The following is a 72,089-nucleotide window of genomic DNA, read 5'->3' as shown; positions in this document are numbered from 1 at the left end:
CCTCTGGTCCTTTTCTTTATTTTCCAGCGTCTCAATCGTCTCCGATGTCTGAATCTCCAACGCACTCATCTTTTTTCTCTTCTGTGGAGGAGCAGCCATTGGAAAATCTGCTGAGTGTGACGGGCCCGGGCCGTCACGTGATCGTTTTGCTCCGATAAGAGGCTGCACTGGTTGAATAGGTAAGGGCATCTCACATAGCCGGTTGTCCCTCTGCTCACCTAGTCCCGGCTCACGAGCCAGGTCATGGCCAGACATTTCTCATCGACGCCATCTCATCAGTCGGTTTTGGCCTCTCTCAGCAGTCCCGGACTCGCTGTACGCCAACATTAAGACCACTTCCGTGGGGCGGTACGGACGGGCTTCTCTTCCCATAGCATTCAAGAGTGTGACGGTGAACATCGCCAACTCCGGGTCTTCTAGTGAGAAATTGCAATCCACCAGGCGTTGATATACCTCATCTAGAGTCGTTCCTAGGCTCGCTGAGATGAAATCCATCAAGTCGTTCGTGTCACTCATGTTTCTTTGTGTATGTGTAGTCGCACTCTTCTTGTTATTCAAGGTCAATAAACAAAGTGGGATTTTTCAAGATCTAGAAAACAAGTCACGACTTAGAGCCATTATTCCAGGCTGTTCCTTTTCTAAGATAAAAAATCATTCACATCTTTTAAGATCAATCTATTGAAATTCTATTTCGTTCTTGATTTAAAAACTAGCACCAAGGTGGATCGTCCGCCTGCGATCTTGTCAAGATAACACAACTGAGCGCTGTCACCTTTCGTACCTGGAGTGTTCCAGGCTTTCATGACATAAACATCACATGAAGCATACCCTTACAACAACATAATATACAAATACCACACATCAACAATATCACTTAACAATCTAATCCATAACAGTTAACCTAGAACTTAATCCTAATGCCTAAAAAGTGAACTTAATAAAAACCACTTATCGCTGAATGCACCTCCTATTATATGCTCTTAAGTACTTGTTATAAAAGTAAACCTCTATGTTAGTTTCCAAAAATATCACGTGTACAAGGGCATATAACTCTCTCGGATCATTGGGATCATAGACTGGTAAAGAGAGAGAGGTCACTCCTCTCTCAACCAGAAAACCTCTAAGTCGAATCAAGGCCAATACCAAGCTCTCTGGTTTCACGTGTTGCTTATCAGTGGCCTTAGTTACCAGGAAACACAAATACTTCCCTGGTATCTGTGATGCAACAGATCTGTGATCTGGGGGCAGCGCTATCATTCCTCCCACATCAGGCCTCTGTTTCCATAAAAACTCGATATTCTTATACTCTCTTTTGAAGTCAGCCGCTAGTGCTGTTTTGAAGCTTACATCCGCGGTTATCGCTATAGCGAATGTACGCTCCGTGACTATAAAATCGCTGTCCGTTATGACGACATTGTTTGAATAGTGGTTTGGTAGGTCAAAAAAATTCTAAAAAAATCGTCCAAAAGGTGGTTTTTTAGCGTTTTTGCCATCCGTTTCCAGTTCTCCGGTTTCCCTTGCCAATTTTAATTTTGTAATGATCAGATTTTTAGTGTGGGTGAGTCCTACCCCCACTCCCCGGACAAAAATATCCATCGACGTCCCCGTCGATTGCCCAAAATCGAGCAGATCATGGTTGGATTCCGGAACGCGTAGAGGACCATCTGGAGCGACCCAGCTGGACTCGGTATTGTCATGGCTGACGTTTTTGATGCCGTCATTATCGATATCCTGAATCGTCAAGATCGTCTCTTTAGGATCTGCTGGCAGATCATGGAGCCATTCGAGCACTCGCAAGTTTGTTAATTTTTGCTCATGAGTCTGCTCCACCTCTGGTTCAAACTCTACTTCTGGTTCGGAGCAATCGTCGATCCAATCCTGGTACTTGTCATTGACCAAGTCGATCTCTTATGGCAACGCTACTTCATCCAGTCCCACCAGCGAGTCCATCATATTGCTTAAAACTATCCTGTCCATGACGAAATCATCGCCTTACGGGTTGTACTTTTTCTTGTTCCTTCCTTTCGTGCCCTGCTGTGTCTCCATGGTGAAAGGAAGGTCAGGTTGTACTCCTTTGTCAATTTCTAGTTGCTCTGGGCAGTTCCAGTCTTCTTCTGCATATGGAAGAGTTTCGTCGTCAACTTCCACTATCTCAGTCAACTCCAGATCTAGTGGCAGATCAAACTCATCTACGACCTCATTCCCGTCGTTTTTGTCACGCGTGCCTCTTTCATTCGTCTTGCAGGAAAGATCCACTATCAAATAGTCTCCATCTTGCATGTCAGCTGGGATACACCAGTCCTCTGATGAGGCATTGTGCGGTTTGATGTTTTCGTAGTGAGCTGCTCGTCCGGTGCTCAATCGATTAAAACGACCTCCTTGGTGTACTTCTGTTATCTGAAAAGGACCGCGCCATCTTTTCAATAATTTTTTGGTTCCCTTTGGTGGAATTACCTCCTGGAACACCCAGACGTAATCTCCAACCGAGTAAGCTTTTGCATCCGCAGTCCGTTTATCGAATCTCCTTTTTTGTCTAATTTGTGCCTGTTGCGTGTTCCTCCTGTAAAGGTCATTGAGGCGCTGCTGTCTTCTAATAACATCACGCACGTAAAGTTGCGGTGCTGTTTTCTTTCCTTCGTACTCTGGGTAGTAGAACGTTAATGGAAGAGCTTTCTCGTTAACAGTCAGCATCATATGCGGACTTATTCCCGTGGTGGAATGTTCTGTGCTGTTGTAAGCGCCCATTACCTGCGGCAAGTGTCTATCCCAGTCATCCATATTCCGTGAGCAATAAACTCTCAACATGGATACCAGCGTGCGATTTTGCCTTTCAACTAGACCATTCGTTTGTGGGTGATAAGTTGTCGAGTGGGCCTACGCCACTTGCGACCTCTTCATTAACTCCTTTGTGAGATCACCCACGAATGCTTTGCGATTGTCTGATTGGAATGTGATGGGGCAACCGTGTCTCGCTATCCAAACATTTATCAAGTAATCGCACGTTTCTTCCGCTGATGCTGTCATGCCTGTGCATATTTCGTGAAATGATCAATCATTACAAGCACTTGATTGTAGCCCGTGGCTGTCATGCATATCTTCTGATGATCAATTTGCACCACTTCGTTGAATCCCGATGACTCTATTGACTGCAGGGGGAACCTAACATTCCTGGGGTCCTTCGCCTGTTGACACGACAAGCATGCAGAGATCCATTTTTTACAAGCCTTCTTCAAACCAGGCCATTCGAATCGTTTCTGTATCTTGTTGTACACTTTGTTCACGCCTTGATGGCCCATCTGATCATGTGAACGAAAGAGCAATTCGGTCTGTTGTAACTGTGGTAACACTGTTGAATTATACTTGTAAAAGACTTTGTCCTCTTCCTTGCGTTTACAGGCTACGATTCCGTCTTTGTTCAGGTTCGACATTTTTTTTCTCTTCAGATAAAATTGCTTCAAGATCTTATAGCTGTCTTCATCTAAATCTCCCTTATCAGGTGTTCCGTTTTCGATCCATCTCTTCAGATTGCTCATCATTTTATCATTTCGTTGAGCCCTTAAGACATCCGACAGCCGGTATCTGGCTTTCAGATACGTCTTTACCACGTTTAATCGTCCGCTTATTATTTTCGGGGCATGGGCATCATCCATCAACTTGACACACCATATCTTCTTCAAGGGTGTTGCTTCCTGCACAGATGGTTCCAGGTTGGTACGGACGACCGTACCATGTCGAAGTAATCTGATTGGGCGTCTCCACACTGCTATCAGTTCAAACTCATCTGCGGCATTATCCACTACAGTGCCCTCCTCATCGGAGGTATACCTGTCACTGTCCGGGTCCTGATGAATTTCCCGGTCCAACCCGCGCTGTTTCCATTCCACCAACCAGGAATGAATCGCAATCTCCGAAACATCAGAATTGGAAGTAGTATCCGATGTACTCTCCCAGGGCTGAGGCCTCGAGTCATCACTCGAGCCGATGGATTCCACATTATTATGTTTCGATCTGTCTGTGATGTTTCTCGATTCTCCAGACAAAACTCTGTGCCTCGGTCGCTTTGAATCCGGCTTCCCGGACAACATTCTGTCCCTCGGCTGTCCTAGCATTGTCTCCAAGGATAAAACGTCCTGTCCGGGCTCGAAAGTGCCTGACTCCGCGGAAGTGTGTCTTCACCGGATGAACAATCCGAGCTCGGCTCATATTCTTCCCTTGCATCCGTGAAATGTACTTTTCTCGTAAAGCTGGATTTTGACTCGAACCTGACTTCTTCAGTGGCTTGGACATGAGTTGATGTCCGATGTTCCGTGAACGAAGTCTTCAACAAGACACCTTTCGGCCTTGAATTTACCAGCTGGTTCACTATCGACCGACAATCCCGTTCAACATCTCGACTGCGAATGGTTACTGGACTACTCTCTATTCTCTCAGTGATGGTCAACCGCTGCATAGCCTCTATCCACTCACGATCTTGCCAATCCACTTCTCTATCTACCAAGTCATGGAGCTTCCCCATGACGTCCGGAGCCACGTTCACTGTCCTATTTAGCAGGGCTATGCTGTTTATACTCAGCCTGGTAAGCTCTTGTTGTACCAGATTGGATCGGACTAGCAGATCCAGCGGGACAGGCTCACCCTTGGCCAATACTTTTATCTCAGCGGCCGTCTTCACCGGAAGTTCAGGGTGCCCTGGTATGGGGTGCCCTGACTTATCCAGCCACCTGGTGAGTGGTAGTTTATCGTAGGTCTCCTTATCTAGGAATGAAAATCCGTCTTTGATTTCTGCTTGGTTAGCATGCTTCTCTTCCAATTGCTCAAAGAATTCTGTCTTTTTACTGAGGCTATCAACATTCTGGTGCATGTCACGGGTACGGTGCTCAGTGATCATGTGGTATCCGTCCAGGCGCACGATTCAACGACCAATATAGATTTGGTCCATCGAATAGGTTTTCAGCCAGGCAAGAGCACGATTATCTACACGCAACTTGAAGAGAGCACTCCCCAAGTAGGCTCTGTATTTTCCACGAAGGTGATCACCGCGAACATTTCCGCTTTTGGTGCACCGAACTTGATTTCAGTATCGCTCAGGACCTTAATTCCATAGACTGTCGGACGGAGAACCGTTCTCCCGTTCCACTCCTGCTCCTGTTGAAGTATGCCCGATATCGCAACCACTGATGCATCCGTGTCTAACACAAACATCCCCTTCTCTGTTGGCATTCCGAGGACCGGTGCCTCGCAAAGTTCGCGTTTAACGTTTTCAAATGAAACTTGTGCCTCAACAGTCCAAGTGAATTTTTTTACCCTTGTTTCTCATCAACTGCTGCATGGGGTATATTTTATCGGCGTATCCTTTGATGAACTCTCGATAATAGTTAGCAAACCCCAAAAAGCTCATCAGTTGCGTGTCTGTCTTCGGTGCGTTCCAGGTCAAGACCGCTTCGACCGCTTGGGGATCTTGTCTCACTCCATGCTTATCCACAAGGCGGCCCAGATATTTTCGAGTCTCTGAGGATTTCACACTTAGAGGGTTTACACTTCAGGCCCGCCTGTTTCATGCAAGTAAACACCTCATCCAACCTTTCTATATGATCCTCTAGGGTTGGTGTTGCGATCACATCATCGACATAACACATGATGAGGTTTCCATAATTCTTGGTCACGTTCGTGAGTACCTGAATCATCAGTCGCTGGAATTTGGCCGTCGCGTTGCACAATCCAAACGGTATTCTCTTCCACTGGAACAATCCCAGCTCGCACTCAAAACCCGTTTTCTCCCGATCTTGCTTTCTGAGTGGCACTTGCCAGAACGCAGAGCCCAAATCCAACGTCGTGAAGAACTTTGCACACTTTTGCATCGGGTATGCGTACTTTGTCGTCACTGCGTTCAAGTAACAAAAATCACAACAAAACCTGAGTTGCCCCCCTTTCTTTTTAGCCATGACCACGCCACAAGCCCACGAAGACTTCGACGGCTCGATCATGTTGTACTCCATTAACATCTCGATTTCTTTCCTACACGCTTCTGATTTGTGTGGGGTCATTCTCCTCGCCCTTTCCCTATGAGGTACCGAGCCCCCTTCTACCTCAATATCGTGTTCTACAAAATTGCAGCAACCTATGTCGGCCTTAAGCTTCGAAAAAACGTCTGCATTCCGATTTAGCACCGCCCTGAGTGAATCTAGTTCCCTATCCGATATTTTACACTTCAGATGTTCTACCTCGGGCAGGATATGCTTATTTGCTGTTAGTTCTGTTTCTCTCGGTCTCTCGGGAAAATTTGAACTACTAGACAACCCATCATTTGTCTCCGACTTCATTGGAAACAATTTCTTAGAAGATTTCAATTCATTTACTCTCTTCAGTATACATTCTTAGTTAGCGTGTAAAGGACATTTGGCTATATCAAACTTTTTCAAATTCTTCACACTCTGAAAGTCAGTATTCAGAGGCAATGCGTAGCCAAGTTTCTTTCCTCTCTGTATTGTCACTGTGGTTGCTTTTGTGTTCAACAACACACTCACACACAGTCAGATCTGAGTGAAAGAGAAGCTTCTTCTCAAATAGCCGAGCTCTTACTGTTTGGATTTGGTACCAGACACACCTGTCTGTCATTACTGAGTTCATTCAAGTTCCTCATCCTAAACGTCGCTACTACTGCTTGGTTTGGCTTCAATCTTACTTTTCGATCCAGAAAGATCGGCACCTTTGCCTGGTTAATCAAGATCTTATTAAGAGGTTTCTTTTCATACTTCCTTTCAGGGTCTTTGATTCTGATCAAACCGTCGTTGAGGTCGATCGTGACATCAAAGTTGCGGACGAAGTCCCTCCCCAGGATGAATTGATCGGATTCGTTCAAATTTTCCACCACTAGGAAGCTCATCCAAAGATGTCATCCTCTAAGCTGCAGTGATTTAATCGGGGTCCGCCCTGTCCCATAGATTGCTCCCTGATTCGCAGCTGCCAGTCTGATATTGGTCGGTATCAAATCCGACCTGTCGAAGCCCATATCAGTCCATGTGCTGACTGGCATGACGCTGACCACTGTTCCCGTGTCTAACAGTCCTTTTACTGAAAATTGTCTGCTCTGCACATCTAGCATATGTGCTGCAAGATCGGCTTCGCTACCTATGTGAACTGCATCCTGTTCAAGCATGGCGTTATGTCCGATTCGTCGCAGCTTAAGCTCTTCTCGACCAATGTATATCCAGCCTACTTGGTCACTTGCATCAGTCACGTGAGCCTTCGTGTAGATGTTAATGCCGTCCACATTCATCAGGACTGGATATGGGCCATGGACTTCGATTTAATAACCATCTATTTTCATGAGTTTTGGACCTCCTGTCAAAAACAGCGCTCGCACTGCCCTGGATTTCAACTCGGGATATTTTTCTCTCAGGTAGTCCGCATGAATGTTCAGGTGTACCAGCTTGATCTCGGACGGTTCACTCAAGTTGTTGACCACCTGGTGTCTTGCGATCGAAATATTGGATTTTATTTTCGTTCTTTCTTTCGTCATGCCAAAGGTTTTTCCCGATATAACATTTAGCTTTAGTCCCTGTTTCCTGGGTTCCTGTTTGTCCTCTTCTTTCGTTGTTTTCTCAGTCAAATTTTTCCCGATGATCTGTGCTTTCTAGTTCCGACCTTACCCATTGCTCAACTTCTTTCGTGGCTAGCTCCTGCTGGACAATCAGTAATGCTATCCATAATCCACCTTGAGCGGCCCGGCCGACTCCGCCTCCAGGCTAGAGGCAACCGCCTCATCAGGCAAGGTCTTCGCCTTCTTAGTCGTGAATGTGCTCGGTGTCGTCTCTTTCTTCCGCGACTCAGCTTCGTTCATCAGACGTGCTCGGTTCGCTTTGACGCCCGAAAGCGCCTATTCATGGCGGGTATGTTTCGCGTCCGCAACCGCATCCCAAAATTGAGTGCAATCCGACTTGAAGTTTACCTCCAAATTGCAGAAGAAGCACCTTGGTCCTTACTTCATTATGAGTCCTCTCACGTACTCTTCGTGGTTCTCGTCGGTCGCATCAACGTCGTCGAGAAAGTAGCCTATCGCTTTCATGTTCTGTTTGTAAGTAGAACAGGCGGAAACGTGGTGGTCCATCGAACCACAATTTTAACATGACCTCCTCTTATCCATGTCGTCACGAGGTCTGTAGCAACTGGAGTTCGCGCCAGTGTTTGTTCCGCTGTAGTTGCCATAATTGCTGTAACGGTTTTGCGCCCTTGGTTTATTGAGCAAGTACTCACGCGACTTCATACGCAGATCATCGGGCGTGGGTGCCTGGTCAAGCGACATTGTAAAGTGTGTGGCCAGCTTGGTTTTCAGCTCATCATTTTTTACTCCATTCATCAACTTCGAGGCGATCGCCAAGTTTCGCTCCGATATTCTCTCATCGGGATTGCTCCTCTTTCTGAGTAATTCAAGGTCGTCCAAAAACTTGTCTATGGATTCGTCATCTCTTCGACGCCTCTTTTCAAAGTTCACCATAGCTTGATGCCCTTGTACACCAGAGCCGAAACGATTCAGCAAGATGTCGAATATCTTGCGAGCGCTGTCTCGTTCATTAGTCCTTTTCGCTATTTCACAACTTAGGGCAGTACCCTCCAGGTTGCTCGTCAATGCGCTGCATTCCTGTTTCTTTGAGAGATTCTCTTCCTCAAAATGTAATTTCATCAACTCTATCCAGGTGTCGATGCAGCCATCTGACTCGTTTTTGTATGACTTCGGCTTTTTGAGTGTCCTTCTTGACTTCTCTCCTCTCTCGGTTGACTTCAAGAGTTTGGTGATGAATGTTTCAAGAGATCTATTCAGGGGCTCAAATATTGAGGCATACATCGTTGTGTCCTGCGAGATTGTAGTCAGATCTGGCACTGATCCGACTTGTGGCACAGTGGGCAATCGGGTCTCCGGGGGGTATCCGCTTCCGCCGGGACCGGGTTTGTCCAAACTGGCCTCGATGGGGCTGCCCTGGGTCGCTCCCTATGATTAGATTCGTAATTTGATCTCAAACTTGGCTGGGCCCCGGTATGGCCGCGGGCTCTGTCTCCGTCATTCGCCTGGCGTGAGCGCTCGCTTGGGGCGGAACACTCTTCCCGATTGCCTCCACTTAAGATCTCGTCAAGCTTCCGCATCATCAGGTCAGATTTGCCATCCAGCCTTTTCTCCAGGCTAGTCATCGTATGAGCATAGGTATTGTCATGATCGTTCAACAGTCGCTCGATCTCTCTTGTCATCCTAACTTCTCTTTCCTCTGACTCCTTGGTTGCTTGAGCCAAGCTCTCCGCTAGGCATTGATCGGTGTTACGAATCAATTGAGCCTGATCGACTCTCGCCTGCGACTTCACGTTTATTAGCTCATCTCGCAATTTCTCTTGACCCTGGCGAACTCTCTCTTCATTTCGATCTATTTTCTTAGTCATGTCCCGTCGCACTTCTTCAAGGTCTGTCATTACGCCAGCAAACATGTCACTTATTTTGCCAGCCGCCCCCGATACCGGGGTGAGACCCGGAGAAGTTGAGGTCAACTGAGGTTGTAGCCTGGTACTTGATTACGCGACGCCCTTCTGCGCGCCCATCGACATCATCAACCTGTCGAACGTCGAGAAAACTTCTACGGTTATCCCATCAGACATCGGCCTGCTTGGCGAGTTGGACAATGCTTTCTTGCTCTTATCATTCCTTGGTCACGGCGTGAAGTCCACATCCGAATGAGCTATCTCCGGTTGGTCATAACTGGAAGATAAACTAATAGTTTGGAGTGACGCCATTCGGTCGTCATACGAAGACTTCTACTTTTTCTTGGCTTTCGAACTCGTTTGTTCCTCCCTCGGGCTTATACTTAAAATCATTGCATTCTTGGTGTGCTTGGCTAGATATGATTGTTCTTTTTTCCACTTGTTACACTTAGTCTCTGATTTGGACATTCCCCTGAACAACAGTTCTTCTCGTGGTTCGACCTCGGAACGCTCCGATGCCTACTCCGTTCGTTCAACTTCCTCCCGTTCAAAACCTCGCCTGGCTCTTCCAGGTCCGCGTGATAGTGGTTGTCGGGTCGGATCAGCGTTTGCTCCCCTTCCTCGAAGGGGCCCGGAAGCGTCTCGCTCGCCTGTCCGGTCTCACCACTTCGCCCTTGATTGCCATCGAGGTTCTTCTCGTTTTTCAGTTTGATTACGCTCACTGAAAGACAAGCCTGACCTTTAGTCGTTGCTTCGTCAGCAAAAACGTCGGAAATGCTGCTAATCGTGGACTGGCTACGCCGGGGTTTTGAACTTTCGTGTAATCCCCGTACTCAGCCTGGGAATCTTAGTTGTTGCTCCTAACGAGTCTCTGCGCAGCATGCTACGTGAAAAAAAAACATTTGACGGCAATGCACAAGTTTAAAAATTAAGCTCGAAAAAACTTTCTCAAGTCTACTCACTCCAGTCCTCTAGTATCAGAAATATAACTTCGATCTCGTAGAGATACTATAAGTGATTCGGCTCAAGCTACACCAAGGACCTACTTGGTGTTTAGATATTGTCAACTCAACTCAATTACCTAATATAACAGTATCATAAATATTTCATAAGACATGGTCAAAACAGAAAACACAATTGATAATCAGATAAGAATATCCTATAGGTGACAGTGATCTTTCGTTCAGTATTAATTTTACTGCCACACTCGTATCAAACCACTGCCTCGTTTAAGATCAAACAATATTTTATAAAAGAGCAGTGATGGTTCCAGTAACAGATAATTAAAACTTAGGCTCAAAGAAAAAGACCTACCTCAATTGAAACGCCCCAAAGGAACGAAGCCCAGGACACTGTCTTCTCAAGTGAGCGTGTATTTGCCTAATACGCTCACCTATGTCTTCTTTTAGGTGTCCTGCGATTGCCCGAGCTTTCCTATTAAGTAGCTCAAGGCAACCACACAACCGAAATAACAATAAAAAAATTTGGTTCGGGTACCTCTAATAAACCCGATCTAGAATCCAAAGTTGATTGCAAATTTCCAGGTTAACTGGGCTCCTAAGTCCCCAAAATTTACACCCCGTTAGTAATTGACCCTTTATTCCGTCCTTAAATGGATATTTATGATGTTTAGACTGCCCCGGGGGGTTACCTCTAATTCTTTACTAAGGGGGGTTATTAAGGAGCTTAAGTCACTCCGGAGGGTTACTTCGGAGCGTTGTTAAGACACTTAGCTTACTCTGGAGGGTTACTCTGGAGGGTACCTTAGTCACCTAAATAACTTCGGAGGGTCCCCTTAAGTTCACTAAGGAGGGTCAACAAGAGGCTTAATACGCTCCGGAGGGTTGCTTCGGAGGGTTCCTTCAAATTTCTAAATTTTTCAAGTCTAGCTTAGAAGGGTCTCCAACTAGTCTCAGAAAGTGTCAAACAAGCTAAATTCACTCCCTAGGGTTATTTTAACATCTTCAGAGGGCTGCGTGGAATTTTTTCTATTAAGGAGGGTTGCTAAGGGGCTTAGCTGACTCCGGAGGGTTACCTCGGAGGGTTCCCCAAACATCCAGAAAACGGATGATTTTACCGCCGTAAAGCCTCCAATTGCACTCTGATTGACTTAAAACTAGGTTGGCTGACTCGGTCAACCCTCCCAGTAAGATAAAAAGGTGATCTTATAAAGTTTTCTGCCGCTCGGTGGGTTCCCGAAAAATTTGACCCTCCGAACTAACAAATTCTAAAAAACTTTTCTTCCCCAAAGTTATCGACGAACAAAAACGGTCGCGGTCTAGAAAAGTGATTAAAAACGTCGACTTATGGTATCAAAATTTTTCCGATTGGTTTGCTAGTCTCTGAGAAATTGCCAAAAACGCGTTCGTCAAATTGGTCTTTTTTCACCACCTATACAGGTTCTGAAATACTTTTTCCGCAATTCTAAATGAAAGTACCTAAAAATAATTTAAACGACCGTGGTAGCCCCGTACTGCACTGGAATAATGCAAAAAACCGGATCAAAGATGGTTTGGGAACAAAAATTTGGCCAGAAACTATCAAATTTGGACCCTCCGATTCCTTCCTTTTCCAATCTCTGAGTCTCTAGCCCTATCCACGGAGCTATTCGGAGGGTTACTCGCAACTCTCTCTAGCAACCGAGCACGTTATGCTAGCACGCTCCTAACACAAAAACTTTTATCGCTCTAACTCTAAAATCTCAGAAACTCGATCCTCAAAATATATTGATGAAATTCGGAAAATTGCAAAAATTTTGATCGATGTCTTTTTTCGCGCGGTTTCTTTAAATAGGGGGACCGAACTACATAGGAGCTCACTGTACAGAAGCTTTTTGCTGTTCGAAAAAGTTCGGATATCCAAAATTTTCGACAAAACTGGGGTTCTTATCGGGTCTAAATAGGAGATAAGCAATATATAGAAAAGATAATAATCTATTATTAGTCGTTAATCAATATTACTATACCCTCTTTTGCACCAAAAAACCCGAATTAAGACCCTTAACTCGGAAATTCGCAATCGATGGAGGGTGCAGCCGGAACGCGCCATTTGTGCCCCCCACCACTTAAGTTTTAATGAAATAGTACCCGAACGATACTAAAATTGTGTCAACGATACCCAACAGTCGTTGTGGATGTTGTCCCTGATGCCGCTGTTGAGTCTGGAACACGTCGGTCAGCTTGTCACTTTACCCTCCGGTCACCGGCAAAATCACCATTAACGTGCTTAAATACTCAAACCACACTCAAGGGAGGGTACCTAACCCGCCACCAAAACACTCAATCTTTCTATCAGAAATGATTTAAATCAATCTGAAGCAACCACTAATGGGAAGATCAGATCGCATCTCGTCCTGAAATAACATATAAACTGTCAATTTATGTTTTTTTTTTTTGTTTTTGTTTTTTTTTTTGGATTTTTTACTGTTTTTTGTACTTTTTTCTTTTCAGATAAATTTGTATTTGGCTTTTTCTTGGTTATACCTTATTTTTGTTTGGCTTAACTCTTTCTCTTTAACTGTTTTTGGTCCCGGGACCTTGGGATCAGCGGGCTCATGACTACCCACCTAACCCTCCGGCCCCCGGAATTTTCGGTCTTAACTAAGTTAAAAAGCTAAATAGTACTACTCGGAGGGTACGCACCTTCCCCTAGTACAACAAAGGTCATTAAGGCCTCTAACTCGGGCATACGCCCGGAGCGGAGGGTTCGTCGCTGAAACGTTTGCTGATCATGATGGTCTTATGCCTATGACAAGCCCACCCAGGAGCGCCATAAAAACGTCTATGTAACATTCGCCCAAAAGCTACACAGTGACGGAGTGTAGAAAAAGTACATATTAACGACTGGCCGGCGTCAGTTACCTAGATTCTACTCGCTTTTCACCGTCTCGACCTAGTCAGTTGATTTTCTGGTCTGTCTAGGGCTGAGTAAAAAGTTACCATTTTTAGGCCATCAGTCAAACGGTTTTTTTTTCAGCTTCCGTTTACATGCCAACACAACCACATAGCTGGGTCTCGGATCCTCAGACTACATGATTGCTATTGAAAACACGGCTCGAATATCCTATTTTACTACGTTTTTGGTGACATTTCTATATTAAATCCATCGGAGATGGATTGACCCTTTCCTCTTTCTGGCTACTCGTATTCTAAAATATCAAAAAATACCGTTAATTACCTTCTGTTAATGAACACTGGCACTGCATCTTGAGACGCACTCAACATTCTGGAGGCTCACTGATATGACGATGACGCGCGATGAGGACTTCGATGTTGAGTCCGGGGAGTATGTGCCAGTCGGTCATATCTGGATGTTAAGCCTTGTTTTGGGATAATTTTTTTTCAAAAATTCGAAATGAGCGGAACACAGGGCTGGTAGTTTTCTTAAGTAGAGAATCTCCCTCGCAATAGAGGTTGCGAACTCTGCCTGTGTACTCAACAATTTTAATTATAAAACAAAAATAATTATCTCTCGAAGAAATATTTACTTCTTAGAGCCAAGGGAACAAGCACAGCTTTGTATAAGTAAATGATAGACCCGTTGCCTCATATCAGGTCAATCTTTTTTGAATATCTGTCAACTCCGGTTTTTTGTGCAGGTGTTAGTTTTCTCAATCTGGTTGGCTCGATCCCCAACTGTCTGACTCTCTTTACTTCTATCCATGTGATACTTTTCTCTTCCATATCTAGAAAATTCTTAGGGTTTTGACTGGAATATGTGATGAAGGGACTCCTGATTGTAACTTGGTTTTTTTATGATACTGGCCTTCTGATTATTAAAATGAAAAATAAGAAAGATAGGTATCTCAAAAAAAAATTTGATGACTTTTAGCTGATAAACTTTTAGCCTAATTGTTGTGATAAACTTATTAAATAGATTTGTTATGTTTGATGTTTGTGCCTGTATGTGGAGCGCCCTCTGAGGGATTTTAGAGACAGGTCTGTCAAGTGGCTTTCTGTGGGGAGGTGGGGAACTGGAACTGGCTTGAGAAGTCTGGTGGTGCGCCGCTGAACCTACTGAGCTCGGGTGAGATTGTTCCTTGTTTTTGATTTTTAACCTTTATGCTGCCTTTTAACCTTTTAAATTAATTTAGTTGTCTTTTTTTTTTATTTGCTGATTTGTAAAATTCCCACTAACCGCTTATCATGGGTTAGTTCAGTCCCCTAAAGTCCAGTCAAAATCCTTTTTTTTTTACCTTTATGCTGCGTCAAGATGAGGAAAAACAACAAAGAGTGTACAAGCAAAGATTGCTTAAAACCTTCAGGACTGATAAATTGGATTAAATGTGATTGTTGTTCTAGTTGGTATCATATCAGTTGTGTAAATATTTCTCTTAGCGACTCTAAGAAAACCCAATGGTTTCAGTGTCCTTTATGCGTTGATGTAAAATCTGTTAATAAAGCAACAATAGGTAATGATTTAGTGCTAGACAATTATGTTAATACAACCATCTCAAATGTCCGAGTACTCAAGAGAGTACCAAAAGACTCGCGTGTTCCCTTGGCGGAAAATCTGTCGGACAAAATAAATGACATCGTCTACAATGTAGAAGATGTTACAAAATGGCTAATTTTTTTAACGTCGTTCTTGTTTTTTTTGGAGCAACCGAAAAGAAGTGGACGCAAACAGACCACAAGCATGAGCTCTTTGATAAATAAAAAAATTCGAGCAAATGACGTGTCACTTCCAAAACCCCATCCCCAAGTTTCAAGCCCGCCTCTGAGTGACCTCGAGCAGAGAATAAAGTTAATAAGTAGTAAGCTCGATGAAGGAAATGTAAAGGGAGGAATAAGGCTTGCTGCTTCGGATGACAAAATAGCTCCTTTTTCAACTGATAACTATCAAAAATTGTTATCTAAGCACCCGCAGCGAGCCAAATTTGCAGCTCCAAATCCAGAAAAGTTGGATAGTTTTTTCGTAACCGATTTCGACCTATACAAAGCGATAATGTCCTTTCCAAACGGATCAGCAGCAGGTCCTGATAAAATATTTCCTCAAATTTTTAAAGATCTTGTTAGTAAGTCGAATGGCAGTGCAGGACTTAATTTTCTGAAATCGCTTACTAAGCTGATAAACCTCATTGGAGATGGCAAAATACCGGAACCACTAAGACCTTTCTTTTTTGGCGCAAAGCTTATCGCCCTCATAAAAATAGACGGAGGGTTGAGACCGATTGCCATAGGCAACACGCTGAGACGTATCGCGTCTAAATGCGCTGGAAGCAAGGCCCTCTCCGAGCGACAAAATTTTTTCGGAAACGTACAGGTAGGATGCGGTACCAAACGAGGAGCAGAAATAGCTGCGCACTCGTTTCGAAACCTAATTGAACGCGACGACAATCCAAAATGTACTGTTCTTCTAAAACTAGATTTTAAGAATGCCTTTAACTCTTTAAACAGAGAAACAATGCTGAATCATGTTTTTTCAAATCGCCCCGAATTATATAATTACACCCATTGCGCGTATGCTAAACCTAGTTACCTTTTTTACGGAAGCTCTGTCATAATGTCAGAAGACGGAACTCAGCAAGGTGATCCTGAAGCCCCACCCCTTTTTGCGGAAACAATTCATACACTAGTCAAACAGTTGGAGTCGAAAATTAACATCTGGTATTTAGATGATGGGAATTTAGCCGACGACTATAAGGTAGTACTCCGGGACCTTAAAAACATTCTGAAATCGGAACAAATTTACGGCCTGAGCTTAAACACTGAGAAGTGTGAACTTTGTTTTTTGGGACCGACTACTAGTACACAGTATAATTCAATTTTAACACAATTTCGAAAAATATGCCCCAAAATAAAAATAAAAACAAAAGAAGAACTCCTCATTTTAGGATCTCCAATCGGCGAACTTTGCCGAAAAGAATTACTCGACGAAAAAATTAGGGAGCTTGAAAAAATCTCGGATGTCATTGACAAACTAGACGCCCATTATGGTTTTTACCTCCTGAAAAATTGCTTTAGCATGCCAAAACTCCTATATTTTTTGCGTACGAGCCCTTGTTTTTTGCAAAATGATTTTTTGGAACGCTACGATAAATTACTAAGAAATTCGTTATGCAAGGTCACTAACGTGAAAATGGATGATAACCAGTTTTTACAAGCAGTTCTCCCGGCAGCCAAAGGTGGCTTGGGCGTTTCTTCCGCTCGTCTACTCGCTTTACCCGCTTTCTTAGCCTCAGCAGTAGGAGCGAAAGATGCCTTGAGCGAAATCTTTGGTTTGGAGCATGTGGATGGAACCTATGATGATGCGCTTAAACGGTGGTTTGACCTTGGAAAAATTGAAATGGCTGGAAAATGAAATCCAAAAAAATTGGACGGAGCCAATTTTTGACAGCGAAATTGCAGACTTGATTTTACGACTCGAACCAACGGACGTGAAAAGGTTCAACGCGTTCCAAGATAGATTTGGATCCCAATGGTTGAACGTCATCCCCTGCAAAAATTTAAGGTTAAAACTGTCGAACCAACAACTCAGAATTGCGATAGGACTTCGATTAGGATCAAAAATATGCGAACGGCATAAATGCGTGTGCGGAAAAGACGTTACCGAGGATGGTTGGCATGGTCTTTCTTGCCTCAAAAGTGCAGGGAGATTCTCTAGGCATTCAAACCTGAATGCCCTTATAAAGCAGAGTCTATCATCTACTCACATTCCGTCTGTTTTAGAACCACGACACCTCTACAGGACCGATCAGAAGCGACCAGACGGTTTGACGCTCGTTCCATGGGCTGATGGTAAGCAGCTCTTGTGGGATGTAACGGTAGTAGACTCCTTAGCCCCTTGTAGGATTAATGCCGGGTCTGTTTGTAACCCTGGTACGGCTGCCGCTGAAGCGGAAGAGCGAAAAATTGACAAATATAAAGATCTTGTAAATGATGGATATCTTTTTCAACCGCTAGCTTTTGAAATTCAGGGCGCGGCCGGCCCCAGCACAGAAGTTTTTTTGAGCAAGCTTTGTAAGAACCTAAGCATATGCACTGAGGAACCCAGAGCAGGCAGCTTTTTAAAACAGAGAATCTCCCTGGCAATACAGATTGCGAACGCCGCTTGCGTACTCGGAACAATAAATGACAAAATAACTTTCGACGAAATTTTTTACTTGTAACACTTGTATATTATATTATCTCGTGTCGAGTTGCGTGTTCTTATTGAAGAAGCGTAACCCGTATCGATTTTAAATGAAAAGGACTTAAACACTTGACATCTTCTTTTATCATTATCACTTCCATATCTAGAAAATTCCAAGGATTTTGACTGGAATACATGATGAAGGGACTCATGACTGTAACCTCGGTTACTATGATACTTTTGACCTTCTGATTACCTTTTAAAATATATTTCATATATTTTTGTTATACAGTGACATTAATTGTTGTACCGCAAGTGGCCTTATTTTTTCATACTGTGTGATAGACTGAAAATAGTACCATCCTCGTTAAATATTGCTGTATTTAGATAAACAAATGGCTAAAACGTATGATCAATTGTACAAATTGCTGCTCATTGGAGATTCCGGCGTTGGGAAAACATCGCTACTTTTCAGATTTGCAGAAGACGCGTTTAATGCAACCTTTATATCCACAATTGGTTAGTTCACGCACTATCATTTACAGAGCTATCAGAAAAACGTGCTCGATCAAGTTGACAAATTTTGAAAAGCAATTGATCTACAATTGCAATTTGGCGATCTATCAGCTCGCTGAATTAATTTACTGCCTTGTGACACGTCTTCGTGATATGGTTTTTCAAAAAAAAATTTGTTGGTGTTTCAACCTTTCATTTTTTTTTAAATTTAGGGATTGACTTTAAAATCAGAACAATAGAAATCGAGGGGAAGAAGATCAAACTACAAGTATGGTAAGTTGTTTTAAACAAAACAGGTTCTGTTCCATACTGAACCCTCCATTACTGATTTTAAAACCAGGCAATTTTGGTTTTTGAACGACGAAGGCTAAGAAGATGCTGGGACTAGGAACTGGCTGAAGGAAATGGCAAATTTCTTAATTTTTCAATAATAAATGAATGTTAATGAAATAGATGAGCTCTTTTCCCTTTCCGAGAAGCAGGGGTGTTCTAACTGAGTACAAGACTTTTTTGTAATTATACTTGCGAGAGTACGTGTCTTGTTATCGGGAACTAGAATTTTCCCCCGTAAATAACTTTTCTTACCAATATTTACTGCTTAACCTTAACAAGTTTCAGGCTCGTTCCTATTTGGCCTAGAGGTTGGGTGGTTCTGTTTGCACCCTAAGGTGTAGAGTTCGAACTTGTTTTGTTTGAATGAAGTTTCGGACTTTCGTTTGTCTGTTCAGTTTATGTCGGTCTGGGATATCATTGATATTACACTTAATTGGAGCGTAGTTTAGTGTTTTCGATTGCGTGTTGTTAGTTTTTCCGACGTCCCATGTTGTAGTGAAAACGGGGATTGCAAATTGTTTTATTCAAGAATTTTTTCATTTGGTGTCGATGGTAGAATTTAGCTCAGTGATAATTTCTAGCAAAAGTATAATCAACATACAATGAACTTTGCCTAAATCACGCCGCTGATCAATATTATGATCAAGTAACTTATTAAAATTCATCATTTTTACTAAATTATTTGAATATTTCAAAAGTTCAATATGGTACAGTCGGCGTAGATGGATATGTCAATTTTTTTGTGCTGTAAGCAGTTCTCATTGTTGCTAGTTGCTCATAGTTTCATATGGGGACGTTTTTTTACCAAATCATTTTTTTGGCTCAACTGGCGTCTGCTCAAAAGTTGTAGGCTTTGTTTCAGCTTCGTAAGTTTTGTTCTGTTACTAATTGAAAATTCAAATGTTTTACTTGGCATGTTAGCCTAGAATGAGCTTCCATCGAGAGATAACGAAAACTTCGGAAGACTCAATTTTTTTCAACTTTTTTCTTTTTTTGACATCTTTTTTGTTTGTGTTGTATCGCAAGTGATCCCGGTAGCGTAGGTGGCTCTCGATATTTTTTTCTCACATTGAACATCTTTCGAGAAAAGCCTAGAGAAATTTTCTGCAGATAAAATTTATATTATGTAGATTTTTTTCGGTTAAGTAGCTCCCGCCTCATTTTCTACGTTTGAGCTGCTTCGGAAGTTTTGCTTCGTCTTAGTTTTCATTGCGTTTGTGTGAATTATTGTATTTATGTGAATTTTCGTTTTCTACAGAACTTTCTGTACAAAAAAATTATGAAATAGATATCAGTGTTTCGATTGGTTTTTTAGTTCTTTTCTTAGTGTTTTTTCTTGTTTTTAGCAGCGTGCGTCCTCAATTGGATATCAGCTTCCACATATTACAAGAATTTGGTTGTTTCTGGTTGAAATTTTCCATTCTACTGTTTTCTATTTTTTGTAACGGGCGTCGTTTTTTGTTTTCGGCTGTACTTTGTTATAACGCTTTTTTCAGTTTAAGAACTAGTTTTACAGAATCAATTGAATCATTTTACCTTTCGTTCATATGAAATCAAAAGTCAGATGCGAAGAGTTAACGCACTTTATTATGAGGACAAAGGTCATTGGTTTGAATCCGGTTATGGCCTGATTTTTTTGTAAGCGGAAAAATGTCCGGTGATCAAATCATCTTTGTCGGTCTGCTATTTTTGGTCGGCTTAGTTACCGCAGCAGCAAATTTGCTTCAAAATTGGACGTTTTTACTCGAATTAAAAACATTTTATTGTATTCAGGTTTTAGGCGAGTAAACGAGTTCTAAGAAGTTTTGCCTAATTTTTGATTTTTTTCTTGCTGTTCATTAAAAATTTTTGAAAGTTGCTTTTTTAATTTAGATTCAAAGAGCGTTCTCTGCATATAGTGCAGTGGTAATACCCATACTTAATACGGCTTTTCTCAGAAGTTCGATTTAAGTCGGGACCTGTTTTTTTTCTAACTGAAAATTTTCGAATATTCTAGACTTTCGTGTCTGCTAATTTTTGTTGGCATAGGTCCTGCAGATAGGTTCGGTTTCTTTTAAGCATTTTCAAAGCTGTTTTTTAAAAGTTATTAATGGTGCAAGTATTTTAGTTTGAGGACTTTGTTGCCCTTTTTTTTAAATTTTTCTGACAAAAACGATATTTTATGTTTTTTGATTAAATTTTGGATTTGCCTTTTCATTTGCTGGTAATCTTAATCATAACTTTTTTGAATTACAAATGATGCGATGCTCAGCTTTGCCCATGTTCATTTTGTTCGTATCCTTATGTATAAATGTATAAATTTCAGGTATAATAAAATTTTAGTTATTAGGTTGATTTGTTCTTTTCTGACTTGTTTTTTTGTTGGAAATTCGTATTGCGACAATTCTTCAAATTTTCATTCAGTTTTCCGAAATTGCAGTTTGTTTCAATATCGTTTTTTCTGTTTTGCTCTAAGTTATCAGCAAGAAATGAATGAAGGCTTATGACACCGCAAATCTTCACGATCTTTTAGCAGCAGATATCATGATTTAGCTTCACGACCATTTACTTTCAAGTATCTCGGAAATTTTCTGGGAAGTTTTTCAAAACTTTTGATGTTTTCCGAAAATAATTTACAGGATCAATAATGAGTGAAACACAAATTTGATTTTGTCTTTTTACCAATCTCTTGAAGAGAATCAATAGAAATTCCTAATTATTTCCCCGAGCTGAAATAATATTTTAGAGTACAGTGTTTTGGCATGTAATTTTGGCATATAATTTTGGTAGTAGGCCAGCAAGCCGAAGGATCAACAAACCGAAAATACAACAAATTCGGATCTGCGATCTTGGCAGCAGCGGAGCAGAGACTGCTTTTAGAGCATTTCATTGTGTTTTTGGACCGGAAGTTTTTATTTCGTCGTGTAGATGTGTGATGTCACTCATTCGTCTTAGTGCATTGCTCTGTTTAACTTCAAGGCGTAACTTAGGGTGCGTGTTCAAGTGGGAGCTGTGTAGTTCAGGACACTCCTCCCAACTGCCAGATTGCATTGAGTATTTTTTTGGAGCAACCCTAGGTTGTGCCAGCAAGTTCGAGAAAATTCATTAGTCCATACAGAAAAGGTTGATGTTGTTGATTTGTCTTTTGATGGACAGATTTCTGATATTAAACCAGTTGAGGCGGTTTAGATATTGATTAATCATTTTTGATGTTATGACCTGGCGTTGTGTGAGTTTTGTGATGTATTTGATGACTTGTTCCCATTAAAATTTAGATGGATTGGGGCAAGGTTATCAGAATGAAGCGCATGGGTTTTCCTACTGGACTTGATGGATCTGCGACCGTTTTGGATACAATTTTTTTTGTCAAATCAAGTTGTTTGACCTAAGAAAAACTGCCTCTTTTCTTTTTTTTCTGTTGTGGCAAGTGTGGAGTGAACTTTTGGTTGAATTTTTTGCATATTTTATTGTGTCTTATATGAGTCCGTTCTCATGGGTGTTTCTAGGATTTTTGACGTTTGTGTTGGCTAGTCTTTTTTCGGTTGACCTGAGTTTACTTGTTGCCCTGTTGAGTTCACTTGCTTAAGAGTTTCTGGGTTGATGCTGCTAGAGATTGTCCCTTTCTTTTGTGAGTGAGAGAGCTTCTCTCGGGATGTTCGGCTTCACCTCCTTAATGCAATAATGAGGTTTGTCTAGATACCGCGCGGCATGTAGATATGCCTCAAGACATACACTCCGAAAGATTTTCTTGGCTTCGCTGGTATAGAAAAAGATAATTTTCGGATTGCTTTTTCACTCTATCAGGAACTTTTCCGATCTATTTTTTTAAAATTCATGAAGGTTTTATTGATTTCTTTGGCGAATTCACATGATCTAATCACAGTATGTTGTAAGTGCCAATCATGATATTATGGTGTTCGCTTTGCGTGTGGGTGTCTGTTCATTGAGTACGACAAAGTCTTATGCGTAAAGGTCTTCTGCTAGTTTTAGACCGCGTGCGTCAAGTTGTAGTTTTGAGAAGCACAGAGCGCTTTGTTAGTAGGTTTTGAAGTGACGTTGACTAACCAGGACTCTTACTGGCATATGGCTGGGTGTAGGCGTTATAGATTGTTAGACTTGATGTCATACGTGATAATGAATGCAAGCCCGCGTCCTTGGACGCGATTCTATGGTCAGTTTTGTGGGATGATGTGGTATCCAGTTGTTGTCTTTGGTTCATCGGTAAGGAACACTTCTGGTATCGCCGAAAGTTTCGTGTCAGTTGTTGCCATGTGATGGATTGTATTGTCTAATTTAGATCTGAGACCGTTTGCATAGAGTTGAAGTACTTTAAGTTTGTGTTCTAGTTTGAGTTATGGTGGTTGTTGAGGTTTGCTTAAGGAATCAGAGGGCTTTTTTGGTATAAGTTCAGTTTTTCACCGGAACAGCAGCGTGACCTTTGATTGATAGTTTTAAGGGTTGGGCATTTAAGGTGTATCCATCCTCCGAAATGAAACCAGACACTAAATTGGTCGATGTTGAACTTTCTGTGACATATGCTACAGTGAGTTCGGCCTGAATTTTGTTCTACTGGCCTTTGGAATAGTAGGGTGAGAAATGGAAGCCCAGCCCCTAACAAGAACTTGAGCAGGTAGACTGGTTTTGGCTGCTCGGTTGATAAAAACATATGTCTTGTTTTTTCTTTGTTCTCCCGTTTTCTCTCCTGTTTTCCACTTCGTATGTCTTTTTTAGTTTTTCTTGTTGAGGTTTTTCTCTCTTTGAATTGTCTTTGATACAATGAATGAAATTTTCGCTTTCAATGTTTTTTTCGGCATTTTCAATTTTCGTTCGATGAAGCCGTTTCCAACCGTCTTCATTGTTTTTTCGGAGTCTTTTTCTTCGATGGTGCCGTTTCTTCAGTGGTGCAAAGCTCGGCTTCTCTTCGGCGTAGACATATAGCTCATGAGTTTTCATTAAGATAAAGACGACTAACCACCTGTGTTTTAAAACAAGGTTTTTGTTGAAATTGTACACAAATGGAAGCTCGTTAATGCCTGTCGATTGTTTTTTTTCCACGCAAACTCAGGTACAACAAATAATCATCGGAAATGGTCGAGAGATATATCATATTTAAGCTCTTTCAGTCGTGATTCGATTGAAGTGAAAAAAATTCCAATTATTTTTTAAACGTCGAGAAAAACCGGTTTCAAATTGTTGATTTTTCGTTTATTTTCGAGCGAGTAAAGCAATCGAGTAACGTTAGTTGTATTTGAAAATTAGCTTGTATTTAGCTCTACTCTGCCAAAAAAAGTTTCCTAAAGTCTTTTAAAAATTTAATGCCATTTTTTTTCGACAATCTTTCATGCTACTAGTTTATTGTTTGAAGACAATTGGAGCCATTTATGCCTAATTCACCTACTTTCTTCGCGTTTGTATAGTTGCTTCATCGCACGACGTACAAAAAATACACTAGCTCTAAGAAAAGAAAAAAAATTTTTTTTGTGAGAATCTCAGAACATTCTGGGATACTTGCACAGCACCCGACTATCCTTGTTTAAAATAAGATTTTTTATTTCATATAACCGATTGAAACGGAAACTACGCTCTCCAAGCAAAGTGCAAATTGCGCGAAAAAGTGCGATGGACTTGTAGTTTTGAAAATGGATTTTTGGGAATTCACAGCTGATTAAGAAAAACCTATTGATCCAGTCTTCTCAAGTTGGGTTAGTTTTTCGAAGTCAATCATACAAGAGAAAGAATTTGAAAAATACAGCTTAAATTGATGTAGTTTTCTGCTTCAAACACGAAATTTCCAAAAAAAAATGAAAATGGTTTTTTGATTTCTTTAACACCTTTCCTACTTTCTTGTCTGTTGGCCATGTTTTGCGTATCGTACAATGAAATGTGCTGCCGTTTCTTATTTCTATTGTACATAGAAACTCATTACCAGGGACACTGCTGGTCAGGAGCGCTTCAGAACCATCACAACTGCTTATTATCGGGGTGCTATGGGGATCATTTTGGTCTATGATGTCACGTGTCAGGACTCATTTGACAACATCAGCAACTGGATCAAAAATACAGAAGAGGTAAATCATTGAAACTTACGGGAGTCTTGGCTGATTGATTTTTTTTGAAAGTTTTCGCCCTTGAATTTTCAAAATAAACGTAATTATCTGTACTATGTGATTTAGCATGCCTCTGCCGACGTAGAAAAATTGATTCTGGGCAACAAGTGTGACATGGAGTCCAAGCGACAAATCACGACTGAAAAGGGACAGCGTCTGGCGGACAATTACGGGGTCAAGTTCTTCGAGACGAGCGCACGTGACAGCGTCAACGTCGAAACGGCCTTCTTCGAGTTCGCAAAGGCCATCAAAGCAAAGGAGGATAAAAAGAACCTGGACCACCAGAGCGCGAACGGAGCCGGAAACAAAAGACCGGCTGGTGGCAAGGGCGGAGGGCTGAACATAAATGTACCAGGCACCAAAAATGCCAACTCGTTTTTCAGAAATCTCTGCAACATTTTATAAATAAATCTTGTTAATTGTGAATGGAAATTAGATACAAAGTTAGATAAACGAAACAAGAAAAGTAATGTAATAATGTGAAAGACGCTGTTGACAAATGCACCGAACTGATCACATTCGATCAAAATTAAAGCAACATGTATTTCAGTTTTCATGCTAATCTTATTTTATATTCTTCATATGGTTTCAACAAATAGTTCTTGATTTTTACTGAAACTTAATTTTGATTGCTTCATCCAAAGCCTTCTATCATTTAGTAAATTTGAAAGCCAAGTTTCAGTCAGTGGGTAACTTATCAATACCAAGTGTTGATTAATTGAGAGGAGGCTTTGCTTGTCAAAATTTGTCGGTCGCTTGAATTGCTAGTTATTTCATGCTCTATTTAATATATCCTTAATTGATAAAATCAACGGGAATGACCTCCACTGGTTAATCATGTCTTCTCTTTGTTATGCTGGCAGATGAATAGAATAGTTTATAAGCACTAATCAGTCGTGCTGTATTTGTTCCATTTTCCGAAGCTCAATTTGGAGTTTTTTGAGCGGTGTATGTCGGATATTGGAGTTTGACTCTGGAGTTTAGTTTTTCTGAAAAATATGAAACTTAAGAGTCTTTGTGAAGCTTCGGACAATTGAGCTAGGTCACTGAAGTTGAATGTGAATCTACTGGCACTGAAATGAATTGGATTAAAATGGATGTTCAAAATGCTTCTTGGTATATGTAGTTCAAGTCTGTCGATTGTTTGTTAATTTTCAAAGTGAGATCATGTCTCTTCTTGAGGTGCGGTATGTTTGCTGCTTCTCAATGATTGAAGAGCAGCTATTTTGATTTGAACATTTTCCATTTGTTCAGAATTAGAAAGTTTTATTTATCACGCAATGTTTTTACAGTTAATATTTTTCTAATTACGATATTTTTAACCCAATAGAAATCGAAGGATCAAGATAATTAGGGCATAGATATCCTCAAATAACGAAAGCTATGAGCTTAATTGCAACTTGTCTCAATGTTTTCAAAAGATAACTATAGGCAAAAAAAAATCAAATTCTTGCCAATAGTCGTGCAAAATAGAAATAAAGACTGAGTGGTAATCATCAGAACATGTAGCGTACGCCGTATTAGCCATTCAATATTATTCAAGTAACTGTAGAGCTTGTTTTAAAAGTGAAAGATAGAAATCTATAATTCAAAGTAGGAAACTATCACCGATTTCTCTAATGCACTCTACCTCGACTGTTTTGTTTTTATCCTTTTTTTCCAGACTCGTATGCTAGCTAACACGAATGTTGCTTGGTTCTATTATTTGGTTCAAAATTAGCTTCTAGCTCTTGGAAATATCCCCTTCTAATTTCTTACCCAAAAAGCAGTAAAAATGGTGCATCATGTTAGATAGTTATCAACATCAAGGGCTAAATGTACCTGATGAATGACCGACGGATGCTGAAACGTGAGTGGATTCAAACTTAGAGACAGCTAAATGTCTACCTCGAATGACGTCAGCGAGCATCTTCTGGACTCAAGTACGAACCTTTTCACTTCTGACAATAGCTCAGCGGGGCCATCTAATTATCAAGCACAACTACCCATTTCGGCTTCAGCTAACTTAACTTCTGCTGCCAGAGAATCACTCCAAATGACAATACCGTTGGCATCTTCACATATCAACCAAGACAGAATTGGGGGTATGGGGAATTTGCGGGGTATGATGCGGGTAACGGGATCTCCGACAGTTCCTCCGGCTTTTCCGTTCCTGTCAGCCGTGGACTCGTTGACTTCTGTATCGCCTATTTTGCAGTCATTGTTCTCGAGGATAGAAGCGGAGTTTCAGAATTTGACGCAAGAGAATCAAAGACTGCAAAGTGAAAACACGAGACGTAAGTATTTGTTGTTTGTATTACATAACAGTATCAATGAGTTGCTTTACTTCGAACGAATAGGTGGCGAAATAGGATATTTTGAAGATACCAACTTACTTTGAAATGTCCTCAATTTGAAGGTATTGTATTAACTTTGATTTGTAGACTGCCTTTTGTTGTGGCTTTTATCAAATATTAATAGATACATTTGTCCCAAATTTCGTGGGAAGGATAATTTTTTATGAGGCTCCTTAAAAGAACAAGAGTAGATAACAACAATATCGTTTTTAATTAAATGGAAAATTAAACGGTTGACATTTATATTTAAAGAACATAATTATAATTAAAAAAGCTGAAATCAATAACTTTTTAGTCGTACAAAAAATGAATCAAATGCAGCAACAGCAGTTTAATTCTTCCGATATCAACTCAAATAACAACAATAACGCCAACTTCTGTTTACCAACTGGACATCCGAATGCCAATGTGTACTCAGACGAGAACAATCTCGAACCGATTTCGAGTCGGTCAGCCCACGTGACAACTGAATCGTGCACTCCAGTGTCGAATGTAGTTGTGAGCAATAATAACATGAGTCATACGAGCAGTGTCTTGCCCCAGGTGGCGCCTTCTATGCCAAACAGCGCCGCCTTGACATCCTCAGCCGACCAGAAATCAAAACTGAGAGGTACGTATAAAACCGAATTATACGACCTGCGCAAGACGAAGTCAATTGCGGTCGGAATTACCATTTTCTTTTCGTTGGTAAGAAAGTTGTGAAAACGCCTGTAAAGACTTTGAAATATTTAGCAATACAACACCCTCTCCAATGACGTATTTTTGATGATCTAGAGGATAGGGTTCGTTTTTGATAATGTGATATAATATTAAACTCAGTATTATCTTGAACACAAATTGTTGAAATCTGTTTACACCGAGAGCAGCTGTCTTTTTAGCGCGATCTAGAAATTTCTCCATTGAACAACATATACAAAAACTGTAAGAATTTGAGTGTTTTTATCATGAAACGTCAATTATTCTAGTACCATTGCCCTTTTAGCGTAGTTATTTGACGCTTGCTTTTGTTTCAAAATGCCCAGGGGGACGCGTTCGCGACCAAACCGTACTTTTTGCAAAATGGAAGTTTTCTAGCTTGCTTTAAGGTTTTGGACTATTGGGTACTTGCCTAGTTATTGTCAGCTCACGAATTTCTGAAAGAGAAATAGTCACTATTTTAGAACACCATCTTTTAACCAGTGTTTTTTCTCCTTGAAAATTTTGACCATCTTGAAAAACGCAGGGGTCTTATGTGGTATCCTATTTGTCCCCGGCTTTGTGCAGGTACCTGGCAAAATCCTTAAGACTAGGGGAAACGGAAAGGTTAAATTATCTAGAACGAGGCAGTTATGAATTATTTAGAGAAACAGAAGAAAAAAGAAATTAGAACGTTTAGAAAAAAGGTGCTATCTAATACTAAGCGTTTACTTTTTAAGACAGTCATAAGATTCAGACAAATTAGTTGCATTGCGTTTTGAGTTCAAATTTAAAAGTTGTGTTGTTTCAAAATTGGGAACTTGACTTTTGTTGAGTTTTCAATTCGTGCGCTAATGGCATGCACAATATTATAAATATTTGCGTTATAAATAGTGATTTGCGTTCGAATCGAGAAAATTTGGCCTGAGTTTTTGATTTACAGACTGGATGAGACGAAATTTTAGAATACATGAGTTTCTCACCAGTTTTAACGTTTTTAGCCTTTATTACCACTGCACTCATTCTTACATCTATCTAAATCTATCTATCTATCTATCTATCTATCTATCTATCTATCTATCTATCTATCTATCTACCTATCTATCTATCTATCTATCTATCTATCTATATCTATATCTATCTATACTATATTTAAATGCGAGTGACAGCTATCTTCTATGTTTAAGCATAATAATTTTGCATGTTTAACGAAAGAATTTTTTCATGTTTAAGCTATATCATATATTGCAGTGCTTATTAAAATTTTTCAATTAGTTTTCCGCAAGGTCATTATTTTGTAGGTATTGTATTAACTTTGATTTGTAGACTGCCTTTTGTTGTGGCTTTTCTCAAATATTAATAGATACATTTGTCCCAAATTTCGTGGGAAGGATAATTTTTTATGAGGCTCCTTAAAAGAACAAGAGTAGATAACAACAATATCGTTTTTAATTAAATAGAAAATTAAACGGTTGACTTTTATATTTAAAGAACATAATTATAATTAAAAAAGCTGAAATCAATAACTTAGTCGTACAAAAAATGAATCAAATGCAGCAACAGCAGTTTAATTCTTCCGATATCAACTCAAATAACAACAATAACGCCAACTTCTGTTTACCAACTGGACATCCGAATGCCAATGTGTACTCAGACGAGAACAATCTCGAACCGATTTCGAGTCGGTCATCCCACGTGACAACTGAATCGTGCACTCCAGTGTCGAATGTAGTTGTGAGCAATAATAACATGAGTCATACGAGCAGTGTCTTGCCCCAGGTGGCGCCTTCTATGCCAAACAGCGCCGCCTTGACATCCTCAGCCGACCAGAAATCAAAACTGAGAGGTACGTATAAAACCGAATTATACGACCTGCGCAAGACGAAGTCAATTGCGGTCGGAATTACCATTTTCTTTTCGTTAGTAAGAAAGTTGTGAAAACGCCTGTAAAGACTTTGAAATATTTAGCAATACAACACCCTCTCCAATGACGTATTTTTGATGATCTAGAGGATAGGGTTCGTTTTTGATAATGTGATATAATATTAAACTCAGTATTATCTTGAACACAAATTGTTGAAATCTGTTTACACCGAGAGCAGCTGTCTTTTTAGCGCGATCTAGAAATTTCTCCATTGAACAACATATACAAAAACTGTAAGAATTTGAGTGTTTTTATCATGAAACGTCAATTATTCTAGTACCATTGCCCTTTTAGCGTAGTTATTTGACGCTTGCTTTTGTTTCAAAATGCCCAGGGGGACGCGTTCGCGACCAAACCGTACTTTTTGCAAAATGGAAGTTTTCTAGCTTGCTTTAAGGTTTTGGACTATTGGGTACTTGCCTAGTTATTGTCAGCTCACGAATTTCTGAAAGAGAAATAGTCACTATTTTAGAACACCATCTTTTAACCAGTGTTTTTTCTCCTTGAAAATTTTGACCATCTTGAAAAACGCAGGGGTCCTATGTGGTATCATATTTGTCCCCGTCTTTGTGCAGGTACCTGGCAAAATCCTTAAGACTAGGGGAAACGGAAAGGTTAAATTATCTAGAACGAGGCAGTTATGAATTATTTAGAGAAACAGAAGAAAAAAGAAATTAGAACGTTTAGAAAAAAGGTGCTATCTAATACTAAGCGTTTACTTTTTAAGACAGTCATAAGATTCAGACAAATTAGTTGCATTGCGTTTTGAGTTCAAATTTAAAAGTTGTGTTGTTTCAAAATTGGGAACTTGACTTTTGTTGAGTTTTCAATTCGTGCGCTAATGGCATGCACAATATTATAAATATTTGCGTTATAAATAGTGATTTGCGTTCGAATCGAGAAAATTTGGCCTGAGTTTTTGATTTACAGACTGGATGAGACGAAATTTTAGAATACATGAGTTTCTCACCAGTTTTAACGTTTTTAGCCTTTATTACCACTGCACTCATTCTTACATCTATATAAATCTATCTATCTATCTATCTATCTATCTATCTATCTATCTATCTATCTATCTATCTATCTATCTATCTATCTACCTATCTATCTATCTATCTATCTATCTATCTATCTATATCTATATCTATCTATACTATATTTAAATGCGAGTGACAGCTATCTTCTATGTTTAAGCATAATAATTTTGCATGTTTAACGAAAGAATTTTTTCATGTTTAAGCTATATCATATATTGCAGTGCTTATTAAAATTTTTCAATTAGTTTTCCGCAAGGTCATTATTTTGTAGGTATTGTATTAACTTTGATTTGTAGACTGCCTTTTGTTGTGGCTTTTCTCAAATATTAATAGATACATTTGTCCCAAATTTCGTGGGAAGGATAATTTTTTATGAGGCTCCTTAAAAGAACAAGAGTAGATAACAACAATATCGTTTTTAATTAAATGGAAAATTAAACGGTTGACTTTTATATTTAAAGAACATAATTATAATTAAAAAAGCTGAAATCAATAACTTAGTCGTACAAAAAATGAATCAAATGCAGCAACAGCAGTTTAATTCTTCCGATATCAACTCAAATAACAACAATAACGCCAACTTCTGTTTACCAACTGGACATCCGAATGCCAATGTGTACTCAGACGAGAACAATCTCGAACCGATTTCGAGTCGGTCATCCCACGTGACAACTGAATCGTGCACTCCAGTGTCGAATGTAGTTGTGAGCAATAATAACATGAGTCATACGAGCAGTGTCTTGCCCCAGGTGGCGCCTTCTATGCCAAACAGCGCCGCCTTGACATCCTCAGCCGACCAGAAATCAAAACTGAGAGGTACGTATAAAACCGAATTATACGACCTGCGCAAGACGAAGTCAATTGCGGTCGGAATTACCATTTTCTTTTCGTTAGTAAGAAAGTTGTGAAAACGCCTGTAAAGACTTTGAAATATTTAGCAATACAACACCCTCTCCAATGACGTATTTTTGATGATCTAGAGGATAGGGTTCGTTTTTGATAATGTGATATAATATTAAACTCAGTATTATCTTGAACACAAATTGTTGAAATCTGTTTACACCGAGAGCAGCTGTCTTTTTAGCGCGATCTAGAAATTTCTCCATTGAACAACATATACAAAAACTGTAAGAATTTGAGTGTTTTTATCATGAAACGTCAATTATTCTAGTACCATTGCCCTTTTAGCGTAGTTATTTGACGCTTGCTTTTGTTTCAAAATGCCCAGGGGGACGCGTTCGCGACCAAACCGTACTTTTTGCAAAATGGAAGTTTTCTAGCTTGCTTTAAGGTTTTGGACTATTGGGTACTTGCCTAGTTATTGTCAGCTCACGAATTTCTGAAAGAGAAATAGTCACTATTTTAGAACACCATCTTTTAACCAGTGTTTTTTCTCCTTGAAAATTTTGACCATCTTGAAAAACGCAGGGGTCCTATGTGGTATCATATTTGTCCCCGTCTTTGTGCAGGTACCTGGCAAAATCCTTAAGACTAGGGGAAACGGAAAGGTTAAATTATCTAGAACGAGGCAGTTATGAATTATTTAGAGAAACAGAAGAAAAAAGAAATTAGAACGTTTAGAAAAAAGGTGCTATCTAATACTAAGCGTTTACTTTTTAAGACAGTCATAAGATTCAGACAAATTAGTTGCATTGCGTTTTGAGTTCAAATTTAAAAGTTGTGTTGTTTCAAAATTGGGAACTTGACTTTTGTTGAGTTTTCAATTCGTGCGCTAATGGCATGCACAATATTATAAATATTTGCGTTATAAATAGTGATTTGCGTTCGAATCGAGAAAATTTGGCCTGATTTTTTGATTTACAGACTGGATGAGACGAAATTTTAGAATACATGAGTTTCTCACCAGTTTTAACGTTTTTAGCCTTTACCACTGCACTCATTCTTACATCTATCTATATCTATCTATCTATCTATCTATCTATCTATCTATCTATCTATCTATCTATCTATCTATCTACCTATCTACCTATCTACCTATCTATCTATCTATCTATCTATCTATCTATCTATCTATATCTATATCTATCTATACTATATTTAAATGCGAGTGACAGCTATCTTCTATGTTTAAGCATAATAATTTTGCATGTTTAACGAAAGAATTTTTTCATGTTTAAGCTATATCATATATTGCAGTGCTTATTAAAATTTTTCAATTAGTTTTCCGCAAGGTCATTATTTTATCAGTATTTTTTTCTTGGCCAAATTAAGTCTGTCTGTCTGTATACCTGCTTTTTAAATTAATTTGATTATGTCTGTCTACCCGTCGCCTAATTTTTTAACTTTCATCTCTTTTCTTATATATTTAAAGTCGGGCTTCACTATCTCGCCATGTTTAAGCTTTTTCAACGTTTTATTTTTGCATGTTTAACGAGAAAATTTTTTCACGTTTAAGCTATATCGTATATTGCAATGATTAAGTTTTTTTTGATTGTCCAGTTTAAACTCAGTGTTTTTTTCATCAAGTTTGAAAATAGTAACCCAATAGTAGGAAATTGTATGAACTTTTCCAGGTCTTGCGATTCTGGCCTCCATATATGATTAACCAAATCCTTTTAGTTTACGAGATAGGCAATTTTCGAGATTTTTTCTCTAAAAATTTCTCTATTTTTGAAATTCTCACCCTGTAGTTGGGTGCTGCCAGGGTACTGAGATTTAGAGATATGACGTTATTTATGATTTTTTCTAAAATTTTTCAAAAACTTAGATTTTAAAAAATTTCAAAACGTGGAAGATCTCAATCCTGTTATTGGATATTGTGAGAGTACTCTCAGGGTTGCGAATCTTGCCTCTGATTATGGCTGCTCAAATCCGTGTAGTTTACGAGATATGACGTTTTTTTGGATTTTTTCATTTTTTTAAGAAAACTTTGATATCAAAAATTTCACAAAACTTGAAATAACCATCTTTATAGTGAGGCTCTGTCAGGATACTCTCAGGAGTTGCGAATTTCGCCGACAAGTATGACTGCTCAAATCCATGTAGTTTTCGAGATATCACGTTTTTTATGATTTTCTCCGAAATTTTCAAAAAAACTTAAATGTTAAAAATTCCAAAAGTTTTAAGATCTCCATCCTCTAATTGGAATCTGTGGGGGTACTCTCAGTTGGTTGAGAATCTTGCCTTTGAATATTGCTGCTCAAATTCTTGTAATTTTAGAGATATAACATTTTTTAAGGTTTTTTTTTCAAAATTTTTCAGAAAAATTGGGTATAAAAAATTTCGAAAAATTTGAAATCATTACCCCTGTAGTGAGGCTCTGTCATGGTACTCTCAGGAGGTGCAAATTTTGACTTCCAATATGACTGCTCAATTCTTTATAGTTTTCGAGATATGACGCTTTTTTTGATTTTCTCCGAAATTTTCAAAAAAAACTTAGATGTTAAAAAGTTCCAAAACTTTGAAGATATCAATCCTGTTATTGGAATCTGTGAGGTTACTTTCAGGGGGTTGAGAATCTGGCCTCTGAATATGATTGTTCAAACTCTTGTAGTTTTCGAGATTAAACATTTTTTAAGGTTTTTTTTTCAAAATTTTTCAGAAAAATTAGGTATAAAAAATTTCGAAAAATTTGCTCAAATCGTTATAGTTTTCGACATATGACGCTTTTTATGATTTTCTCCGAAATTTTCAAAAAAAAAACTTAGATGTTAAAAAGTTCCAAAACTTTGAAGATATCAATCCTGTTATTGGAATCTGTGAAGGTAGTTTGAGGGGGTTGAAAATCTGAATATGATTGTTCAAGTTCTTGTAGTTTTCGAGATCTGACGTTTTTTAGGATTTTTTTTCAAAATTTTTCAGTAAATTTAGGTATAAAAAATTTGAATTTATTACCGCTGTAGTGAGGCTCTGTCACGGTTCTCTCAGGAGGTGCAAAATTTGACTCCCAATATGACTGCTCAAATCCTTATAGTTTTCGAGATATGACGCTTTTTATGATTTTCTTCGAAATTTTCAAAAAAAAACTTAGATGCTAAAAAAATCCAAAACTATGAAGATATCAATCCTGTTATTGGAATCTGTGAGAGTACTTTCAGGGGGTTGAGAATCTGGCCTCTGAATATGATTGTTCAAATTTTTGTAGTTTTCGAGATATGACGTTTTTTAGTTTTTTAGGATTTTTTTTCAAAATGTTTCAGAAAATTTAGGTAAAAAAATTCAACAACAAAGCTTGAACTTTCCATGTCTACAGTGAGGCTCTGTTAGTTTACTCCCAGCAGGAGTTGTGAGTTTAGCCTTCAAATATGCTTGCTCAAATCTTTGAAGTTTTCGAGATATGACGTTTTTTCTTATTTTTTCAAAACCTTTTCAGAAAACTTTCTAAAATTTGAAATTTCACCCCTTTAATATGGGGCTGTTTGAGTACTCTCAAGAGTTGCCAATTTTGCCTCTAAAAATGACTGCTCAAATCTTTGTTGTTTCCCAGATGTGACATTTCTTGTGATTTTTTGAAAAAATTTCAGAAAGTTTGAACTTTTTTCCAAAACTTGAAATTCCGAACCCTATAGTTGGGGACTGTCAGAGAACTCTGAGGAGTTGCAAATCTTGCGTCCAAATGCTACTGCTCAATTGCTTTTAGCTTTCGAGATGTATTGTTTTTTTCATCTATTATAAACCTAGATATAATATAATAAATAAAAGTAATGTCCGATAAATTCGGAGTTTTTGAGTTGTTAAAATTCGAAGCACCGGAGGGTGCGTTACACGCTAGTTTTCACTTAATTCAATCGTCGTTTCCAGAAAAAATAACAGGCATTTTAGGTCAATTTTTTGGATTATTCTGAGTGTGTTCGGATTATTCTGTGCTACCTGTCCAGCAACCGGCTTTTTGTTTAAAAATTCAGCCATAGTTTTTCACTCTTGCGACAAGTAAGGGCGCAGACGTGTTTATTTCCCGTTATAGAAACTTTGTCCGCAGGCTGATATTGTTCGAACACATTCAAAGCTCCAAATGGTTTATGATATAGCGGTACATGATATAGCGGATATACCTGACTTTATTCATCTATTAACTTTAACGTTATTTGTCTTAGTTGTCCCAAGCTTTTTTAACTTCTCATAGGGCACATCTCTAAGGATTACGGTCTTTTGTTCATTCTATCTGATTGATCAAAGTTTTCAGCCAGGATGAGTTTGGGCATCAATTTTTTTATTTACGGTTCTCATCTCTTTAATATTTTGATTTAGACTTGTGTGGCTTTCGAAGATAATGATTAGCTCTGCCTGGGCGAAATAAAATTGATAAGTGTTCACTGTTTAAAATTTGCAAAAAGTAGTATTTAATGATTTGTTTTTGCTGAATCGTTTGCCAATTTTTACGGCTTGCGCATCATTTTCGTTAAGTGTATATGAACGAAACGAAGACTTTTAAGTCTTATGGATTTTTGTTATTTTATGCTCAAATTTGAAATTTTTTTGTTTGACAAAGTCTTAGTTCAGATTTATTTGTTACAAGGAAGGAAAATAACCTTTTCATCCAGTTTTGAAATCATCAATCAGATAAGATAAGAAATATATTGTTTTGAAAAGTCTTTAAAAGAGTGTCTCTTTTAGGTTTTCTCGAGTGCATGGGCCTTTCTCCATCCTTCTGTTGGCTATATTTTGATTTCATATGGCTTATATTTCGTTCAAAAATGGCATTTCAGTAATTCAAACTATCAAAACGAATTTTGATGATTTTCACTTCGACTTCAAGGCGCTGTTTTAATTTATTTGATTGTTCCACCAGTTGGCTACTTTATTTGGCTGCTTAATTAATTTTAGTGACTTGTTTAGACAAGGTGAATGTCCAAGGAGCATGCTGTATCGGGTTGAAAATTTTTTGAACAAAATCAGTTGAATCACTGGAGAGCTCGCGCACTCCATTAATGTGCTCCATTGAGTTGCTGAGATTCTTGAAAAATTAAATTATAAATATTATATTATACGTAGTATATTTTCAAATTATAATAAGCATAAATAAGCTAATGTAAGCCAGCTCACTCGCTCGAAATTAAACGAAAAATCAAAAATTTCAAACTGGTTTTTCTCGACACCGGGAAAACTTGTTGATGTCGTTGGAATCACAACTGAAAGGGCTTTAATATGATATATTACTCAAGCCAGTCGAATAATTATTTGTGGTAGCTGATTTTGCGTGGAAAACAAAAAAATGCTCGCTTGCATTTATTCGCTCGAATTAAGACAAAATCCAAAATTTCAAACCACTTTTTCTCGACGTTAGTGTGGTTCGAATCACAACTGAAAGGGCTTTAATATGATATATCACTCAAAATATAATTTAGTAGTCTTGTGTACTAAACTATAAAAAAATCCGTTACAAAAAATTGTCAGCCTATCGTTTGTCTGATTATGTTTTGTCGGCTTATTTGCCTTATCACGGAATTTTTCCTTACAGCTGCAAGTTTATAATACTTTCATTTTACTTTCTCCGGCAAACTTTGTCCGGAAAAATTTTTGCTTTCAAATGTGAAATAGTCCGTTCCAAAAACAATTGTTAGTCGAACATCGTTTCTAAGAACTCTTATAAGTCAGTGACATTTTTTTTTCATTTTTTTAGAAGTTTTAAAGTTTGTGTAGGCTCAAATTTACTTTTTTGCGTTTTTATTTTGTTTTTAAGTACATTTCATTTTTTTTCGTTAAAAGAGAGGCAAATTCAACAATCGAACATCAGAAGTGAAAAGGTCAAGAAAAACGTGATCGACTTCTAGTCCCCAAAGTGGAATTTAATTTTCAGATTTCCCAGCGGAATAAAATATTTATCTATTAAATCAGTTTTCTCAAATTGAGTTATTTTTATCAAAAAAGTGCCAATCATAAATTGTTTTTTTTTGAAATTCTAAGAGTCTAAAGGCATCTATTTTTTTCTTCGAAATTATAAAGATGAGGTTTTTTTCAAAAAACAAGTCAGTTTTTGCTGCTCACTTGTGTTCATTGACTCTTTTCCAATTTTCTGTTGGAGTGTTTGATATGTTTTTTTGACAGTTTGAATAAGTTCTGTATTGTGTGATATAATGAATTTTAATTATTTGAGTGATAAATATTCGAACCCAGCGACAAACAGTTAATGGGTATTTTAGAATAGTTTTCAAAATGAGTAATTTTGCCTTTTTTGCTGTTTCAGTGGCTCAGCGAACGAAGACAGGTATCAACAAGATAGTGTCCACATTCAAGGCAGGCACTCTGGACGCAGTGAACTCTGGAGCGATTGTGGCTGGCATTTCCAACCGCGCCACAGGAGGAGGCAGCAACTCCTCAGTGGCCAAAACATCCACAGTGTACAGTGGCCATGCAGATAGTGTCTGGGATGTGGACTGGCATTGGGGTCAGGATTGCGACGTCATCGCATCCGCATCATCAGGCAAGTGTCTAAAAAGTTAAGTTTAGTTAAGAAACGAGAAAAATTGACGTGACCAGGAAGCGCAGGTTGATTTGAGCAATGATATTCTGTTGTACTCGCAGGTTTTATTCTTCCTTCTTTTTGTAAACAACTAGACTTTTTGTAAACCATTTTTCAAACAAATCTGTAAGGCGTCATATTGCTTATTAGGGAACCTCAACACCTTTGATGCCCCTCAAATGGTCTCAGGGTAACGCGTGTGCCTTGGGGATTCTTAGTTTCAGAGGCTCCAATCTCGGCTGGACCTTTGTTTTTTATCGAAACGTATTAGTTTGACTTTTTTTCTGGGAAATTTTGAATAGTCGGAGGACCGACTATCGTGTTTTGTTATTTTTTGTCAGTTTTTTCAATCTGTGGAATTTTTTTTTCCGATTTAACCAATTTTTGCTAGAGTTATGCTTGCACTAAGCAAACGTCCGTTCGGAATTTTGAGACTTTCGGGTCAACAGCTAGCTTAACAAAATCACTTGAATCATTTGTACTGTTGACATGCTCAATTTCCTGAAAATTCAAATTTAACTACTGGCTACTAATGCTCCTAACTACTGGTAAATGCTATATCTAGATTTCTAACTTTTATTATAGGATTTTGATATTTTTGGTAAGGGTTTTTCAGCTTCATATGAGTTGACTTAAGCTTTGTCGGTTTACATTATAAATGCAATTTTACATTGATAAATGCAAGGTTTACATTGATAAATGCAATTTTTGCCCATAAGATTTGTGCCGAAAATTTTTGGTGATATTTTGGAGATCGTGAAGACTCTGTCAATGTTTTTCGAGTTTTCATTTTTTTGAATTTTGAAGTCAATCCCACAAAATTTTCGTTTTTCTCGTGTCTTTTTTGCATGAGCGCCACTTCTTGAGCGTCATGCTATTTCGATCTTAAAGTTGTTGTATCACAAGTGCTTGGAAATTCAGCTTCGCTTCTGTGTTGAAAGTAGTCTGGTATTTGTAGTTTACGAATACGTTCCTTTTTATACTTTGATGATTTCGGTGTATGTTATATTGGTTAGGTCACTTTATATTGACTATTTTCAAGGGCAAAATTTATAGTTTGTTTGTTTCTGAAGGAGTGGGGTTCAAACATTGATTTTTGAGTGTATAAGTTTTATGAGAATTTTTTAATGGCGTTATTAAGGATCAATTAACGCAGTAAAATTCTTCAAAATCGATTTTTCGCGGTTTGTTTTTTGATTTTTTAAACTCAGTCTATTTCCTTTATTAAAAGGAATAAAATTTTCAGTATCGAACAGTGAAAGTGTAAAGGTACCGAAAAACGTGATCGACTTCAAGTTTCAAAAATGGATTTTATTTTTCAGATTTCTTAATAAAAATTTTTCTTACTGGTCCTGTTTTCTCAAATTGAGTCATATTCATCAACAAAAGCGTCAATCATAAATTGTTCTTGAAACCTTGCGTTTCCTTGCGCCAGCTGACTGTTGGCTTTGTTTTTATTTTTTTCTGTTAAGCGTTTGTCTAGCTAAGTTGTTTCGGCCTAGTGGTCGCTCGGTAAGCGGTACTAAATTCTTATTTAACGCTAGTGATTGTTGATGAAATTGCCAGTCGAGGCAAAAGCATGGAGTTTTTTAGTTAAATTTTTTCAATAATTTTTGACAAAGTGATTTCTGATTTAAATTTGTTTTAGCCAGCTTGCAATACCATGCTTGCGATGTTTCGTAAGTGTTAAGAAGCTTTCCATCGTATTTTTTTTCTGCAGCGCTATCAGATGAAAAAGAGAAAAACGAACCATTTTTGGGCGAAAATTGTTTCAAATTATTGCGAGAGCAAGTGACTTTTAATCGGGAACTAGACTTGTTTTTCTCGTGAAAAAAAACTATTCTTACAAACTCAAGACATACGCGCAGACATTGAGTTGCTTTCACGTGTACAGGTTGTCATGCACAATTTATTGAAATTCAAATAAATGCCTCCTGTACGTTTCAGGTGGTATTTAATTTTTTCAATTATATGTATTGAAAAATTAGTGATTTTTTTGAATTTTTGATTTTCGCCCTAGTTCTGTCGGCTGTTTTTTTTTCAAATGCAGTTTAGATTATCTGGTATGGCTTTCAAGCTGGTTTTTTTTCTAAAGATTCGTATTTATTTTTTATTCAAACGGTTTATGCTATAATTGAAATTTATACCAACTCTGATTTGGAGTATTTTTTTTCTCGGTTAAACGGGTTCGGCTTATGTTATATCGGCTTAGTGAAATGATAATTTGTAGTTTCAAGGGTTTTTTTAATACATGATTTTGCATTTCAGGAGTGATGGGTAGTAAAGTTTTGGGTTTCAAAATTTAAGCTTAAATTCTGTTGTGGCTATAGTTTCGTTTTCGACTTAACCATAGTCGACTCAATTTTTGTCACCTTAGTTGCCGTTCAGCTATTTCTTCTCAATGATTGGTAAGGCGGTTCATGAACATCGTGCGAGACAAAGGGATAAAACTTTTGTAGGTGTAGTTTTTTCGACTTTTTTCTAGTAATTTCTTTTCATAAAATCGACTTCCTTTTTTTGCATTTAAAATCTTGTAATGCAATGTTCTGATTTTATTGCAAGTACTTTGAAATACTGCGAAAATATCAATAGTCACCTGGTCGATATCTAGTTATAAAATTTATTCCGCCTAAAATTAATTAAAAAATAGCGCTAAATTTGCCATTGGACACTTGTTTTTTCCAAGCTAATAGCAGTTTTTAACTGCTTTATCCGAACATTTAGCGCGTGTCAGCTTTGAATTGTTTTCACTTTCCAACAATCGAAAGCAATTGGGTATGGTACAGAATAGTCAGTTCATTCTTCAACCCATACATTGGTATTGACAAGCCGTTCCGATGCAATACAATGCCCAGAATCTTAATCGACTGTTCAATTGAGTTTGACCGAATAACCTAGTTCTTGATGTGACCTACAGCAATCGAATGCTCTCAAATGGTTATGAATTATATCAATTTTGGACAAGCAACGTGCAGCTAGTATATTTGAATTTAATTCTGATGCGTCTGAAAGAATCTTCATTTGTAAATCGATACAATACATCAAATTAGATTGCCTTTTGTGCATTAGTAGGTGAAATAAAATACGAGCTGTAGTTTTTTAACATGAAATTAAACGAGAATAATAAAGGGGAGATGTAGGGAGAGAAAGTTTTGAAAAAAAATCACTTAATAAAAGCTTGGATTATGAGTAAAAGGGCTGCAATATTATTGGCACAGGACTTCATACGACGTTTCTTTGTGGCATGTGAGTTGCATGGAAAAAGCAGTCGAATCGAACATTCTCCCTACATTCGGTTTCCAGTACAATAATGTTGCCATCATTTTAGATCGGACAGTGAAATTGTGGTTGCCTGGTTGTGGATCACAAGCAGTGTACAGCTACACGGGACACCAGGGTAGTGTGAACTCAGCCAGACTGCATCCAAAGGAACCCCTGGTGTTGTCAGCCGGAGGGGATGGATCCGTGCACATCTGGAGGTACTCCAAAGAGCGGATGGTACAGAGGAAGAATGCGTTCGCAAATACACGCAATATACAATCATCAGGTGAGTTACTAAAAAAGGGAAGGCTTATCGTGTTTAAAATGGGTTAAAATAAATGTGATATAGACGTTGTTAAGAGTCGATGAACTTTATTCAGACTCTTATTTAGGTCGTGATGTTTTTTTTTCAAGAAGAGTCTTAAAATTTGTTCAGGCTCAAATATTTTATTTTGCGGTTTGACTTATGATTTCTTTTCTTTCTAAGTTCACTTCAATGCCTTTGTTAAAAGGAAGGCAAAGACAACCATCTAGCAAAAGTGTAAAGGTCACAAAAAACGTGATCGAATGCTATTCTCAGGGACCGAATGATGGAAAAATTTCAACCAATCACCAATCATAATAAAGAGAAGTTCCTATTCGCTGAATGGTTCTTGTAGTGAACCGAAGTCAAAGGGAGCAGAAAATTAAATACTCATTTCTGATTGGCTGAAAATAAATTCGGTTCCTTCATAATGAGGGACGCCACCAACTTGATCGACTTCTAATTGCGAAAATGGAATTTAATTTTCTGATTTCTCAGCGAAAGAAAACTGTACCTTTTGATCCAGTTTTCTCAAATTTGGTTTATTTTATCAAAAACCCTCAATAATGAATTGTTCTAACATGGCTATATTTTGACATATTGCTGTTCAAATCTCAAGTATCAAATAATTATTATTGAGTAGATACAGTAGCGTCTGATTTTATGGAACATAGTATGTTTTGTTTACAGGAGACGACGATGTTTTAATCGACGATCTACAACTCGATCCCTTCTTGCATAACTCTACAACGAACAATTCAAACTTTGCTCCGAATGGCGACTTCAACGACGAAAACACGGTCACAAATGACTGGACACTGCAACCTCCGATGATCGTGAAGCAACCAGAAGTTTTAGTGTGCGCTTCTCCGAGTGCGGTCGTTGCATCATATTCAGCAGGAATATCTAATGCGGTCCCGCCGGGCCCCATAATGGCGGCTGAGTTTCTGGGAGGATTGGTGGCTGGGAACGTAGTAGTTTCAGGAGGCTGGGACCAGCACCTGATAGTGGCAGACGCGCTCACAGGAAGGATGGTCCGTGTTAATGAAGGTTTGTTCGATTCAGGAAATGTGATAGTGCGTAGATTTTGAGCATGGGAGACTTGTCTTAAAACAAGAATCAAAATAAATCTTCTAAGTAATTCGAGAAGTTTCATAGCCAATTTTCTGACGTTACAGTTATTTTTCACTGACTGAAAATTTCAGAACGGAAATGGCATATTACGATTTAATGGTGTTGGAATACCGCATTTAAGGTCACGAGGGCGGGATTACTAACATCAGTTGTGCCAGGAGCTCGACGCTCTATGCATCCTCTTCCGAAGACAGAACCTTCCGAGTCTGGGACCTGAACAACCCCCAAAAAGTGTTCGTCTGTGAAGGTCACTCGCGGAAAGTGAGGACAGCAGTATTCTGTGACTCGGTGATTGGAGGAGCTTCTAGTGATGTCATAAGTGGAGGCAGTCCTTTTCCTCACATTCTCTCTGCGTCAGACGACTGCTCTCTGAAACTGTGGGACCTGCGAAACATGTCATCACCTTTGATATCTATCAGGTATGGATGAACAAAATTGAATGCGGTGAAATTTTGTACTTTGCTTTTTACCTGCGCTGGTTATGGAAACTTAAGTGCTCATCGAAAGATTGCTCCGTGTTATTAATTTTGTCCGTCAGTCTCGAATTTTTTCCTCAATTTCAGACATAAGATGCTATCGCCAATATCTTTATTTTATACTTAAGTTATTGATGTTGCAATAATAAAGCCAGAAAAATTGTTCTTCGTGCATAATCAGGACTAGATTAAATTCACTTTTCAAGGGCCAATTCGGGGATCAACAGATTTGCCGTGCTGTCATCTCCCTCTGCAGATGGGACCTCTCCCAACAGTGAGATGCTGACTGCCTGTCCCCTGGACAACAGATCCATTCGCATCTACTCTCTTTCCCTCTCAACTGCCAGAGCCAGAAGGGTGGCTTCCATTCCCGCTTCCGGAACTGGGTCCAGACTCGCCCACTCCACCAGCTCCGCATCCAATCAGAGGTCAGTAAATTGTCACGGTGAAATGTAATTGTTATTATTTGATAGAATACTTAATTCAAGTTTGTGACTAGCCATTCTAATATTTGTTTTGTGAATGTCGTAAGCTACTGTGTACGAAATTTTACGTTTTCGATGTTTTTAATGTCGCTTTATCCATGTTGAACTTACTTTATAAGCATTTAGGATTCAAATTCATTGCAATTGAGCACGTTCATAGGTCGGTCATTGTTTCTCATAGTTGAAATTCTTGACATGAATATTGTTCCAGGACATCTAGCAGCAGCAGCCGTTCATCCAGGCACCAAAACTCCAACTCCTTCCACGCCAGAATGGTCACCTCAGTGGCATGGAGTTCATGTGGTCGCAAACTGGTATCTGTTTCTATAGACGGTGCTATGGTCGAATGGAAACTGACAAAAAACTCATCAAAGCAGTCAACCAATAGCCAACCGAACAACTCTAATAACAATGAACCGGTTAATAATTTCTCTCCTTATGCCAGTACTAACCAGGGATCTTCCGGATATTACGGAACGGCTCTGGCAAAGTAAGAGAAGCTCAGAAGTTAATGCTTGGTGCTGGTCAGTTAATATGATAAACTCACTGAGTTTTTAGTCCAATCTTAGTTTATCAACTCTAATTTATTGTACAATGTAAATAACAAGCTGACGATGTTTTGTAGTTTTACTCTAATCGTATTTATAGTCGAGGAGACGAACGGATTGTATTTTTACACATGAATTTGAAACTTTTGAATGCCGATCTATTTTTCCTTAAAAAAATTCAATATTTATGACCCTAAACATGATGATGCATATGTAAATTAAATTATAGATTGCGATATTTTCCGATAAATTTACATCCAAAGAGCACCGTTTAATACATACAAAAAATCTTCCAGTGGAAATCATTGTAGCTCGTCGCTGATTCTCCCATTTTTCAACTGCCAGCCTCTTCAAAAAACAATTAGTGAGTCAAGTATTTTCAGCGTGGCTACTTGTTTTGTAAAAATCCATCCACAAGTTTTATTTTTGTTAGTTCTGTTTAACTTGAATTTTGACAGTTAAAATTTTGATTTAAAACTTAGATCTTGCAATATATATTGCTATTTATGCAGTGAAAAGTCAATCATTCAGAGCGTGCAGTCAAGTGAGCAGTTTTAGGATATAGCTTTGTTTGCTGATAAAAACGGATTGCAAATCTGATGAAAACGTGCAGAGGAAATAAAAATGTTTGGCGAGCAAGGCTTACAGATATTTGGGTTCACCGGCAATTTTGAAGTATCTATTCGATGCGTAATTGATTGAAGCAATGCAGTAATCTGATGACAATTTCTTACAAATATTTTAAATTAAATTAATTTTTGCAGTTTTAATTTTTTATAGTTATTTGACGAAGCGCACTTACATAGGTCATTTTCAATGAGCTCAAATTGAACTGTGATCCTAATCAATGAGTTAAATGAGTTAACTAGACAGTTGAATTTACACCGGCCAAGCTTGCGTTATAATATCCACAGGCAGTTTTTCGTATATCTGATGCCTGGAAGTTAACTAGTATTCTAGCGTCAATGTTATTGCGCTCACATACAGACTTGCGAGAACAAGTGTCTTGTAATCGGGGAAAAAGACTTTTTCCCCGTGAACAACTGTTCTTTTGAATCTGTTAGGTCCATAGGTCTGTTGGAGCTTGTTTTTTTTTCGCCAGGTATGTATTTAAGGCTCAACTTTTCGCCGATTAACCTGCGACCCAATTCTTGTCTGCTTAATTTCTGTTCTATTTTTTTAAATGATCAACTTAATTGCTCTAAATGTTAAATTAGTGTTACAACGATCGATTTTTAATATGAGTTTTACTTCCGACAATTTTTTGATTTCCTGTTTTTCGGTTGAAGCTCTATCGACTTGGTTTTTTTTTTAAAAATTCAAATACGTATATAGGATTAAACATTCTTCTACTACTACTACTACTACTAAAAGAATTTATTCCCTTTAAAATATAAAGGCATCAAACAAAAGAAATGGTATGATTATGTACACAAGACATCACGAACGGCAATTTATGCAATGGCAACAAAGTAGCATTGAACAAGAGTTGTTTAAGTTGAACATATCAATTCTATTTTTCAGATAGATTTTCAATTTTGCTTTGAAAATTTCAGGCGATGAGAAAATGTCGGCTATGTTGTTTGCTGAAATCATGTTGGCATACCGACAGACGCGATAGAAGAAAAATTGCTCTGTAAAGAAGAGTCGACAATTCTGGGTTGTTGAAAGCTTAGGGCGTGAGCTATTGCGAAGGTCTTTGGCTGCAAAGGTAAAATTTATGTATCTGTAAAGGTTGAAATCAAATTGATCAGTCAGGACTCGATTAAGAAAACACATATCATGTAAAGCTATAGTGAAGGAAATTGGCAAGGAATTCGTTTTTCTAAGTTGTTCTGTATAGTCGTTGACTCCCGTTACCCATTTCAAACATTTTCTGTTAAATAATTCTAGTTTGCGGCGATATGTTAAAGATGGAAACCAGACCTGACTACCGTATAATAAAATACTCACAATACATAGCTGGTAATATTTGAATTTGGTTCTCATGGATACTCCATAAGGGATTGAACGTTTCAAGAAATGGAAAGCTTTGTTAACTGCAACCAGTTTGGTTTTAATGTGGATGTCCCACTTTAAATCACTAGATATCGTTACTCCGAGATCTTTGATAGATGAAACTGACGGAATTGGGTAATCATTAAGGCAAAGTGTAGATTTGGGGGAAGTTGAGTTAAAACAAATAACTTTGCATTTATCAGAATTAAATGTCATTTCGTTTTCAAGCGTCCAATTGATAAATAGATCAATGTCTATTTGAACTAAGGAAAAGTCATATTTTGAATAGAGTTTGCTGTCATCAGCAAACAGAAAACATTTAGAGGTTTTCAAGACAGCTGGCATGTCATTAATGAAGAGTATAAATAGTAAAGGGCCGAGTACACTTCCTTGCGGAACACCACTTGTTACATGGCCTTTTGGAGATGCTTCATTGTTAATTAAGACATTTTGCGTGCGGTTTGTGAGATAGGAAGCAAAAAGTTCAAGAAAGCTAACGTCAAAGCCTAAATTACCAAGTTTCAAAATAAGTATATGATGAGGAACTTGATCAAAAGCCTTGCGAAAATCGAAGTACACAGAAAGACATTCGCTTTTTGCCTCGACGTCGTTATAAATCTGATCTAGGTATTCAAGAAGCTGAGTAACAGTCGATCGCTTGGTCATAAAACCATGTTGAGCAGGTGTAACTTTAGCCCGAATTTTAGGATAAATGAAATCGAAGATCATTCTCTCCAGAACAATCGATAATTGAGGCAATATGCTAATCGGGCGATAATTTTCAACATTTTCGGGATTACTAGATTTAAGAACTGGCGTAATAAACGCACATTTCCAAAGTTCTGGCCACGTTTTAGTTTCCAAAACCTTGACAAAGAGCTGCACGACTAGAGGAGATATTAATTCACTGCAGTAGTTAAGAATAAAGGTTGGGAGGCGGTCGTTGGTAATACAAGAAGTTTTAGCAAATTTGAGAGCTTTCTCGACCTTTTTAAGGTTGACATGGAGATCGGATAGAAAAATGGTGGGTTTTTCGGGTTGTAAGATTTGAATTTCATGCTTTTCTAGAAACACTGAACAGAAGTAATCGTTCAAAAGAATGGCTATTTCAATAGAAGTGGATGCTTTTCTATTCATCCAGTGCATTTGGTTTGGTAGTTTCCTTCTGGTAAAAGATCGAAGGTATTTAAAGCAATCACGGGTAGAATTTGGTCTTAAAGATTCAAGGAGACAAGTTTTATCCAATTCGATTGAATTGTTAAGGTCTTGTTGGATCGAAGCTAAATGATTTGTGTTGGCTGTCCGTTTAGATATGGAATGATGCTTATTCAGTAAATGAACTGTATGCGACGAATAATAATAGGGAAGTTGCTGGCGTCTTTTAGTTTTCTGTGCGCATGATGAAAGAATTGCATGATTGATCTGAGCGTACCAGCTATCTACATAATCATTAGTGGTGGATATGGAATAACATGAGTTTTGTTCCACAATGAGTTTGGTAAAGCAAGGGCTGATGTTAGTATTGAAGATCGAATGAGAAAAAGATGATTTAGATAGAGAGGTTTTCATAAAATTCCCACTCACAGTAGGCGCTGCTTCAGGAATGGTAAAAAAAGCAAATAAAGGAAAATGGTCTGAGTAAAGCACTTCATTTACAAATGCAGTGAACAATTCTGTGTGCGAAGTTAAAATGATATCAAGAGTGTTGCCTGAGCGATGTGTGGGTTCATATATAAGGGGCATTAAGCTATGATCCTCAATAACCTCTAGGAACAGTTTCGAGTAATCACAGCCACCATCAGAAGATGCCCAACAGATATCAGGCAGATTTAGGTCACCTAAGATTGTGTACGAACTAGAACCATTAATCAATTTGGAGTTAAAATAACGTATTGAATCAGTAAGCATTTTGGCAGGTATCCGAAACTGCGACGAAGCGGGGGGGTTGTAAATAAGGAGGAAAATATGATTAACTGCACCCGAATATATTGAAAGTCCGATGCAGTAATCTGCATCGTATGATAGAGTTGAATAATTTAGAGCAAAACTCCTTTTTGTAGCAATGAGAACACCTCCGTGTTCTCCAGAAGTGCGGTCTTTTCGAGCAATAACCGAATAGGGAGAATTCATAGGAAAAATTTCGGGATCAGTAACTTCTGGTTTAAGCCATGTTTCAGTAATGAACACGATATCAGGAGAATGTAAAGAAAGAAAATTGATTAACTTCAGACGCTGATTTATGCTCAAGAGACTTTGTGCGTTGATAAGGCATAACTTTGATTGTAGTCAGTCAAGATTGATCTTGATACCATTTCGTTCGAGGGTCAGACCACGAATTTTTAGCTCATCGCGTGGAACTTTTTCATTGTTAATCATGTCGTACCGTTTCTTGAAGATTTTACGTTTCAGAATCTGTTCTTCTTGGTTCAGGGACTTCGATATGAAAATCTTTTCTTTGAAATTCTTCAGTTTGTAAGATTTTGCCAGGCATTTTCTAGCATTCCATTCGGATGACAGACGAACAAGTAAAGGACGCGGTCTTCGTTGTTGGGGATTAGCTTTACCAAGTCTATACATTTGGCAGATACTGAGATTTTCTTCGCCTATATGATCAAAAATTTCGGACACTTTGGCTTCTTCGGCCTCTATATTGGATGTAAACTGTCCGTTGTCTTCGCAGACCCCGTCGATGATTATCTCGTTTTCACATGTGTTGGCCCGGTGACTGTTATTAATACGACTATTAACCGGTACATTCGATGATGTTGTCTTGGTTGGATCAACATTTTCATTAGTTTCTTTAATGCTTTTTGTAATTTCGATTAAGCTTTCTTGTCTTTGAATAATCAGTTCAAACTTAGCTTGGGATGTGAAGATGTTCCCCTCAAGGCAGCCAGAGCACAGCCAGAAGCATCCTCGAATTTTGCCCATTGTAGCTACATCATCAGGAGACAATCCAACACATTGCCCATGGAACCACGCGCTGCACTTTTCACATCCTATAGCAGTTGAGTCGTTGTCCTTCACTGTTTTGTTGCATGGTCCACATCTAGTAGCTTTTGCTTGAGACATATCAAACCGGAAACTATTTAATAAGTTTATCACAACAATTAGGCTAATTCTTGTAATTCTTAATTTAGTTTGCTGCATCGACAGTGATGTGAAGCTCCGCTTCACCTGTGCATATAATAAGCTCAAAAAAGCGCGTCTTTTTCAAGTCACAAGCGGTGGAATATTTTTATTTTACGACTCAATTTTTGTAAATTAAACGTGGTAATAAAGTGCTGTTGCAACTCGCAGTGTCAGTTAAATAGCATCTGTTCTCAATGATTTTTTTATGACTAGTGTTTGTTGATTTTCAACCAACCATTTCTCAGATGCGAGGACGCCTGAATCTCAATCTCGAGGTCGGGGTTCGAATTAGACACATTTTAAGGTATTTATTTTAACATAATTTTTAAGGTAATTTTACCGTTGCTTTCCTTTTTCCACTTACCTGTTAGAAGAGCTAGTTGTTGCTTTCTCGCGAAGTGCAGCTTCCTATCTGCGTTAAGGCTTAAGCAAGTTGCGTCTTTTCAGCATCTGACACGTGTTTGCGCGCAGTATGTATTCGTTCTGACAATTTCATTTTTGATTCATCTATTTATAGCAGTCGATGCCGTATAGGTTATAGCTGCAATTTCTTGTAATTTTTCTCCAAAAGTCCTGCGTTGATTTTGTTTTTGGAATTCTTTTCTCGATGTTTACTTTGTCGAAACGTAATTTGCTGCTTTAAGAGTGCCATGCGCAGTCTATGATTAACTATTTGAAACTGTTTTTTGAGCTCATGAGTTTTTGCGCATTTCTCTGCGTCTTACTTTTAAATCAGTCTCTTTCCGCTTTTCCAATGAAAACTTTCTTTTTTTGTTTTTTGACTCCTGTTTTTTCTTTTTGAAATATCAATTCTATCAAATCAACCTTTTTTTTTAACCTAACTTGCAAAATTATTTTGCACTTAAATCACGATTTGTAGCATTGAAAAATCATAGCATCTATTCCCTGCATTAAGCGCGTCTACCGTTTGTGATTGGAGAAGCGTGAGTGGTTAGTGCGTTTGACTTCTGTAGGGCATTGGATCGAACCCGACATGTAGCCCAATATTTATTAATTCGAGGCTTATTTCTAATTTTTTATTGCAGTTTACAGAGTTGCTTTTTGTCGTGTTCTCGCTCGTGTTTGCGAAGTTTCACCTCTGTATTTGTATCGGCTTAGTGGCTCCATATTGCGCCGTTTGATACGCGAAACAAAATTTTCGTGTGCGTGTCAGTGGGTTTTGAGTGCAAGGTGGACCTAAATTATTTTGTGTTTCAAATGCTCAGTTGTTTTTAGTATTCTTACCGCTTGAGTTTATACTCTAGCCCCATAAAATCGAGTAGTAACTGGCCCAATTTTTGAATGCTTAAAATCAACCCCACGTTGACCTATTCACAATTTAAGGAAAATATGAACACAAATTCTTTTTTTTGGTTTTCTAGTCCTTTTCTCATCGGTAACATCGTTCGAATTGTTGTTGCTAGCTTTAAAGAAAAAAAACTTGAAATAATTCAAATTTTCATTGCTTGAATAGCTTGCTTTTTAAAAACTAAGTTTTTTCGGACTAATTTGCGCTATAAAAGCTGAAATGTTCCAAACGTTTTTCGCTTAATAGCTTGCATAGTTGTTGAATTTTTTGGGAACCAGTTCGCTCCATGAAATAACTGAAAATACTTCATAGGTTGAATGGCTTTTTAAAAAAAACTTTCACCAATTTTTTAATTAATTTTTAAACTGATTCGCTCAATAAAACTGCCTGCATTTATTTCAAAATTCCATTGCTTGAACATCTGTCATTGCCACGCTTAACTTTTTCGGAAAACTATTTGGTCTAAGAATCAACTTGAATTATTTCTAAGTTTCATTGCTTGAATGGTTTCAATAGAAATACTTAAAATTTTTCTCATTCTGATTTGCGTCATGAAAGAACTCGAAACAGTTCATAGCTTGATAATCTTGCTGAGAAAAACTTCTCTTTATCGCGAACGGATTCGTTCTATTAAATTTAGAGTTTCTCAAACCGATTTACAATATGGCTTTAATTGAAGTTTTTCAAATTTTCATTGCTCGAATATCTTGATCAGAACGAAATATTTTTTGGCGAGGCCACTGATTATAGGATACGCGATTGCTAGTATTTGTTTAATTGATTTTTCCTGCACTTAAAATGTAATCAATTTTTTATTTAAAGCTCGAAAAGAATTCGTCTAACAAAATTGTCAAAATTAGTTTTTTTTATTCTAGATTTTTTTATTCTAGATTCTAGATTTTTTTGTTCTAATCTTGAGTTTCTAATCGGGTATTAGATTTTTTCCTTGAATAATTTTGTTCAGAAGACTATTCTGGATTTATCTCTATTGGTACCGTGTTGCATAATGTATTCAAATTTCGTAGCCTACCCGGTTCACTTAGCATGGAAGTAACAAACGAATACCTCTGGGACGGTGACAAAGATCCTGGGTTCGAATCTCGTCAGGACCTTTTTTAAAAATAGGAAATATTGTTTCAAATAAAATTGAGTACCAATTATTTGTCTGGTTATCTTTTGTCGGCTTAGTTGTCAGATCTTAGAATGAGCGCTTTTTTGATGTTGCGTTTTTGATTGACTTACTTCTACAATTTGTGATTTCTTTCACCTTAACTTTGCATTTTTTTTTGTTTTAGTTTGCTTAAAAACTTTCTTCGGCCCAAGTTATTTTGGCCTATTTTTATCGGCTTAATGAGCCAATATTTGATGGTTTTAAAGGAAACACAAATTTAGCGCTCCCCTCAGCTCCTCCCAAGTTGATTTTATGTTTGCCACACGTTTTGTTGAAATTTCATTTTGTTTTGGAAAATGTTTTCACTTGTTGCAACAATTTTAGTTTTTCTCAGAAACTTCTACTGATTTACAAAAAAAAGCTTGAACATGGAAAGACCGCCTAGTCCCCTGTGTGCTTGCATACTCTTTTAGTTTCTTTCTACGTTACCCCTCTGTCTACAGCGTTCGAAAAAATTTGTGGGGGATTACTTGAGAATTTGGTTCAATCAATTGAAATAACCGGTTGCGAGAGTTGTTCCTGTAGAAGCGGCGACTCCTTGTTTTTCTAAGATAAATGCTGTGCCCTTGAAAAAATTCATTTATCTCAAAAATTTCACTCTTTCCGCTTATTTTAGTAGAGAAACAACAAAAGTTTTGGGCAAAGTCCAGTTTTCTGAATCACTCATTTTGTAACGCGTTAGTATAACAATCTTTATACTTGTTTTTTTTAAATGTTTGTTGTATCGCAAGTGGTGCGAAGCTCCGCTTCGTCGCTGTGTACTTTTTGGTTTTTTTATAAGAAAGTTTGAGGATAAAAAACAATAGACCTTATCGAGATTTTATTAAGCGCATTGTATATCTCAGCAATATCGACAGTTCAATCAAAAGTAGTGGTCACGCAACTAGAGCATACATGTAGCGCAAGCGCACTCAAACTTATTCACTAGAAGCTGTATACTTGATTATTCGTAAATATTCTATTCAATTTTTATTTCAGTATGAAAAATAAAGGATCTACTTAAAAATCGCCCTCCTTATGATATCTACTAAGAAAGGCCACCCTTTAATATCAAAGCAGTAAGTTATCCCTAGAGCGCTCTAAATAAAATTCAATTTTTGCTCCAATCTGATTGGTCAAATTTGACTAACTGAACTAACCTAACAAAGGAGTTGATTTTTAAGGCTCTACTTAACAACTGCCCTCCTTATCGTATCTACCGAAAAGTGTCACCCCTTTAAATAAAAACAGTAAGTTACGACTACATTGGTCGAAAGTTTGACTAACTTAGCCTGCATAACAATTGCCCCCTTATTGAATGGGGAGTTAATTGTTAAGTAAATCCAAATTGAATCATTTTTAAACAAGTCCAAAGTTGTGTAAACCCTTATCCAGCAAATTTTTTTAACTTATAGAATGATAAAAATTTTTTGTTGCCCGGCTCTTAATCACTGAAATCAAAATGGATACCTAATAATCTATTCAATTTAGATGTTAATACTAACGAGTTTTTCTGAACCTTATCGAGGCCAAACTTTGCTCTGGATAGGCGCACAATTTTGTGTCTGTATGTTCTTAGATCCAGAGATAGATCTTTAAATACGTTAAAATTTAGTCGGAATGAATAAAGAAAAGGAAAGATCAAAAGAAAGAACAAAGAGAGCGTCCTCGTTGCAGAATCCGCCTACAATTCACAAAATACCCAGTTTGGCCTTGTAATGACAATTATTTAAGTTTGAATGCTTGTAAAAGCAATTTGCACGTCACGCTGACTCCATAAATACATAACCCATCTCTTTGAAAAAAGATTTTAAACGATGCTAAACACTGTGGCAACCAAAAATCAGAAAATTACTTAGACCGAGTATAGAATTAATATACTGTTAGAATAAGCTATTGCACGATCAATATGGTTTCGTTTTTAACAAAAAAGTGCTACCACCTCGCAATTTGGGTGCTGCAGAAAATTTCAGTAATATTGGTTATAGCGAGCCTTAAATATGAGTGAAAACAAATTAAAGTAGTCAAGAGAAGCAGGCAATCAATTCTAATTAACTAAAACAGTTGAATTACAAAAGCAGAGTAGAAGTCACTGCATAGTTTTATCACCCATTTTTTACTTTTTTTCCGGAAAAATTTGGAGAAAATGGAAAAATTATCTAGCCTTCTTCCTCGAATTCATATACACGTACATACAACGTGCTACTAAATTGACAAAAAATAACTGAATCCTGATTGTTCGAAAAAAAAGACAAAAGAGCAAAAGGGATGTTATTCACTAAACGGCTAAAAATCAAATGTTCTATATTTTGACTGAAATAAATGTGATTGAATCTGATTGGATAATTGGCCAATCACATTCAAACAATGTGGTCCAGCTTTTCATTAGTGAGCAGACAAAATTATTAGCCGAAATGACCGGCATTACGATGCCAAGCACGGGTAGTGGTTTGGTTTCCACATACATTGTCCCTGGAATTCATTTAATTTGGGTTGGCATCTGCAACATTTCGAAAAGCCTTTGAAGTCGGAAGCCTGATGGAATCGAAAGACAAAGGTTTAAACACTAGTTGCTGAAACTGAAATTTAGCGAGCAAAAATTTAGAATCAAGTGACAATGCGGATTTTGGAGACAAATGCTAAGACAGGGTTTGTTTTAGATTCCGCTGACAAATGCATTTCGAAGCTGGAGTGAATTGAAGCAAAATGTCACTGGATTCCACTTTTTGTCAGTAGATTCCACAATCAATTTGTTCTTTTTGTCAGAGGATTCCAAAATTTGTCTGTGGATTGCGCAGTCAATTTTTCTTTGCCACTGGATACGACAAGCATTTTTAAACTGTTTCAAGATGTATCCGGGCGGACCCATTTTTCATCACCTGATTTTTGTAGATTGGTGAACGTTCCCGCCAGTGAACGTCTAAGTTCAGCTTACGTGGCAAAAATATGTCTCAGCAATTGAGACAATTATAAACCTCTCAATTTTTTTCCGCAAGTCCTTTTTCCATTTCAACTACCTTTTAAATGACGACCTTTTTCTACCCCTCTCCCTCAGCAATTTGGGAGAATTGTTTTAATACCTGAAGGTAAAAGCGCCCCCATCCCCGTCCCCCTTAGCAATTAAGACAATTGTCTTAATTGCTCAAGGGGAGGGGTAAACTGAAGTAGAAAAAAGTGGTAATTTAAATAGCAGTCTTTTTACGGCTGAATCCACTGACAAAAAAAACTTGTCGGCATTGTGTGTAGAGATAATTTGAGTGTGGAATCCACTGATAAAAGTCTCTAAAGCACGCAAAAGTTGTTTCAGTGGAATCCAGGCGGGTGAAAGCACCAATATGTGCTTAGTTATAAAACGGAGCTAAAGTCGTAATGGAAACTTCAGTTTTTGTTATGTTGACGTAATTCTACTAAACTTATCATGTCTGGGCAAAGTTTCACCAGTGATTTGAAATTGTTTTGGTTGTTTGACAACGTTCACTAATTTCGGTGAATTGACTAGTATTTTGTCAGCTGTAATTGTTGATTGAAATGCCTGATCTTGTTGCTTGAGCTTGATAAACTGAAATTTAAAAAAATCTAATCCGAGCTCTAGAATTTCAGCTAAAGATATAGAAACTTGGATTTGAGGCTGTTCCGTGCTCAAGATCCAAAGTTAGTATCCAAAATTCGTGATGGTAATTAGAAACCAAATTGGCGATCAGCCACACGTTTAATGGCTTAAACTGAATCTTTAAATTCTTCAACTAAAAATTTAATGGCTTCAACGGAACGTTTGCCCCTGCATAGTGTTGATTTAAGCATTCAAAAAATATATATAAAACTTTAAAATTAAATCGCGTTTTACTTAAGAAAAACGCGATTTAATTTGAAAGTTTTGTATGTTTTGTTTGAATACTTAAATCAACTCTATGAAGGGGCAAACGTTCCGTTGAAATCATTAAAGTTTTAACTGGGTAGATTATACTGGGTAGAGTTTTCAAAAAAATGACAAATTTGCTCAAAATTTCAGCAGAAATAATATAGTGCATTATGCGTTGCCAAAATTGGGCTCCAAATAATGTCATTTTTACTGGAAAAATTACCAAATTTGTTCAAAAACAAATTTTAAAAGTTTTGCGGTAACTTTCTCAGAATATTCTTAAGCTTGCGATTAGCAAGCATTATCAAACTGGAATCTAGACTTTTTTCGGGTCAACTACTTGTTTAACAGAATCAATAAGAATCATTTGAATCCTGGCTCATAACTTCTATGCGTTCCCAATCAACTTAGTCTGAAGGGAAAATGCCTTGAACGGCTAAGGTCCCGACTTCGAATTTGACCAGAACATGTTTTTTAACGGGTATTTTTGTATTTCAAATAAAATTATCGGTCAATTATTTGTCCGCATATCAGAAGTGGGCTTAGTTGTCAAACCTTGGAATCGTTTTTTTTTGCTGCGCGTATTTTTCTTTATATTGCTTTTAAGGTTTGATTTACTCCTACAATGTGTAATTTTACTTATGTTGTTCGTATTTCCTTATTCGTTTTTTGTTTCGCTCAAAAAACTCCTCGGGCAAATTTATTTCGACCTATTTTTTATCTGCTTAAAGAACTAATTTTAGGTTGTATTAAGAAAAACACAATTTTAACCCACCCCTCCGCACTTTTCAAGTTGATTGTACGTTTTTACACAAAGTTATGGCCTCGGAATTTTTGATTTTTGACCATTTTGTGAATCATTTGTCGAAATGTAACCTCTCAAATCTGAAATCGTGATTTTAAAGCTCCCCTGCTTTAGCGGCCTTTGACAAACTTTTTTACACCAAAAGTAATCGCGCTCGGGAAAGTTAAGTTTTTAATAATTTTTGAAACTTCTCGAACTCCATACCTGAGACTCTAGGTTCAATTTAAAGAAAGGGTTGTGGGAAACTCATTTGTCTATGCAAATACGCCCAAATTTTTCTGACACCAAAGTTTATTTGCCTAAGGTTTTTTGACCGTTTCCTGGACTTTTCTCGCTGACTATCATGCGAGATCTGATATCATAGATTTAATCGAAACAACATGTTGTTAAAAGTCTTGGTTTATTATTGGCTATGCCAAATTTGTGTCAGAGAAACGTTATGGCCTTCAAACCAGTCAAATTTGTAAAACTTCGACAGTTTTTTGGAAACATTTTAGCTTTTTACGAAAACTACCGTGCTACTTCTCACGTTGTTTCCAATCAAAAAACCCGGTTTTGAAAATCTTCTCTGCTTAAGTGGGCACAACCTGCTTTTTGCGATAATTCTTCCTGCAGAAAGGGCGACTCTTTGATATTTTATAAGAGAACTGTTATTTTCCATTGAAAATTGGTTATTTCAAAATTGTATACTCTTTCCACATATTTTATAAGAGAAACAAGAAAGAGTTTGGGCAAAGTCCATTTTTTGAAATCACATTTTTCGTGCCGCATCAAGATATCGTTCAAATTCGTTCAATATCGAGCACTTACCTCTAGCTTTAGCTGGGCTCCTTTTTTTAAATCATCGCCTACAAACTGTTTGATTCAACTAGTTTTTGCAACATTTTCATTTTTTTTTTCGTTCTTATCTCGTTTTTCCCCCTTTTTTATGTTTGTGTTGTATCGCAAGTGGTGCAAAACTCTGCTTTGTCTCTGCGTTAAACTTTATTAGGTTACATAAGATGCTTACTTTCATTATGTTTGACAGCTATTGACTGATAGTTTTGGCGGTTTCTTTGTTTGACTAAAAAGCCGAAAATGTTCGGTTTGGAATAAAAATTTTGGGCCTTATTTTTGCCAAAAAAGCAACATTCTTTTTCTGCTAAAGTGTTGCGCAAGTTGATTTGTCAGAATCTTTGGTCTAAAGTTAACCCAATTTGTGAAAAATACGTGTTAATGTTCAAGTTATGTTCGTTTTGTCCGGATAATTCAAATCAGCGCTGCATTGAGTTGCGAAACTTCTTTCTGTTTAAGGTTAGTCTGGTTAATATTGCGTTTTAATTTTTGCCCAATCTTATTTCACTTTTTTTAAAAAAAAAACTCGATATGATTTGTTCATACAAAATTTGTTTACTTACTGACCGAAAGTACGTTGTTTTATAGTAAGTTTTCAAGTATAGTTTCTTTTATTTCGTATTTTTCTCTTTTTTGCCGTTTTGGTCGGTTCTGCTTCTTTTTGCAAGCTGCAATTTTACGCTGTGTAAATAATAAATTTGTTACTTCTGAGTTTTATGAACTTACTACTTCAGTGGACAAAATTAAGAGCAAATTTAGGTTATTACTTTTAAAATTTCTAATTTTAAGGACCATTTTGGACAATATTTGCTTCAAATTCTAACAAAATTTTTACATCGACCGACAGCAAATGATCTGAACTAACCTCTCTGAAAGTCTCACTTTTTAACTTGAAGCAGTTACCAATTTTTCCCGCGTCTAAAAATGGCAGTCATTCTATGTAAAATTTTTTGTAAAATTCAAAGTAAACATTGTTCAAAATGGTCCTTGAAGTTAGGCATTTTAGAGAGAAAAAGCTTGAATTCGCGTTTAGTTTTGTCCACTAGTGTAATTAGAATTAACTGCTTCGTTTTTTGAGTAGTTTTATTTGGTAGCTGGCGTTTACTTCGGCTAGTTTTATGCCTCCACCAGCACTAGAATGAAACAAAAGTCAAGCAGAAAAAAATGTTGTTGCCCTAATTCTTGCATGGTCCTAATATTGTTTGCCTGACAATAAATGTCAAAACACTGACGTTCTTCACTATTCGCCCTCTTCCCCTCCCGTGGTACCTTGAAACGAAGTTATACCTTATCGAGAAAAATTGAACAGTTAAGCAAATACAAATTTTGTACCTTGTAATGAATTCATGTAAATTGTAAATTTTGTACCGGGAGGGCAAATAGTTAACAAGGTCCCAAAAGATTGCGATTTTGCCGCGTGCACATTTAGACTGGCCTTGAGACGGAGTTTAGCTATTTAATTTGCAAGAAATGAAAAACTGTGTTTTTATGGCGCCAGCCAACGGTGGTTCAACGCCAAGTTATTGCACTGGAACATAGTTTGAGAGCTGCAGGCACGAGTGCAAGAGTTGTATACATTTGAGGGCACCGCCAAGCTATATCATTCGTCTTTAATGCATAAAAGCCTTTTAAGGCCTAAACGACACGCAAAAAAATTGGTAAACGAAGTCAAAAGTTGTGCTCAATCTTAATTTGACAAGTATAACACTTGCGCTCAATTGACCTGCAAAGATGCAACAAAGAAGTTAATAATGTTGTGTATTTTACAGAGAAGCCGAGAGCATCAGTTAAGGTTACTCATAATCCTGGTTCTGGTAATATTTCTCATAGCTGTCTTCATTTACCAAACTACAATCTGGGTAGAAATTCACGCCCAAACATTGGCCAGACATGTTTCTCATTTTATCAAGACAAACCCAACCATACAGAAATGGAGCAGAAGTTTTGCATGGAGGTTACTGCGCCAGCGAAACGTGTTTTTGAACAACAGCCTGAACTAAAACACAATTATCTGTCATACATGGTTTTAAAAGCGTACTTGAAAACTTCTCTAAAAGAGAGGAACTGGTTACATAATGGCTGTATATATGAAATGGAAAACAGAACATCTTAGCATACCTTTTTTTGGTTCAATCACTCTCAACGTGTGAGAAATCATTCTCGTAAATTTTGATATTTTCCGCCCGAGCTAAAGAAAACAAGTCTGCTCGTATCAGGGCAACGCACTGAATGTTCCGACTGTCCATAAACTGGTCTCGAATAGTTTTTGGTTAAGGAAATATTGACGAACTAGGAAATTCAGGCTAAACATTAAGAATAGTGTATTGAATAAATAACACCAATTAGCCTGCCTCAATTGAATTTGGAACGGTTTTGTAGTGCGGGATAAAACGCCACGCGTAAATAATGCGTCTTAAATTTTCAGCATCAACGTATTACAGCGCTCTTTTAATCATGTTAGTCTTTTAGTGAGCGTTTCACAGCGAGCTAGAAGCCAAGATAGTTTAGTGGTGACCGAATATCCATGGATGGAGCCCACAAGGGAAATAACTTCTGAGAATTGGTCTGTATAAAAAAGACGGAACAAAAAAGCTTGCAAGGGTTTAAGTGTGACATTTTTTGAAACTATTTCAATCGCGATTTGAAATCTCAAGAAATGAAAAAAAACCGCTTCGTTTAGAGAAAAACCGGAATTTATTTACAGGAGAGTATTCCTTGCAATCCTAAAGTTAACGTTTATTAGATGAGTGCAATCTGATTTAACTACTTTTTTTTGTTCCAATTTTTGAACAAAAAGACAGAATAATTGCACTCCGGTGGATTTTTTTCTCCGGTGGATTGACTTCATAACTATTAGTTTTTGACAAAAATTGAAAAAATGTTGTTTTGAGCTTAAATTTAGAAACATATTGCACCTGTGATCATTTTTCATAAATTTTTGAGGGTTTAAATATTGCCAAGTCTGCCAATTTAACCCATGAAACAGTTCAAGCTAACAACGCGTAAGCCGATATTTCTTAATTGAGTTTAAGCATCTTTTTGGTCTTTTTAAAATTTTGGTATATGTGATATACATTACTTTGCTCTTTACACAGTGCGCAGGTAGATGATTCTTAAAACATTATTAAAAATTTTGAAATCAACCGTTTTTCTAAATCAACCGTTTTTCTAAAGCAATTACTATTTATTATGTTTCAAGATGCAGTCAAAACACTCAGGGTTTCAAAATTAAACTGTCATTTTGAGCTTAAATTGTGCACTGGATAGGCGCACAATTTGCTGTCGGTAGATCACTGGAACCTATTAAAAGGTCTTGATTCGTGTTCCAAATTGTAAGTGGGTTCCATCTATGAAATTTCCATGGATTCCGCGCACAAATAGCTGTAGAGTATTTTTGTCGTTACATCAGTTTCGTCGCGGATTCCGCAACGAGCGTATACAGATAGCTGTGCCGGGTTTCGCAAATGCATGCTGATTCTGCAAGTTGTAAGCAAGTTATTTATTTCATCAAGGATCGCTACGCCTAAAAACCAGCGAACCCGGCAACCTAACTTCAAATAGAAAAAAAAAGAAACATAAAAACAAGGAGACCGTGTGATAAAACTAATATGATGAATAGCAACCGAAAATCATTAAATATAACTTCTGAGATACTTTTTTCTCATGAAGATGCTTTCATTCAGTATGCTATAGTGAACGATTTAAACTAAATAGGGAAGGGGACCGAATATTTGTCTGCTCATCTTTCGTCGGCTTAGTTGCACATCTTCGATTTGTTTTTTTTTGTGGTACTTGAAGAGCCTCTGGTCAGGTGGTTACGGCTTTATCAACGCTGGGTCGTATTAATTCCGATGCTGATTTTGCAATCTATTTTTTGGGTATGGTTTTTTCACATTAACCTTCGTTGGTTTTGATAGATACAGTTGTATCGCAAGTGGTGCGCAGCTCAGTTTCACCTCAGTGTAATAAATAAAATCTTGCTAGGTAGGATGAGTTTTGAATTTGTTTGGGCAAATTTAGATACTTTTTTGACCAATAAAGACCCACATCATCAAAATTCTCCTGATTCCAGAACTTGGACTTTTCATCGCGATTTTGCTAGTCTTATTTCATTCTTTACAAGCATCTTTATCACTAATGAAAATCGACATTTTTTAGATCTAATTTATCTAATTTAAGGATTACCGAGGAAGTTTTATCAAAAACGTTGCTGACTATTCTTGTAAGTTCAACACTAGCTAAAAATTTTCTTAAATAAGTTCTGGTCCTGCATATACATAGTCTCAAAATTGATCATGATTTTCAAACAACTTAAGATATTGTAAAATTTTCTAGCTTCCTAAATTTTTCGGATTCATCAATAAAAAAAACGTTTGACAAGAAGCTTGATTATAAATATAGTTTTAAAACTAAGTTTAAAGTCAGATGTTCAAAATTAACATTATATAGATCAGTAACGTTCATTGTTGTAAATCTGGTTGCTTCTATTGAAGTAAATGATCGATCGAAAAACGGTAACAAAAGCTAATAATCCCGTGCCTCATTACTATTTCATTAAAAAACTTCTATTTTGAAATCTGCATGCAAAAGAAACAATTTTTCTGTTTAAGTCCTAGTTCGTTCAAAATAACTGCATAACAATTTTAAAAAATCAACTTTTTCAAGACAGTTGCGACCCATTCGGAGTTTCATTAGTAGATTCCGGCTTTCCGACTTGCGACTTGACCTTCATATAAAAAAAGCTTGTCAAATTATTTCATTAATAGAATCTATGAAGCTAAAAAATACTTTGCACATCATCTCCATTCATTTTATCCATATCATTTCATTGTTTTCAAAAAATTTTGATTAAATGTATTGCGATTTTCTGCTGAATGAGAAACTTTTTGTTTATTCAAACTTTGGTTTCATTATATGAGAAATTGCTTGTCATACAATTTTGTTTTATAAGAATTGTACGATAAGAAAAACCAAAATTGAGGGGAAAAATTAGGTCTTAGTTTAGTCGCATGATCAAATTTATGAACATACAACCCTTTTCCGAAATTTTTTCTAAAAGGTAGTCCAGACCCAATTTTTTTACGCTGAAGAATCAAAGTTTTCAATTGAAGTTTTTTTTTCATGACAGCTTTATTTTTTAATTTTGAATAATAGCAATCAAACCTGAAAATGTCACAAAAATAGGCCACAAATCTCAACCTTTGAAAGTTTTAGAATAGAGGCCTCATAGCCCTAAACAAACAATTCTTTTTTTTTGTTTTAATTTTCTGTGAATTCAACAGGTTACTTTAATTGTCATATCTCAGAAAGTAGTTTATTCTGAAATTTTGCAGCCGTTTAACTTATTGGTTTTCTCAACTTAGAAATTATTTGAGTTTTGTGTTGCAAAACACAAAAACATAAAGCAAAAGTCAAGCAAAAACTGGGTCAATCTATGGAAAAAAGTTTTTGGCATACGATTCTTTTTATAGAAAAAAGCTAGTAGTGCAAACTTTATTATAGAAAAAATGCTAGTCTTACAATTCCATTAAAACAAAAAATCCTAGTCATGCTATTTTCATTTGACTTTTTTTCAACGGAATAAAATTGAATTGTATCATAAGTTTGTTTTTTCCAAAAATGAGAACTTTATGGGTAGCTTACTTGTCAACGCGGGTTGTGTAAAAAATATATATAGCGTATTTATTGCTAACCAATTGTATTCTTCAGCTAAAAATTATGTATTTCATTGCAAACCCCCACGGTTCTCAGTCAGAGACCAATTATATCGAATAGAAAACAGTTGTCCATTTTTATCAGTGTTTGACTAGGATCAATTGAGACCTAGGAAATTAGATAAAGGTTAAAATCGTTATTGTTCCGACCCCTGAAAACAGAGCGGAATACTTATACTGGGGATGGTTATGTTAATCAGGAAATTTTTGACTTTTAACTGAGCTTTTTTGACGGAAATTTTTCGCCGCCATCGTAAACATTTTCATTTTTTTTCGAGCTCAAATTTACAAAGATATGTCACATGTGATCATTTTTTTGTAAAATTGTGGTGATTTGAAAAATGCTAATTTGGCCAGTTTGGAATGTTATAACACGCGTGAGCGGCGGATTACTGCGTTCGACATAGAGTTCATGCAAGTCATTTGGTCGTATTATTATAAACACCTTAAAACATCCCTTTGTAAATATAAGATGACTGCTTTTATATCAAGGCGAAGCCCTACATGTTCCGAGTGCACTTTGAGGCCAGCTGAAAAGTTTTTTTGGCTGAATAATTAAAAAATATTAAAAAAAAAAAAGAAATATTACTTTTCATTTTTCATTCAAATTATCCCACCACACGCTATGTAAATTACGAATAGTGTGCTAAGCGTCTCGTAATGCTTCAACCTGATCAAATTGATGACCTCAAATCAGTTTGGAACGAATTATTTTGCCCCATACGCATGTTATAAGAACGCATTATATCGCACTTTAATTATCCCAAGTTGACTAAAATAGCAATGTTCAAACTCCCGTCACTACAGAAAAAACAATCACAGATACCTTATTTTTTTTATTTTTGAACTGATGTCAACAATATCTTTCAGACGGTATGAAAAAAAGTTTCATCAAAAACGCTTAGTTAACAAGTCGAAAACTGAACAAATAAAAAACCGCACCAAACATAAAGTATCCGAATTTTCTTCGAAAGTCGGAAAAATTAGCGCGTGGAAAAAAATAGCGGAAGCTGTTTGTTCCGACACGCTATTTGTTCCGACTTTCGAAGAAAATTCGGATTCTTTATTCAAAAAATTAAAGGAATTTTTTCGTCAATTTTTCAATCAAAGTTTTTTAATTTGACCTTGAAGTGCCCCTGGAATATTCAAGGCATGGCCCTGATATTAAAGCAGTCTTGTTAGACTAAGGAATAGTCTGAAACTATCCGGCCGAAACTAAGATAGCCTGACGAACAGATGGTGTACCTAGTCTGAAATTACTCTATGACCTAACTCCAAAAGCAAACCAACACAATGCGGTCGGCATGCAAATATGGACAATTTGTTTTTCTGGTTAGTTTCAAGAGTTTTGATGACAATGTGGCCTGAATCAATTTTAGGGGCCTAATATGTAAATTAATATGTTCTCCGGGAAAACAGCTTCCGCTACATTTTTTTCTGCCATTTACAAAATCTTTTTTGATAACCCTGAATTTCATGCAATCATCATTGCTAAATCAAAGTTCATTTAGAGCAGTTTTTGCATTTTTTCAGCAATGTTGCTAGAATAACAAATTGGTCATGGTGCTTTTTAAGGATTGCACATCAAAGAAAAAGCTCTGTCTTGGCTCCAATATTCTGTTCTTTGTGTCCCTTGTGTATTGAATTAAGCTGATCAAAAAGGTTGATGAACAAGTAGCTTTTCGCTCAAGATTTTGGTTATACAATTGATAATTTCACACCGATTTTCATTTTCGAGTGATACGGGTGTTATATTATGGCAATGAGGATTTTTCAACAAGTACATTGTCTTAATAATGACGGGATTCTTGGCAGACACTAGAAAAGAGTTTTTTTAGCCATAGTTTTCAATTTTTATCTGATAATTACACAATCACTGCTGAAGCGTAAAAAACTCAGTTGAGTTTAAAATAAAACGTAAAAATTGAAGTTTGATAAAAAAAATGGCTCCTCTAATTGAACAATTGGTGCGTTTTTCATACGTTCTCTCAAGTAATACACTTTTTTTTCGTTGACACATAGTCTTGTTACATAAATTAGCCACTTAAAATCAATGGTGGCAGTGGGAAGGGGGCGAAGTGCCAAGAAGGGGTGAGGGTTAGGTTCATTTTTGAACTGGTGACCTATTAACCCCTAACCTTTCCTCAATTAGGATGGTCAATTTTCACGACCGCCAATTCTGCTTTACTACCTGAAAAAGTTTTCTCAGGGCGCCAAAAGTTTAATCAGTTTGGGGTTTCGGCAGAGCTCGAAAATTAACTTTGCTCTCCAATGAATGATGAGAAGGATTTTCTTTCTTTCACATTAATTTCTGGCCAAAAGCCCCGCTAACAGTTTATCACTGATACAACTAAAAGTAAAGATGTCTATAGAAATTTCCATTCTGTTCTGCTGAGCTCGTTTTTCTTGAAAGAAGCCTGCTTAATGTAGAAAAAAAAACATTGATTATGGGGGAAAAATCCCTGAAAAACACCGCCAAATTGACCAAAAGTTATGCTTGTTTTACGAATGGAGGAACAAACACAAATCAAAACGACGAGCCGCGCAAACCCCAAAACATAAAGAAAGTATGAGCTCAGATGAAGCTCCCCTGACGATAGCTTTGATAAGAGTTTTTGAGAGGAAAATAGGACATTCTACCGAAATAGTTGTTAAGCGCCAGAGCGAAAATTGATGTTGTCACAAATTGAGTCCTCTTGTATCACCGCGTTGTGTCACCCTATTACGACTTTTGCTATGTAAGAAAACATCAAAACAATCATATCAAGGAATATTACTTACTGATAGTCTTTACCGCTTAATTTTTTGACATACAGTACGTTTCCAGGCAGCATAAACTCCCTCTAACCATGCTGTATTAGCGGAAAACTGAGAGAAACGTGGAGCTTGACGTTTTTTTTTCAGTTTTCTGCTAATAGAGCATGGTTAGAGGAAGTGTATGCTGCCTGGAAAACGTACTTATCTCTCAGTTATCTCTAGTTATCTCTCAGTTATACTCTGGTATGTTATATACATAGGTAAGCGGATAATGTTAACATGTTAGCTGATTACTGAGAGAAATGTGAAGATCAAGTATAAGGACGATGTTTATTACCTCCAGCTGTGTGCTCAGATATCTGTAGAAATTGGAGAGTACTTACTTTCTCAATGTCAAGACCTGAAAAAAACCTAATCGTGTGGATGAAGATAATCTCCGAAGCAACACTGAGCCATTGACCAAAAGGATAACAGTCAAAAGAGGAACAGTTTTTTCTGCGTTTCATTTATTAACAATTTCAAATTGAAATAGAAAGTCGAAAAAAATCAAATGTTCAAATATTCTAAAGTTGAATAGTTTATTTTAAGTTAAAGAGCTACAAAAACTGTTTTCAGATAGCTAAAAATAAATTCCGCGAATTGCCAAGCATGAAGTTTACAAATTGGATTAGTTCCCTTATATCTCCGGGAGAAATATAAAGTTTACGATGAAGAATAGCAAAAACTTTTTTGAAAAAGGGTTAGAAATTTGAAAAAACAATTCTACAAAGTTTGTTCTGCAGTTTTATCAGTTTTCTGTAAGCGAAAACTGATAAAAACTGAGGAATCTTTTTGACTTATTTTTCTTGAAAATTTGTGATTTTTGCGACAAAAGACGGTAATTAAAATTAGCATTTGACTCTTAAGTTTTCCTCATCACAAGTTATATTTTATCAAACATCATGGAGCAACATTTGAAGTTGATTAAACATCTATAAAAGGTAGAGAAACTTTTTACAGAGGAGTTAAAGGTGACCCAATTGAAAATCATAAAACAAAATCTTAAGAAAAAGTGCAGGAGGCGAAACTGGAAAGTAAAATTTGCAAAAGAGAAATTGAAAATTTGGAACGGCTGCAAAAATATTTCAATGAACGATTACAGGCACAGAAAAAAAAGCCGAAGTGATTGCCTCGTGATATTTTAACCTTAATTTGACGCATCTAAGAGTCAAAATGTATAACGAGACACATTGCGATTTTTCAAGTGTTATCTGGGTATCGATTATTCATTGAATCGAATAAATGTTTGTCATATGTTATCGAGGACTGATAATGATATTTTAAATCTGGCAGTCATAGTCAAGTACTTCCATTTCGACAACACATAGCCATTAAAAACATTCATAACGTCAACAAAATTTTGTTCAGTATCTGTTCTTGTCACAAAACTTACATCTCATCTGAAACAAAAAAGCAAAAAAAATAAAAGCCTAATGTAAGTTGAAATCCATAAACTCTTAAAACAACCTCACGCATTTTAAATTTGCATAGTTATTTTTTTCCGTTCGAACGACTATTCTCAACTCAGTAGCACGCTCAATTAATTTTTTTCTTTTACTAGTTTGCTTTTGATTTGAACCACAAAATTAATCTCCTCTCTTTCGTTTTTTTTCACAATTTTTCACAATTTTTCAAAATGCAATCGCAATTTTTTTTGTCAAAATTTTTCTACAACTAAATGTGATGTTTTTTTAGCTTCAAAAAAACACAAAAGTGAAATTTTTGCAAATTCGCGTATTAAGAATTAGTTTAACAAATGAAAAATTCCTACAAACTTGGCATTATTGCGCTTATCCCCAGTCGGTTCAGCCTTGCAGTTTTTTAACAATTTTCAATGTGTTTCTAATAAAAAGCAATATTTTTTTTGTATCTTGTAAAAATGGTGGATTGGCTTGAACAAAATTTATCTGTTGTACTATTGAAAAATTTGCAACAAAATTTAAGACAGAGTTTTTATGATCTCCACGGGCAGTCTCAGATAAAATAACAAAACCTTTTTCAAAAATAGAAAGCTGGAGTCTGTGCAATACTAGCGTTTCATACGATCAATTTTAAATTTTTGTATTAAAAAACTATTTGAAACAATAGTCTTTTTGTAGTATCAATAAAAATGAAATGAACAATCAAAATGAACGTATACAAAGGAAATAAGTCCGAGTACCTTGTGATATCAGTGGGGTTGCTCAGGTGGAACATTTTTAGTTAAACAAAACCTTATAAACCAGTTCAGCATAAACTCACCCAACAGATTGTTCTTAGAGTTTCATAGATGTGATGTACTCAAGCTTTGCTAATGGTTTTAAGCTGTCAGATACATTGATTACAGACCATTCAATAAAAATCATTCGACTACAACAAACAGAAAGTAAGTGACCGAATGAAAAGTCTCAAGCATAAACATGCATCGTTTGTAAAAGACAAGAATATTCAGAGAAAAGTATATTTTAAAAAGTCAGTACCAATTACATAAGCGCGCAGAAGAATGTGCAAACCTAAACAAAAATGATTCTTCTTGTTTCTGAAGCCAATTTTAAACAATTTTTTTTTCAATATTTGGAAAAAAAAATTATAATTTATTTTTTCAATATTTCAAGAACCATATCGGGTAAAGGCAAAAATTTGTTTTTGTAAGCCAAACAGAAAATAAAAAACGTGGCGTTTTTTCGCTTTTATAGGACGTCAATGGGCTGAGAAATTTGACTTTTTTGTTTCTGAAGCCAATTTTAATCCAAACTTTTTTTTCAATATTTCAAGAACCATAACGGGTAAAGGCAAAAATTTGTTTTTGTAGGGCAAAAAGAAAATAAAAAATGTAACATTTTTTCGAAATTATAGGACTTTAGTGGGCTGAGAAATTTGAATAATCTCAAAAAATTAATCTAATTTTTGTAAGTTTTTTGTAAGCTTTTTGTCACCTAACAGCAAGAAAAAATAAGCTTTCGTGATTTTCCGTAAATTTCATACAATTACAGTTGTGATTGTTTTAATTGAATAATTTTGTCGTAAAAAGGATTGATATGGCAATAATTGATACTCTGACAAAACTTAAAAAATGATTGCTACGAGCAAAATGTTTTTTCACAGTGATACCATTTCACAAAAAAGGAACAAAGGAAGAATCAGAAAATTATAGGCCGGTATCTCCTTTGCCAGCTCAGCGAAAAATTTGCAAAACTTATCTTTGATTTTTAAAATAAACACGGTGTTTTTCATTGCTTCCACAAAATTATCATTGATTTTTTAAACAAACACGGTACTTTTGAAGAAACAAAATCCGGTGCAAAGCTGAAACTTCAACAGTAGATGCTTCGGTAAACTCAATAGATAACATCCGAAATTATTGTGAATTCAAGTTCAATGTAACACATGCTACTTTCAGAGTTCTCAAGAGAAAGATTTTTTGAGATTTTTCATAGTTCTCAAGAAAAGCTGATACGGTCAGCAGTCCTAATGGTATACATCTTAAATAAAGTAGAAATGATATATAACATTTTTTTAAATTGGATTGAAGATTTAGGAAAAATTACGGTACCTTATAGTTATTTTTTTAATACCTTTGGGATTTTAAACTGTACTGCTTATTTCAAGCATTAGTTGACTAGTTGTTGATGTCCTTGCATATCAGAATTAATTAAGCTGAAAAACAACTGTCGCATAATCCCAAAGATAAATAAGAAGAACAAAAAAGCATCAACATTTTAAAGACCATGCAAATCCTTATTGGTTGAGTGTAGCTAGAAAAAATAACTAACTAATTTACATTTTCAATTCATGAGAGAGTCGATTTACATTTTCAAGAAAGAGTCGATTTTCTGTTTAGGCCTTTGTCAATGATTCAAAAAATTAAAGCTTCAAAGCCATGGGTATTTTTTACAGTTCACTCTTAGTTCCCTCTATTTAGAAAACAAAGCAACTAATTTTGTTGAAAGAAAAACCAATTTCAGAATGTTATGTGAAAAACTTTTGTTTATTTACTAATTTTTTGATGCCTTCTCTCTTGGGTTAAACTACCAACAAGTAGAAAATCATGGAACAGATAAGAGAGGTAATGAAGCAAACCTGAACCTAAAAAAAGTGACTTTAGGACTCTAGATTGAGATTTTGCAACAAAGAAGAGAAGAAAAAGTCAAACCAATGAAGAAATTCATGCCAAAAGTTCTATAAATTCTAAGAATCAGAAAATTAATCAATTTCGTCCAACTCCTTGCAGATTTTGCTGGTACGTTCAGCTATCTTATTTTTTATCAATTAAAACAGTTTCCACAGTTATCACAATTTATACATCATACAAAATTAAGAGACGATAAATATTTCCTTTCCAAAAGATGGTTGTAGGTTTCGGGCACCTTATATATTTTTAATTGACACTTGTTAGTACTTTGGGGGCCTTAAACTGTACTGTTTTTTTTCAAGCAATAGTTGACTAACCCTATCAGAACTATTGTTGTCCTTGCTTATCAGAAATTTTATAGTTTTTAAATAAAAATAGATTAAACCCAAATCCTTAAACAAATCTTGATTATGATTATCGAATTGCAAAAAAAACAAGAGAACAAAAATAAAATCAACATAACAAAAACAAACTATATTCTTTGTGAAAGAGTGTAGCCATGAGAAAAAACTAATCTTTTACAATTTTTGTTTCTTTCCAATCATTGGTAGTAATGTAGAAAAATTTTTATGAGGCGACTTGTTCTAAATTTTTTCCATGTCAAGAGGAATCAGTTAGAAAATATTTCTGATACATTTAGCCTGAAGGTTCAAGAGTCAAATTTTACAAGAGTTCTTTTTAGGCCCTTTTGTTCAAACTACCAATAAAATGAAGCATCGAAGCCGTGAATAAATTGTGACAATTCTGTTTCAGTTCCTTCACTGTATACAACGAGTTTTTTTAAGACAAAAGCTGCTGAATATTGTAAAATCAAAGTTTTTTGCGTGGTTTCCTGACTGTGTTTTTGATTTCTCTTTTGATTAAACTACCAACAGGTAGAAAAATCAGGAAGAGAAAGAAGAGTGGATTGAGTTCGCTTATTGTTTCTAATGGCACCAAACTTAGTGGCTGTACTTCATAGCGGCATCGTATTTCTTTTTCAAACAATATTTTGAAAAAATTAATTGAAATTTTGCGTTGCTTTACTTGGCTTATTTATTTGAAGAGCTTGAAAAATCACGTGGATGGAAGTTGTATATGACCCGATAATAAACATGTTCTTTGTGAGAATTTAAACCTTGGCCACTTGAGCTTATCCCCATTCGGTTCATTCTTGCAGTTTCTTAACAAGTTTCAAAGTTTTTCTAATGAAAAGCAATATTATTTTTGTATCTTTTAAAAATGGCGGATTGGCCTGAACTAAATTTATCTGTTGTACTATTAAAAATCTTGCAACAAAATTGGGCAGTGGGGCAGTCTCAGATATAATAACAAATTTTTTTTTCAAAAATAGAAAGCTGGATTCTGTGCAATACTAGCCAAATCTCCAATTTGCATAACTTCAATTTTAAACTTTTGTATTTAAAACTATTTGAAACAATAGTCTTTTTGTAGTATCAATAAAAATGAAATGAACAATAATCAAAGTTAACGTATATAAGGAAATGTATCTGAGTACCTTGCGATATCAGTGGGGTTGCTCAGGTGGAACATTTTTTATTAAGCAAAACCTTATAAACCAGTTCAGCGTAAACTCACCTAACAGATTGTTCTTAGAAATTCATAGATGTGATGTACTCAAGCTTTGCTAATGGTGTTAAGTTGTCAGATACATTGATTCTAGACCATTCATTAAAAATCATTCACTTACACTAAACAGAAAGTAAGTGATCGGATGAAAAGGCTCAAGTAGAAACATGCATCGTTTGTAGAAGACAAGAATATTCAGAGAAAATTATATTTTAAAAAGTCAGTAGGAATTACATAAGCGCGCAGAAGGATGTGCAAGCCTAAACAGAAATGATTCTTCTTGTTTCTGAAGCCAATTGAAAACAATTTTTTTTTCAATATTTGGAAAACAAAATTATAATTTATTTTTTCAATATTTCAAGAACCATATCGGGTAAAGGTAAAAATTTGTTTTTATAAGCCAAACAGAAAATAAAAAACGTGGCGTTTTTTCGCTTTTATAGGACGTCAATGGGCTGAGAAATTTGACTCTTTTGTTTCTGAAGCCAATTTTAATCCAAATTTTTTCAATTTTTGCAAAGGAATTATTTTTTTTCAATGTTTCAAGAACCATATCGGGTAAAGGCAAAAATTTGTTTTTGTAAGCCAAACAGAAAATAAAAAACGTTGCGTTGTTTTCACTTTTATAGGACGTCAATGGGCTGAGAAATTTAAATCATCTCAAAAAAAATCATCAGAAGCTAATTTTGTGAGCTTTTTGTCACCTATGAACAAGCAAAAATAGTCTACGCGATTTTGAGTA

The 72,089-nt window shown here is 36.9% G+C and overlaps 3 protein-coding genes across 3 annotated transcripts; all 3 read left to right on the top strand.

The window, feature by feature from the left end:
• Positions 1-14,308: 14,308 nt before the first annotated feature.
• Positions 14,309-25,780, top strand: LOC134845285 (ras-related protein Rab-8A-like). The gene is made up of 5 exons (XM_063862230.1): positions 14,309-14,339; positions 17,925-18,054; positions 18,264-18,324; positions 24,293-24,431; positions 24,537-25,780. The coding sequence occupies exons 2-5, from the start codon at positions 17,931-17,933 to the stop codon at positions 24,873-24,875; spliced, it is 663 nt and encodes a 220-aa protein (XP_063718300.1). The 5' UTR covers positions 14,309-14,339; positions 17,925-17,930; the 3' UTR covers positions 24,876-25,780.
• Positions 25,781-25,863: 83 nt separating this feature from the next.
• Positions 25,864-29,419, top strand: LOC134844815 (serum factor response D-like). The gene is made up of 3 exons (XM_063861629.1): positions 25,864-26,746; positions 27,102-27,416; positions 29,013-29,419. The coding sequence occupies exons 1-3, from the start codon at positions 26,350-26,352 to the stop codon at positions 29,417-29,419; spliced, it is 1,119 nt and encodes a 372-aa protein (XP_063717699.1). The 5' UTR covers positions 25,864-26,349.
• Positions 29,420-30,949: 1,530 nt separating this feature from the next.
• On the top strand, positions 30,950-44,840 carry LOC134845058 (WD repeat-containing protein 37-like). The gene is made up of 7 exons (XM_063861900.1): positions 30,950-31,258; positions 37,587-37,823; positions 41,191-41,409; positions 42,118-42,477; positions 42,683-42,980; positions 43,244-43,465; positions 43,734-44,840. The coding sequence occupies exons 1-7, from the start codon at positions 30,955-30,957 to the stop codon at positions 44,014-44,016; spliced, it is 1,923 nt and encodes a 640-aa protein (XP_063717970.1). The 5' UTR covers positions 30,950-30,954; the 3' UTR covers positions 44,017-44,840.
• The last annotated feature ends 27,249 nt before the right edge of the window (positions 44,841-72,089 follow it).

Source organism: Symsagittifera roscoffensis, chromosome 4, assembly GCF_963678635.1.
Source record: "Symsagittifera roscoffensis chromosome 4, txSymRosc1.1, whole genome shotgun sequence".
Classification (NCBI taxonomy): Eukaryota; Metazoa; Xenacoelomorpha; order Acoela; family Convolutidae; genus Symsagittifera; species Symsagittifera roscoffensis.
Note: the sequence above shows the minus strand (reverse complement) of the source record. Positions and strands in the feature narration are given on the sequence as shown.

Excerpts from the sequence above, each read along its gene's own strand:
- LOC134845058 (XM_063861900.1), top strand. The coding sequence starts at position 30,955 with ATGAATCAAATGCAGCAACAGCAGTTTAATTCTTCCGATATCAACTCA. Across the intron at positions 31,259-37,586 it reads CCAGAAATCAAAACTGAGAG|TGGCTCAGCGAACGAAGACA; the intron begins GTACGTATAAAA and ends TTGCTGTTTCAG. Across the intron at positions 43,466-43,733 it reads AGCTCCGCATCCAATCAGAG|GACATCTAGCAGCAGCAGCC; the intron begins GTCAGTAAATTG and ends ATATTGTTCCAG.
- LOC134844815 (XM_063861629.1), top strand. The coding sequence starts at position 26,350 with ATGTCTACCTCGAATGACGTCAGCGAGCATCTTCTGGACTCAAGTACG. Across the intron at positions 26,747-27,101 it reads GCAAAGTGAAAACACGAGAC|TCGTACAAAAAATGAATCAA; the intron begins GTAAGTATTTGT and ends ATAACTTTTTAG. Across the intron at positions 27,417-29,012 it reads CCAGAAATCAAAACTGAGAG|TCGTACAAAAAATGAATCAA; the intron begins GTACGTATAAAA and ends TCAATAACTTAG.
- LOC134845285 (XM_063862230.1), top strand. The coding sequence starts at position 17,931 with ATGGCTAAAACGTATGATCAATTGTACAAATTGCTGCTCATTGGAGAT. Across the intron at positions 18,325-24,292 it reads AAGATCAAACTACAAGTATG|GGACACTGCTGGTCAGGAGC; the intron begins GTAAGTTGTTTT and ends ACTCATTACCAG. Across the intron at positions 24,432-24,536 it reads GGATCAAAAATACAGAAGAG|CATGCCTCTGCCGACGTAGA; the intron begins GTAAATCATTGA and ends TATGTGATTTAG.